Source organism: Zalophus californianus, chromosome 5 (genome assembly GCF_009762305.2).
Source record: "Zalophus californianus isolate mZalCal1 chromosome 5, mZalCal1.pri.v2, whole genome shotgun sequence".
NCBI classification, from domain to species: Eukaryota; Metazoa; Chordata; class Mammalia; order Carnivora; family Otariidae; genus Zalophus; species Zalophus californianus.
In genome coordinates, this window is record NC_045599.1 from 28343061 (window position 1) to 28412961 (window position 69901).

Sequence of the window (69901 nt, forward strand, 5' to 3'; positions counted from 1 at the left end):
TTATTTCACTTTAGTATAATGTCTTCAGGGTTCGTCCATGTCATAGCAGGTGTCAGAATATCCTTCTGTTTTAAGGCTGAATAGTATTCCATTGTATGCTTGGACCCCATTTTGTTCATTCATCTGTTGATGGACAGTTAGGTGGCTCCCACGTTTTGGGATTGTGAATAATACTGCTATGAGCATGGGTGTACATGTTTCTTTTTGAGTCCCTGCTTTTGTTTCTTTTGGGTAAATACCCAGAAGTGGGAATCACTAGATCACATGGTAATTCTATGTCTAATTTTTTGAGGAACCGCCATACTGTTTTCCAGAGCAGCTGTACCATTTACGTTCCTACCACCAATGCACAAGTGTTCCAATTTCTCTACGTCCTTGCCAACACTTGATATCTTGTTTTATTCCTAATGGATGTGTAGGGGTATCTCACCATGGTTTTGATTTGCGTTTACCTAATGAGTAGTGATGCTGAGCATCTTTTCATGTTTTTATTGGCCATGCGTCTATCTCCTTTGGGGAGATGTCCATTCAAATCCTTGGCCCATTTTTGAAATGGATGGTTTGTTTTTTTGTTGATTCACTTTAAAAAAAAGATTTATTTATGTATTTATTTGAGAGAGAGTGGGGGTGAGGGACAGAGGGAGAAGGAGAGAGAGAATCCTAAGCAGAGACCCAGCTGAGCGAGGAGCCTGTTGCAGGGCTCAATGTGGGGCTCCATCTCAGGGCGCCAAGATCATGACCTGAGCCGAAACCAAGAGTCGGATGCTTAACTGACCACGCCACCCAGGCGCCCCTGTTGATTCACCTTTATTTATTTTATTTTTAAATTTTTTTAAAGATTTTATTTATTTATTTGACAGAGAGAGAGAGAGAGAGAGCGCGAAAGCAGGAACACAAGCAGGGGGAGTGGGAGAGGGAGAAGCAGGCTTCCCGCTGAGCCGGGAGCCCGATGCGGGGCTCAATCCCAGGACCCTGGGATCATGACCTGAGCCGAAGGCAGGCGCTTAACGACTGAGCCACCCAGGCGCCCCATTGAGTCACCTTTAAAAGCAGTGCCCAGAGCTGCCTGTGCTGAGAATGAGGAATAAGTGTGTGTGGAGGAAGGAAAGAAACAAGAGAGAGGAGAGAAAGGAGCAGGGAGAGGGAGAAAGGGCCAAGATCTGTTTCATGGAGGGAGGGGTAAGGGAAGGCAGCCCTTCAGTTCTTTTATTCAGCAAATGTTTCTCGAGCATGACTGTGTGCGGACGCTTCTCCAGGCGCTGCGGTCCACACCTGTTTGCCTGGGCATGCTGACTTTGTGACGGCAGCCCCCTGCCCAGCTGCCAGTGCCCTGCCCCCAGGAGGCTGTGTCCACACTAGCGAGGGCTGTGGGCTCTGTGGTCCGGCGGGGACCCGAGTCCCTAAAAGCTGTGTGCCCTTGGACAGGTTATGTGACGTGCTTGAGCTTCAGCTTCCTCATCTATAAAATGAGATGAAGAAGAGAAATAAAATATGTCCGGTGCACAGCAGGGGATAGTGCAGGGTGAGATGTGGCCACAGGACGGAGAGAGCCAGAGCGAGCTTTCCTCCACTCCCTTCCCGACACAGCTTCCTGCACCCTGACCTGCTCCTCTGCAGCGTCTCTCTGCCCTGGGTCACAGCCCACCCCTCCCCCCCCCCACCCCAAGCCTGGCTGGGCTCTGGTGGCTGAGTGTCCTGAAGTTCCTATAGCCACTCAGTAGATGGACACCTGCTCTGGGCAGCACCAACCTACTGGGAGGCCAGGTCCAGGGCCCTGCGAAGGCAACACAGGTGTGTGAAGAGTGGGGTGGTGAGACGGGCAAGGGGCCAGGCCAGCAAGGGCTGGGAGGACCCTAGGAGGGCTTCCAGAGGGAAGCAGACTGGAAACACGCATCTAGGAAATGAGAAGTTTGTAGTACTGAAGGAGACAGGAGTTTGGAATTAATGGTTGATGTTCCAGGGTCCTGCCTTTACCAGAAAGCTGCTCTGTGCCCTCACCGGCCCACTCCATTCTGCTGCGCTCATCCCGGGGCTTCCTTAGTCCCCCTGTCACCTGTGCCCTCTGCTATTCCCCTCCCCCCCCACACACACAATAGCCAAGTGAGCTCAGTGGAGGCAAATCCTGGGGCCTGGGGCCTTTTCTTTCTCCCAGAGCACACCTGAGCCCAGCTTCTTGACAGGAATCAACATGAATTATAATTGTTTATCCTTCCCCCGCTCCCCCTGCCGCCACCCAGTACAAATGTCAAGAGAGTGTACAGTGCAGTGGAGGGGACCATGGACCTGGGTCCCAACTCCGTCCCTCATTCCCTGTGGCATCACGGGTGAGCTGTTGATTCTCTCTCAGCCTCGGTGTCTTCCCGCGTAAGGATAAGGGGCCCCTCCCTCCCCTGAGGAGTGAGCACTGTAATTGTTATCAAGTGCTTCTCGGGGCCTGGCACTTGGTAAGGGGCTGAGGTTAGCTATCAGTAAGATGAGAGAACACAGAAGTGTCCAGGCCTCCTTTTTCCATGTTGCAGGGAGTCCTTAGAGGAGAATTCTGGGGTGAGTGCCCCCTCTGCTCCCCTGGCTCATCTCTCAGAGTACTGCCTGCCCGTGTGCCTCTCCCCAGGCCCATTGGACAGCAGTTCCTCAGGGCCTCCCAGGCCCTGGCGCTAGGACACCAGGCTGGGTTCCCGAGGGTCCAAGTCCAGGATGGGTCCCCGGGTGGGATGCAGTGGGGAAGGCAAGTCGGCGGGACTGTCAGTCAGGACTCACACCCACGACACCCAGCAAAGCTGGAGGGAAAACCAAGTTGGGCTCCAAAGGACATTTTCAGAAATGACCTGTTGAGAAACTCAGAAAAGCCCTACTAATGTGGAAAGCGGGGAACAGGGCCCCCAAGGGGAGAGGCAGACTAACAACCACACTGCCACCACCATCAGTAATAACTCTCTGCCGGCCCCACAACTAATGTCTGATGTGTTATCTCCTTTAATCCTTCAAACAACTGTGTGAAGGGATTGTTATTCCCTTTTATGGAAGAGGAAACAGGCTCAGAGACATGGTGTCTTATCCAAGGCAACTCAGAGGTGGAGCCAGAACTCAAACCCTTGCTCTCAAAGACCACAGCGAAGCTTCCTCTGGATGCCAGAGCCGAGTCACAGGCCCGGGAGATGGGGAGGTCGGTGGGCACGAACCATCCTTCCTGTCTCGTGACTGAGGCCCTGCTCCATTGTCACAGGGAGCAGCAGGCTCAGGCAGGCAACGCTGAAGGACGGCACACAGCCACCTCCCGGGCCTGGACTCCCGGGGCAGTGCCCCCTCCAAGGCAGATCTTCCAGCTGTGACTTCCCCTCCCCTTCTAGACTCTGGCAGCTGTCCTCAGGGATGCCATGGCCCCTAGGGAGCCGCCCCCCCCCGCCCCCCCGCTTGGCTGGGGCCCTCAAGCTACGGTTCCTCTCAGTGACCGGGGACTCTGGTGGTTGTGCACTTTCCTTTGGTGCCCCATAGTGCCTGCAACCAAGTGCTGGGCACCCGCCTCAGGCCCGCCTGTTTCTAATTCGCAACTGCTCTAAACCTGCAGCAGCCCTTTGGGGCTTTCAGCACCAAGCAAGGACCAAATCTGCTTTTCTCTTTCCTGGGGTTAGTCCCGGGTAGCCAGTAGAAATCACCATCTCTTGCAGGCCAGACTCCTCCCCCTCCCCACCATGTTGCCCGCGTTGCTTGGCATGGGGCAGCCCAGTGCAGACGGTAGAGCGGCCACAGACTGGGCTGGAATCCACTCCATCACTCTCTGCTGTGGACCTTGGCCAAGTGACCTGACCTCTCTAAGCCTCAGGGACCTCATCAGGGAAAGGGGATAATGAGAACTCTTCCTCCTAGGGTTGGCGTTTAGGTAAAGGGGCTGATCCGTGAGGAGTGTTACGCTTCGCCCTGGGCCCCGGGCCCTGAATGGGTGGAAGAAATGAGAGCGCTCACCGCTCAAGACAGACCCGCCTCTGTGGAACAGCCTGGCCTGAGCACCCTGTTCGAGGCAGACCTCTCATTTTTTTCTGACTCACAGCACCCTGTTCTTGTTCTTCAAAAGCACTCAGCCCAGTTTGTAATTATATACGTGTTTGTTTACTTGTCCATGAGAGCAGGGACCGTCCGTTTCCCAGCGCTCAATCCCGAGCGCCAAGGGCAGGAGCACAGCAAATGTTGTGTGAATGAATGACACTCCTTCCCCAGTCTTTAGGCAGAGGAGGACGAGGGCTTTTTGCCTTTTGTCGGAGGATTGGCCTTTCAGAGCCCCCCTGTATTCCTCAGCCTGCCTTCAGAGATGATCCCGTGGCGGATACAGCTGGGAAGGGCTGGGTGCTACCACTCCTATCTGCAGCCACAGAACAGCCGGGTCAGAGGAGCTGGGGGAACCCCACAAAAGGGTCTTACACTCACCTTGTTGGCCCTGGTCCTTGATGGGTGATGGGGACATTCTGGGACTGCTTCTGCCCTGCCACTTATATCTGTGGCCCCAAAGCCACACTGAGTCTCCACCAGAGCCCCTTGTCGGCCATGGCACCTGAAGCCAGGCCCGACTTTCAGGAGAGGACTCTCTGCCTCCCTTTCTCCTCCAGTCCCATCTCCTAGGTCTCTCCTGCCTTCTGCCCTCAACTGAGACCAGGGCCCCCTGGCCTTGGCAGATGTGTGAGGCTGGGGGAGGCACTTTGAGTCCAGATGTGATTGTGTTTATGTTTCCAGAGAGTGAGGGGTTTCCAGAGAGTGAGGGGTCGGAGCTCTGGACTGGAGCCGTTGGGGGAGGGGTGGTCTGGCTCCAGCCCCCAGCCCTGGCCTTCCCACCCCCCACCTCCCTCCCCTGGCCTGTATATCTGGCCCTGTCCTCAGAACCCCACACTGTAAGTCCTCCAGCAGTCCTGTAAGTCCTACAGGATGGCTGGGCCATCCTCCAGGAAGGACCCTTCCTCACTCCTCATCTAAATGTGGGAAGATCGGTGGAAAGATGCTTTGGAATATAAAGACTGTTGACTCCCCTGTGACCTTGGCCCAGTCGCAGAGCATGGTGAAGTCTCGGTTCCATCACCTGTGTAATAGGGACAACACTCCTGCCCTCAGAGGCAGTGTTGACCTGGTTTGAGAATGTGTGCACAGGGCTCTCCAGCTATCAGCTGGTGATTAAGCCCATGGCTGTGCCCCACTTCCATCTAGGGCTTGCCGGGGGTCCGGCTCCAGGGCAGTGCCAATCCCAGTCACAAGGTGAGTCTGAAGCAGAATACCAACCCCTCCTTCCTCCCCCCGCCTCAGCTGCAAACATTCTGTTTTGCCATTGGAAGTGACTGACTTCAGGGAAGCAGATCTTTACAGGCACTTTACAGGCTGGTCTTCATCGTTTCCAAAGCCTGGGAGGGTGGAAGAGCCCTCAGCCTCCTTCTGATACCTTGGGGTGGAAGGGAAGTGAGTTCATTCTGTGCCATGGACACTTTCTCCAGCACACCCTGAGTGGGATTTCCGTGGGGGGAATAGCTGAGGGAGGCCCTGGCTAGACACTGGCAGATCCTGCATCGTCAGTCCTCCTGAAACAGCTAGGGTAGAGCTCCAAGGTGGGGGTCCTGGGCCCACAGGAGACAAGACAACTCCAGGACTAAAGGGGCCCTGGGCGGCCCTCACCACAACTCTCAGGGTGGACAAGGGCCACACAGCACCCCGAGGGCTTGGGGGTTCCCGCCGACACAGCTTGGGAAGAGCCTGCAGAGTCCGGCAGCCGGGGAAGGGGGGGTGCTGGCTAGGGCGCTGAGCACAGCGCCGCGCCGAGGCTGAGCGGTCCCGCCGGAGAGCCCCTGGTGAGCTCAGAGCTCCGGACGGGGGCCCTCACGGAGTGGGGCTGAGCAGGTCAGGAACTGTGGTGGGAAGAGAGAGCACCTCCCACTCCACCAGGAGGCGGCCGCTGAGCTCCTCTCTTACCCCACAGGGCCCATGGTGGCGCCGTTCCCTTCCTACCCGCCTCCCTCCTCAGTGGAATGAAGCAGTCGGGGCTCGGCAGTGGTTAGCACGCTTGTACTATGGTTTTAATAGACGTACATGGACAAGTCGATATAGACAGATTTATAATTCTATACAGTCAGTCCGACATACACAGGGACGCTGTAAACAGGGGCGCGGGCCGGAGAGCCGGTGTGCAAAGTGGGCGCGGCGCGGGGTGGGGGGGCTGGCCGCGCCCCGAGCTCTCCCGGCTCGACACTTGCACCGCGGGCGGTGAGGAGGGGGCTCTTCGCCGGGCCAAGGGGGCCACCTCCTAGCCCGGGAGCGGAGAGGAGGGTCTGGGCCTGTGGCGAAACTTGGGCGGGCGGGGGGGGGGCCCGGGGTGCTCGGAGACGAGCCCACTCCATTCTCCCGCCACGTCCGCACCGCCAGCTGGGGCTCCGTAGCCTTAAAATAGGCCTCCGGTGCTCGGGGCTGCCGAGGGCTCTCGGGGCGCGCCGTGGCCGCGTGCGGCTCCACAGCGAGTCCCCGAACCCAGGCCGGGCGCCGTCATCCCGGACCCAGCGCCCGCTCCAACTCGGATCCGAATCGAGCTAAGGTAGGCTCGGCCGGGCCCAGCTTGGAGGGGGCGCCTCGGTTCCTACGGGGCCGAAGCCGGCCTGCGCGGGCTCCGCACGTCCAGTTCGCAGGCGCGGCCGCTCCTCCCGGGTCCAGCGCGGCGGGAACGCGGGCTACGAGGGCGTCCTCCTCGGCCCGCCGGCCTCCCGCGCCGCGCCCCCTCCGCGTGACGGGCCCGCCCGGCCCGAGGGAGCGAACACACACCACCCGCGCCATCCCGAGGGAAATTGCAACTCATCCGTTTTTTCGCAGCACTTTTCTCCGACGTCTTTTCGTTTTGTTTCGTCTGGTTTGGGAGGGCAGAGTGGGGTCCAGAAAAAGCAAACACACAACCAGCCCGGAGGTGGGGAGGTGGGGAGGAGAGGGCTGCGCGGGCGCAGGGGCCGCGGCGTGGCTAAGTCCTCCGCGCCGCCCCCGCCCCGGCGCCAACCCCGGCCGCGGGCCCGCGGGGCCTGGCGGGCCGGTCAGCTGTTGTACTGGCACGCATTGAGGCCCGAGGCCGGGCCCTGCAGGCCGCCGTAGCCGAACGACGAGTGCTGCTTGGACTTGAGCCGCAGGCTGGCCAGGCTCGAGTTGCACGTGTCCCGGTAGACGCTGTAGGGCGAGGCGGGCGTGCCGTACGGGCAGGCGCCCGGTGACATGGCCGAGTTAAGCGAGGAGCCGGTGAGGTTGTTGATTGTTGAGGCCCGAGTTGGGCATGCCGGGCACGGCGCCGGGGCCCATGCTGGACGGCATGGTCATGGAGGAGATGGAGCTGGGTGCCGAGAACATGGACTGCGAGGACAGCGGGCTCATGGAGTTGAAGAAGGTGAAGCTCTTGGTGGAGAGTGGCGCTGGCGCCAGGCTCTTGGCGGCCCAGTTGTTGTAGGAGTAGCCGGCGGCGTACACGTCCTCGTAGGGCTGCACCAGGCCGCTGAACTGCGGCACGTAGCCGCCCTTGCACAGGTCCAGCTGCTGGTTACGCTCGCGCTTCCGCCACTTGGCTCGCCGGTTCTTGAACCAGACCTGGGGGAGGGGGCAGGAGAAGGGTCAGGGCTGCCGAGGGCGGGAAGGCCCCTCCACCTCCACCCCCTCCGCCCCCTCCGCCCCGAGCCCGCCGCCGCTGCCGTCTCTCCAAATAGCGTCTCTTTTCTTCGTTATTTCCGCCCCTGCGGGCCGCGCTCCTTAATGGTTCCTTTCCTGTCCCCAGAAAACATTTCGTCTTTCCCCTTTTCTGATCTATATCCACTCCCCCAAGTTAAATCTGATGTCTTCTCCTAATATGGATCGATCCTCTTTTGTTTCAGCGAATATTCGTTTGCTTTCTTTCTCTCTCAACCAGTCCATCTCCGGCCTTCTCCCCTAAAGGGGTCCCGGTCTATCTCCCAAATATTCCATCCTTTTCCTTCTCCCTCCAATACAAAAGGTGTTTTTCTTCCCTGAAATATTGGATCTTCTGACTCCCTTTATTCTCCCTTTATTTCATTCCTCAAAGAGTCTGTATCCATATTTACTGGGAATCTTTGATATTCTCATTTCTGCCCCAAATGTTTATTTTCTTTTGGTCTACCCCGCTATCTGAACTGCTTTCTTTTCCCTCAGTCCATCTTCTCCGTTATCCCTCATTTTTGATCCTTTTGATTCTTCCCCCAATATTTAGTTTCCCCTGTCTTTCCAAACATCTGACCGTCACTGTTTCTCTTAAATAGTTGATTCTTTATTTTTCTCAAATATTTGATCCCTTTGCCCTTAAATATTTAATTTTTCCTGCCACCTAAATATATGCCAAATATGTTTCTTTGCAAATATTTAATTTCCTTTCACTTCTTACTAGTTTCTCTCTAATCTCCCCTCCACTCTCTCCCACAAAATTTAGTAAGAACCTGTTCTTTCCCAACTCCTGGTCCTTGCCCAACCGCTCCTATCGTCCTACTGTATGCTTCTATCCTCTGAAGCCCTCCTCCAGCCCTGGGCGGACTTTCCTGAGCTAGCTGCCGACCCCCGCATCTCAGCCTTTTCCAATCCCCGGCACAGACATTGCCTGATTCCACCCCCACACCACCCCTACCACCGTAAACCTGGGCAGGATTAGTGAGTTCTGGATTACTGAGTGCTGTCTTCACTTGAGTCCCACTGGGCTGGCCAGCCTGACGGGAGGGGCAAGAGTTTGGGTTATAGCAGGGAGTCACCAGGCCAGGTAGCATTTTGGGCTGGCTTGGGATGTCCTCCCAGTATCTGATTAAATATTTGCGTACTCAGAGAAATGATTCTCTTGCTGCTCTGGCAAGAGAACCTCTATGCTCTTGCCTTTACTGAGAACCAAAGGGCGAGGAGAGGGAGGGTGCAGTCTGGTCACGGGTCAGAGATCTTACATCTCCAAAGGGACTCAGCCTGAGGGTCACTCTTCCACCAGAGCTGCTCCTCCTTCACCTGACCCCAGCCGTACAGGAAGGGGCAACAGGGAAAGGGTCCAGCTACTCACTGGCTGACGGGGCTGGAGACGAGTCAGGTGGGGACTACGCTGAGGTTCTGGAGAAGCAGGCTGTGGTTGGGATCACTGCCCCAGGAGGTTCTGAGCCTCCAAGCCTAGGTACCCTTCAGGCCTCTGCCAGGTGGCCAGGCAAGGCCTGCCTTTCCCTTTCGTTTTCCGGGGGAAGGCGCCAGCAGCTCCGAGGTCCCCATAGGCGGGAGTCCTCTGCGCAGTCTAAGGCCGTAACATCCGAGTGGGCCCTGGGCCCTGCAGCGCAGGGGAAATCCCCCTGGGGCCACAGATCTTGGGGCGAAGGTGCAGTAGAGCCCGAGGGTCAGGTAGGATACCAGGCGGCAGCAGCCCAGGGGCACCACCCACCCAAGGGCTTAGCGGCAGCGGGGGACACCCGGGGCCTACAGTGGCATCTTCAACGGCGGAGGGAGGGAGCAGGTCTGAGTGGTGGGACAGAGACAAAGTCTGCGCGCGGGGACTGCGGCAGAGGTGGCCAGCAGCCCTAGGCGCGGGTCGCCTTAGGCGTGCACGCTGCGCTCACCCTCACGCGCGGCTCGGTGAGGTTGGTCCACACAGCGATCTCCTCCCGCATGCTCATGTCGGGGTAGCGGTTCCTCTGGAACGTGGCCTCCAGCTCTTGCAACTGCTGGCTTGTGAAGTGCGTGCGTTGCCGCCGCTGCTTCTTTTTCTTGGCCGGGTCCTCCCCGCCGCCACAGCCTGCGCCTCCTGCGCCGCTGTCTTCCGGCCCCTTGACATCCCCGCTGCGCTCCTTCTCTGAATCGGGCAGGACAGGCTCCGGTCACCTTGGGCTTATGCTCGTTTGCACCCCGTCCCGGCTCCACCGAAGCGCCTGCCATCAGCGCTGGCGGCCCTTCCCGCCAGGGGCCCTAGAACTGTCCCCACTGGAAAGAGCCTGCTGGCTGCCTGATCGTCTGCAGTCACCTTTGGTCGGTCGTGCCCAGCAGAGCCCAGGAACCGGAGGCACAGGCCTAGGCTCCTGGCTGGGCAGAGCCTGCTCTTGCAGCTGGGCTCAGGCTCAAGCCCGACTGCCTGTCACCCGCAAATGTATGAAAATTTGAGGGCTCTTTGGGGTCTAAATCTGGGGGGGGGTGTCTCTCTGCTTTTCTGAACTAGGATCAAATCTTTCCAGCCTGAAGCTAGTGGGTCGGGGGAGCAGGGGCCGTGGCCTGCCGCCCCCACCCCACTTTCTTCTCCCCAGGGCTGTGTGGGAGCCACACTGGGCAGGCACAACACAGCTGTGTTCTCAGCCTTTGCTCCAAGCCTCAAGTCCAGAGGCCCAGAAAATCCCTCAGGCGGCAGCTCAGACCGACAGACTCTGTCTGGGTGACCTGAGGCTCTAGCCTTTCACTCTTTCAAGCTACGTAAAACACATTCAGTCACAGACACACTGAAACAAAAAGACAAAATTTAAAAACAAAACATAGAAGCCAAGATAAACGCAGTTCTATCCTAACACCATGGAAAGGCTCACAAACTCTTAAAAAATTAGGCAGGTAGGAACACAGAGCAAATGCAAATTAAGAAGGCAAAAACCTCCCTGCAAACACAGCCCTAACTAAATACAGTGCGGTACTCGTATAAACTCCAGGCACACACACACACATTTATTTCTCTGGGATTAAAAAAAAAAAAAACTTAGTGTACTGTTGTAGATAGATTTTTTTTTAACCCCTTCCTAATAATGCCCTTTCTAGAGATAATTTTTAAGTCCTGGGGAAATACAACACTATAGTTAGATAAATGATCAAAATAACCCCGCTGCAAATGGATTTTGAAAAAAAAAAATCCCGGAGAAACGCGCCATTTTGGATTGACTTTTAAAAAATCTCCCCAAGAATAATGTTGCATGTAGAGATTTTTAAATTCCAGAGAAATATGTCTAGTGTAGTAATTCTTTCTATATCGAAAATTCCAGTTAGCATTTTAAATATGTCCTCATAGATTCGGTTTTAAAAGAGCACTCTACCGCTGCATATTTCTCTGGGTTTTAAAAGTAAAAACCAACCAAAGGCCACGCTTAAAACTTTTGGAAAACAAAAGTACAGTTCAGCGTTGATTGTTTTTTAGCCAAGCAAACAGACCCTCTCAGAGAAAAGTCACTTAGGGATGCAAAACAGAAACAAACAGAGATTAAAAACGCGTAGAGAAACACTCGGCGGTGGATTAAGAAATGAACGCTGCAGAGGCGCCGAGTTGGGACGGTGAGCCCGCGAGCCAAACCGAGACCCCGGAGGCCCGGCCCGGCCGAGGACTAGCCGCGCTGCTGCCCGCACCGCCCACCCGCCGGCCCAGCTCGCGGCCAGCCTGGGGGAAAAAAGCTTGAGCTCGGACAAAAAGGCAGCGCGGACGGAGACGTGCCCGAGCAGAGTCAGGGCCCTGGCTGGGCCGCCTGGCGGCTCCCGGGCCCCGCGGCGCACGTGGGGCCGGGCTCCCTCAATGAGGGAGTTCTGCCTGAAGCCGAGCCTCACCCCTTGGCCCAATCGCCCTCGCTGTCCTCTGTCTTCTTTTTACTTGAGGTTGTCCACCGCCCCCCCCCCCCCGTTTGTTTTCTGGCTTTTCCCGCCACCCCTTCTCTTCGATTTCTCCCTCTCAGTCTGTCGCCCCCGCCTGTCGGGGTGTGTGCCCCCATCTCTCTCTGGGCACTTTCTCTCATCCGCCGCCCCATTCCTTTCTTGATCTACTCCTCTCCTGCGGTCTGAGCGGCCCCTGGGCACCCAGGTGCGCAAACCGAATTTTATTTTCCTGTTCTCTTTGCTTCTTAACAAGAGGGGCTGTCAGTCCGACCCTCCCGTTGTAGGTTTGTGCATCTGCCGGTCTCTTGGCGCGTGGGGACCGGGTGGAAGTAAAGCTCTGATTTTCGTTTTATAAAGTGTGTAAATTTCCGCGTTCACCCTCAGTCCGAGAACGAGAAAAGAAAAGGTCCTGACGCTCCTGGGTGTAGAGGGAGCCCGACTACGCGGCGCGGGCTCCAGGCCCTGCTCCCCGCTCCGTGCGCCCAGCTCGGCTCGGTGCGCGCCCCGCGGGGAGCCGCGCTTACCTGGCAGTTCCGTGTCGGACGACTCGCTGGCGGAGTTCTCGAGCGGCTCGCGGGGGTCGGCGGCGCGGGCCAGGTGGAAGGCAGGCCCCATGTCGTGCGGCGGCGGCGGCGGCCGGAGTCCCTCCGGCAGCCGCTCCAGGCTCATGCCCCCCTTGAAGGCGTCCATGGAGGCGGGGACCGCGGCGGGCGCTCCAGGGGCCGGGGCTGGGGCTGGGCGCGCCCGGCCGCCCTGGCTGCGACCTGCGGGGACAAGAGCACAGCGCCTAAGGGGCTGCCCCCCAGGGCTGCCCGTGCCCGCAACGACGCCGCGCCCGCCCCATGGACCGCCCGGGGCTGCGGGGCCAGGCGGGCGGCAGCGGCAGCGGTTTCTCGCGACCGGATGCCCGGCTTCGCGCTCCGCGCTGCGCTCCCGCCGCTCGGGCCTCTACCGCCCGCCCGGCCCCGGCTCCGGCTCCCGATTCGGGCCGGTTTCTAAGGCTCCGGACGGCGCCGGCAGAGGCTGTCTTAAAGCGACAGCGCGCACCGCCAGGTTCCAGCAGTCCCTGCGCCAGGGGTGGTGGGTGGGGTGGGCCTGGGTGGGAGGGGGCTGGGGAGGGAGGGAGCCGGCGAGCGAGGGAGCGCGGGCGGAATCCAGCCCCGAGCCGCCCGCCCTCCCGAGCCGGTGCCCTCCCCCTCTGCAGCCACCTTCCCGCCGCCTCCCCGCCCCCTCCCCCCCCCCCCCCCCCGCGGCCTCGCCGCGCCGCTCCCTCCTTCCCCGTTGACACACCGACTTCTCCCTCGGCCGCACAAAAGAAACGCATCTGGCCTCCAAGTCCCGCGTGGCTCGTGCCCACCTCAAGCCCCAGATGACTTGTTTTGCTCAGAATCAACTGCTGTCTGGGCCGCCTCGAAGTCCCCAGCCCCCCCCCCCCCCCCCCCCCCCCGCCTCCGGCGAGAACAGCCCAGGATGAGAGAATGTTCCCTGAGCAGGATCGCACGGAGCGGGCGGGGGCAGAGCCCGGGGCCCGTTCCGGCAGCTCCCAGCGGCGTCCCCGTCGAGGGGCCGCCGGCCCCTCCTTGCTCGGCCTCTTCTCCCGGGACCTGAGCCCGGCCCAGTGACAGCAGTCTGTGTTCTAATGGGCCCCCGGATGCTGCCTCCTAATTAGCTTGGACCCTGTCCTCCAAGGCTGCTTCTCTGGCCTCCCCCTCTGCACCGCAGTCAATTTTCCGGGATTGGGATAGAACTGATGGCTCCTAATCAGACGAAACGTTTCTGTTGGCTGCAGGCGTCTGGCGAGTGCAGCGGGAGACCCCAAGAGCCCCGCCAGGCCCCACAGCCTCTTCTGTAGGGCTCTCTCCCCTTGTTTTGTGCCAATCTGGCCAAATCAGCCAGGCCCGGGCCTTGGCAGCCAGGGGGTTGGCTTCTGCCCCCTTCAGGGCAGGTTTGCAGCCATCTGGGGCCTCTGCTGTGGCTTCCCAGAGCTGCAGGCACCTGGCCTTGCATGCAGGCCAGGTGCCTGAAGTTTCCCAGCCCTGGGTCGCCAGGCCAGGAAGCCGACCGCCTTTGAGGCTCTCTCTCATACAGAGGTAGCTGAGCTCAGCTCAGTGGGGCCTCCATGGGGGCAGGCACAGCCGATGCCCTCCCCACCCCTAAGAATGACCCCCTTCTGGAGTCCTCCTACTTCAGTGAAGTTTGTTGAAGGATTTTGCTGAACAATTGTTAACCGGCCCTGAGACCTCAGAGTCTCAAGCAAATAGAGGGCGGCTAGGGTGGGAGGGTGCAACCCTGACCTGTTCCTCTGGCCACAGCTGGACCCCAGGCTGCCCTCTGCCCGTCATCTGCTGACCAACTCCATCAGATAGAAGCAGCGCTGGGCAGGGCAGCAACCTGGTGGAGAAGCACTGCCTTACTCTCCAGGCCCTGTGCCCCACCCCAGGGCCCGGTGCATCCCCCCATCTCTTCCTGGGGATCTCTGCTTGGGACTGACTGTGCAGACTGTGAGGATCTGGGATGTTCTGCAAGCACTGCCTTCCAGCCCTCACCATGGCTCCTCATCAGAAGGAGACCCACAGCCTCAGGCTGAGTTGTTTGGTGAGGATTGCTGGGGTCGGGTGGGTGCAGGGTGGAAACAGGCCTGCCTCTCACTCCCTCAGCCTTAGCCCGAGGTCCCCAGCCCTGGGCCCTGCGAGAAAGCACAGCTCCTTAGGGCTGGCACACCTCACTCTGGGTGCCTGTGACCGCAGGGGCAGGATCTGGGTCTGAGGCCAGAGAGAGGATGTACCTCAGGGGTTTGAGTTGGGGAGGCTCAGCAACTCCTGCCCTTTTCTCCTAGAGGGGAGTTTCTCTAAGTTGAGACCCCATAGGATGAAAATAGTCTTGGGGGTGTGTGTGTGGGGGAGGGAGGATGGCAGGCGGGGGACCTGGGAAGGATGGATGCCCAGCATTTGCCCTCAGCCCCATCTTTTACCACATTTCTTGGTTGCACCTCCTGCAGCAGCAGGTAACTCTTTTCAAAAACAGCGTGTGACCCAGCCTGCCCGGGCACCGGCGAGGACTCGGGAGCATGCGCACATCTAGCATATACCACATAGGAGTGCTGCACACACAGACGCACACGTACTCACTACACCCACCCGTGGGGTGCCGCATATAGTCACATGGGTGCACCCACAGTCAGGCCTCTGGGTCCCAGAACACTGCTCAGCACCAAATTGGGCTGGGAGGGGACAGGAGGTGTGTTCTAAGGCTGCCAGTTGTCAGGCCAAGGTGGAAGCACAGTGCCCTCCTGGGTGGTGACATGGAATAGATGGCGGACTGATAGGCGTCCAGAGGCTGAGGTCCCTAGCCTTCCACTGTCCACGGGGCGCCAAGAGTCACATCTTCCACGGACAGAGACCATTCTGTGACTCTGCAGCTCTAGGTGGTCTGTCTAAGGGGTTCGCCTCCCTCACCGTTGATGCACTGAATGCAGTTATTGAGCACCTGCTGTGTGCTCCTCTGACCCCAAGCCTCTGGCAGTGTTCTAGGCAGTCATAGTAGTCCCTCTATTTGGAAATCTTGATGCGGATGAAGCTCCATGTCCCCAGGGGCTCGGAGCCCTAAAGAGGGGCTGAAACAAGTAGGGACTGTCCAAGGGAATCTGTTCTGATGCCACCCCTGCCCCCCCCCCCCCCCCCCCCCCGCCACGGGCAGTGCTGAATGAGCAGGAGGTAAGGAAGGGGTGATTGATCGTGGAGGGGTGACAGGACACCCTGGCCTGCGGGTGTTGGCTGGAGAAGGAACATGGGCACTTTCTCTTCTTCCCCAGCCTCACCCTCTGCCGGGCCCAGTCCCAGGCAGGGAAGGGGCTTCGAGCACACTCCCAGCCACACATCACACACACAGGACAGGACGCAGCTCTCTTTCAGGAGTAAAAGCAGGGGTTCAGTGTTCTCCCTGCTTTGCCGTCTGACCTTGGGCAAGGCTTGGCCTGCACTGTGCCCCAGTTTCCATGTCTGACGTGGGACTCAGCGATTCCTACCTGCTGCTTCAGCTTCCATCTTACTTGGCAGATGGGGACGGGGGAGAGGAGGGAAGGGGGCTTATGGGAGCTGGAACCATGCGCCCTATTCCCCACCCCTCCAGGGCCACGCAGAGCCTAGCAATGCTTCTAGACTTTCAGGAAATTTGGAGGCTTAGAGTCCCTGGCTCGGGTTGAGCGGGAGGAGCCTAGCTGTTGTAGGGTTTGAAGTAGTCACCATAGGGACCTTTCCTGAGGCTGGGCTCGCTCAAAACAGATTTTGTGCCCAAGAATGGTTTCTAGCAATTTTGTTTGGGGAAGAGTGGGTTGGAGGGCCCTCATGGAGGCATCCTTCCACACACTGATGGGGGGGCTACCCTGCCTAATCCTTTGCCACTAGAATCAAGGGATTTTAGTAAAGGGAAGGAATGTGCCGTTGGCTTGCCCTCGAGGCCATCCATGACTCTCTGGGACATTCCAACCCTAAGCCTCTTAGGCCGTGGAGAAGTTCAAACTAGAACAACCCAGGTTTTGAGGAGTGCATCTGGGACCCACCTCTCCTTCTGTCTGCTCTACCCACCCCCCCAATAAAAAGCTCTTTGTTTCTTGGAATACAAGCAAATGACTGGGTGAAGGGGAGAAAGGGGTGCTCAGGTAGGGGGCTGGGAACCTTCTCACTGGATTCTCTAGGCTTCCAAGGGACCCTAGCCTGAGCCTCCTTGTTATCTGGGCTTCCCCAGCTTGTCCTGGTGCGGAGACTTGGGATGTACTCAGGCAGGGAATGGCCGAGTGGGAGTGCCTATGGGAGCATGGAACTCGGGACTCTGGCAGAAGCTGGCAGGGCTGGCCTCATGGCTCCCCCCCCGAGTCCACTCCCTGGTCGTTCTCTGGTTCCGTAGAATGGGCTGAGCTGAGGGGCAGAGAAGGCTGGGCAAGTGGCAGGGGCTGGTCGCACAACTGGGGAGCAGAGGGCCAGCTTATGCGTCACCACAGCCTCCCCTTCCCAGGAGCTGCTTTCTTGAGCGAAGGGCACAGCCCAGAGTCCTGGCAGCCTGGTCTCCATGCCCCCGTCCACCTATTTTCCTTTCTGAACAGAGATGAAGAGTTCCAAGCAGTATGAGCAAAGGGGAGGGAGCCGGCCAGTCCCCCTCCCGTGCCGCCTCTGCAGCCTGTAGCTTTAGGCCACTACACCTAGAACCTGTGTCTTTGGCCAAGTGGACAGCAACCTGGGATTTCCTTCCTCTGGCCCCTGATGGCTCCAGAGGCCACTGGGATGCCAAAAGAGTACCCAAGCCTTAGATTCTCAGAAAAGTGGGCTCAAATATTTTTAGATTCAGGGAATTACTAAATCAGAACACCTTGGAACCAGGATTCCAGCCTGGGGTTCCCATTTTCTGCATTCTGGCCTCGGGGCCCTCGCTTGACCACCTCTGGTGGCTCAGATTTAGGAGGCTGGTCAATTTCAGAATTTCCAAGACCCGGTTTCTAGAGAAGCGGGCTGTGTGCTCGGGACCCTGCGTCAACAACCAAACCCCGGAGAAGCCGCGGGAATGTCTTTATTGGAGTTTGCGAAGAGCATTTCTGGTTTCTGTCTGGGTAAGGAAAAGCCGACCCTTGCGGGCGAGGGCCAGGCCGCCGTGGGCTGGGGGCGCCTCGGAGCATGGCGGCGGGGGCGTCGGGGTCCTCGGCGAAGAGAGCCGGGGCTCCCGGCCGATGTCTGTCGCTTTTCTGCTGCATAACTGCCCGAAGGAACCAACGAACCAACGAATTGAAGCGGTATTGTTTAGAAAAAATACCCTCTTGACGCGAAGCTGCGGCTCAAGTCCCTGGGCGTGCAGAGGGGGCCAGCGGTTTCGCTCGTGCTGGGGCCCCCATTCCGCGGCGCATCGGAAGCGGCGGGGCGACCCTCTAGCCTGCCCTTTCTCCCTAGAGGTCCCAGAGGCCTGCGCCTCGTCGAGGGGCTGCGAAGGGCGTCCAGGGCTGTGCCCTTCGCAGGGCTGGGGCCCGCGCCCCCCGAGGCTGCTGCCCTCTTGGGGTGCCCGGAGCCGAAGCATGGGGTGGGACCACCGAGTAGGCGAGGCAGCGCTCCGCGGACGGCAGCTGGGACCGTGAGCTGGGCTCAGGAAACGAGTCCTCGCGCTGCCTCGATGGCGCCTGGCCTTCCGCGCGGTGCGCTCAGTCCCGCGCCACCGGCTGGACCCCACAAACGCCCTGGAAGCAAACAGTGCGGAATCCGCCACCGCCTCCCTGCGCCCCAACACCCGCGGCGACCCAGCGCCCCTAGCCCAACGACCTCTTACCCCCCGTGGGTTGCGCTGCGTGTACGGCATGGTCGGCTCCGGGCTCGCTCGCCACGGACCTCCGGCTGAGGTTTCGACTTCGGCTGGGGCCCGCGGATCCAGCTGCGTCTCCGGCTGTGCGCGCAGCTCCGGTCCCCCGCTGGGTTCGCTACATCGCGCCGCGCAAGGTCGGGCCTGCTCCCGCCTCCGCCGCCGCCGCCGCCGCCCCGTCGCCCGCGGGGAAGGCGGGGGACACGGGCCGGGGAGGCGGGAAGGGGGGAGGGGAAGCGAGGCGCTCGCCTGGACCCGCGGGAGGGCGGACGCGCAGGTCCTGCCGGCTAGGGTCTGGGCCCCCTCTCCGGGCGCAGCAGAGGTCGGCGCGGGTCGACGCCGGGGTCCGAGGCCGGGGAACGCGCCCCGGGACTGCGCGGGGCGAAAGGGGGGGCCGGGCCGCATGCAGGCGAAGCAGCCGCGAGTCCCGGCCCTGGCCTCGGCGCACTTTTCCGCACTGGCTCAGTTTCCCACCTGGCACAAGAGGGGCCCAGGCCGACCCTCGGTTTGGAGGGGTCTGGTCGGAGTTTCCCCAGGTCCTGCCTGGCGCCGGTCAAGCCCGGGTTTTAAGATTCGACCTTTCCCCCTTTCCGCTTAGCCTGCGGGAGGAAGCTGGTCTTGCATTTTGGCAGGGGGTGCCCGCGGTGCAGGCAGCCAAGGAGGTTTGAGGTCTGACCCCAGAATTTCTCTGTGTGTGTTGGAGAGTGGGGGTGGGGGGTGTTACTGGGGAGGGGCAAACGCCCGACCCCTGCCCTGCTTGGAGGATACCCCCCCTCCCTAATTCTCCCTCCTCCGGGGCTGGGTCTGATCTGCAGAGAGATCAGCGCTGTGGAGCACAGATGCTTCTGTGGCCACTCGCTCAGTCCCTCGCCTGCACACCCTCCAGCGGTAGCCCTGCTTGGCCCTTGCATAAGGGAGGGACTCTAACCATGTGGCCCTGTTGGCCTCTCCCTGGGAGATGGGCAGGACTAATGGGACCTGGGTTCCACCCGTGTTGCCCACGGCCAGATAACTCCTCAGGAAGCCTTGTGGGGGGAAAGCAGTTGGCCGACCCAGGCTCCTGCTTTCCCCAAGCCCCCAGTCTGAGCCTGCTGCTGCTGGGGCCTCTGCGATGGGCCGGGGGTCGGGGGAGTCAGTACGTCAGGGGACCACCCTGGGGGACAGAGGCAGCTGAGCTGCCCTCCGACGGCCACGGGTCTCCAGGGCTGCCGCTTTGGCTCAAGGTGCCGGGAGATGGCAGTGCGGCGGCTGGGCATCAATGTTTTCATGAGGTGCCGTCACCAGCGGCGCCTCCCTGCCTGGTTCTAGCCGACAGCTGCCGCGGGAGAGGCCACGGCCCTGCGCCCCGCTCTGACGCTCTGCTCGCCCCGCGTCTCCAGGGCCACCTGGCGCCGGAACGCAGAGATGGGAACCCCTTGCCAACTCGCAAAGCCTACCCGACCCAAGCTCGCAGATTCCACACGTTGAGGCCCCGAGAAGTGGCCCCTGCCCCCTGTCTTGCTGTCTGGGGGCTCCAAGCCTCCCCTCCATTGTCAACAAGCAGGAATGCCTCTCTGGTGGGTGCGTGTGGCTGGGGTGCACACAGGATCAGAGAGGTTACGAGCCAAGTCCCCTAGCCCGCAGGATTTCAGACCCGGACCTGGAGGTGGCCTTGCAGATATGCAGTCTTCCCGCTTGGACCCTGCACTTTGGGAAGTCTAGCTTCTGCTTCTCCACTGCTATGATATTGGCTGTTTTGTGTGTGAAACTGGTCTGCTGGCCGATCTAGCCCCACGGGCCTGCTAAGCTGAGACACTTCCGACCTGGGGGCAGCCTTCCCAGAGACCCAAGGCGGCAGTACGGCCTTGGGCATAAATGCAACCGCTGGGCCCTTACTCTGCATGGAGGGGTGGTGACGCCCATCTAGCTGCATGGCTTCCATTCCAGCATCTGCATCAGGAAATCGGGCCTTCCTACCCCCGCACACCAGCAAGTTTCCGGGTTTTGTGCCCAGGCAACCCGCAGGGCGTGTGTGTGTTGTGTGTGATTGTCCTTGTGCCAGAAAGCTGCCTCTGAGACCCGAGGGCCCGGGAAGGAGTCTTGTCTGCATCTTTTACTAGCCACGTGGACTTGGGCAAATCACATAACCTCCTGTAGCTTCAGTGTTCCTACCTGTGAAATGGGAATAAAAAGAGTTCTCATTTCATTGAGAAATCTGTGAGATGAGGGAGAAGGGTGTGGCCCTGTGGGGAGATGGGCATCGGGGTCGAATGTTAATGGTGTGAAACCTGCCAGGTTGCTTTTCTCTTTAACATCGTTTGCTCTCACTTTTGTTTCCTTCTTTGTGCTCTTGTTGTTTGAGTCAGGCGGGAGCAAGTCCCTTCTCCGATTTAGTAGACCTGCTGCTCCGCCCTGCTTAGCTTCTAGGAAGTTTCAGACCAGGGAAACTAGACAGGTGGGTGGGGGTGGGATCAGGGCCCGAAGGCCGGGAAGTTCTTGGTGGGAACTGGGGTGGGTCAAAACACATTTTTTTATGCTCTTATTTCACTTCTTCCAAAAAGAAACTTTTCCCAATTTCCCTTTAGGTTTTTGACATCTTGGGGCACATACATTTCCTCTTTGGAGGCAGAGGGATCAGCATTAGAGAGAGGAAGGTTGGAGCTGGATCGACCAGGAACAGAAGTAACCCAGTCCTTGTACCTGAGTATCTACGTTTGCGCAGAGCTTCCAGGTACCTAATCAAAAAAGTCAGCAGAACTGCTGATGCATTTGCTTTGTTTTTTCCTTCCAAACTGATGTACTCCCTCTCATCAGAAGTTTTTCTCCCTAGTACAAAACTCTGAGATGAATTTGTCACATGGGTTCATATTAAACCGTAATGGGCAAATGTGTTCTGCCACATTTATGCAGAAAGGCATATAAATTTTCCCATAGTTTCTTATCTCAATATCCAGTAAAAGTAGGGGAGAGTGTCCTTTCTCTTCACCGCGCTTATTGCAGTCGTATTGATATCCATATCTGTGTAATGACTGATAAAAATCTGTTGCCCCTACTACTTGTAAGGTCCCTAAAAGCAGGGCTGAGTCTCTCTTGCCATCCACAGGACCCTCCCAAGGGTGGGCAAAGGGATTTGGGTTGTGCTGATTGGCTGGGCGCAGCTCACATGCCCAAAGCTGAACCAATCACTTTGTGAGGTAAGAGAGGCTCAGGGTTGTGGTTGGCTAGGCTAGGGTCACAGGATCCACCCCAGAAGGGTGGGAGGGAGAGCTCCACCATCTTACCGAATACTCACCACACTACCCCAAGAATACTGGCTGCTGTCCTGGAGTAAGTTCTCTGAGCTCCTTGTGGCATGGAATGGAGTTGGTTTTCAAAGAAGTCCCTTGCCCTGTGAAGCTTTTCAGAGCGCTGCTGATCATGTTTTTAGGGAGTCACTGCAATGTGATGGGGAGGCATTGGCTCTGTTGGGACAGTCTGAAGTCCATCAGGATTGTTCCTGCGTGTATCTATAGAAAGAGCTGGAGGGCTACCAGAAACTCTGAGGGGGTGAGGCTCAGTGTCTCTTGACTCATATCTGGGGATGGATCTGCAGAGCAAGGGAGGGATCTCTTTGCGCTCTTTCTCATCTGTGAGGAGGGAATTAGAGGCTCTAAAGGTAGAGAGGAGCCCCTATGATCAGGTAAGACATTAATTGATTTGAGCATCATTGTATTGCACTCTGAGCTTCCCGGCAGCCAAGGCAAAAATAGGAACCATTTGGACATCTTAAGTATTTTCTTTCGTTGCAAACCTATCAGCATCTCCATGGAATAGTGGAAAAAGCCCTGATCTTGGGACCTTCCTGGACTGGACTCTATCAGGTCAGCAAGTTTAGAGAGCACGTATCCTGTGCCTGTGATTGCAGAGGTACAAGGATGGGTGGTTCCTGCTTATTTGGATTGGAGGCAGATACACCAACCCGTAACGATGTTTGGAGCACAATGCTGGAGAGGAAATCTGTAGCCTCTGTTGAAGGGCCTTGAGTGCCATACAGATCTTGAGTTTGCTTGGAACAGTTTTTCCACACCCCGTTCCTCACTGGGAACAGCACTGGGACAGGTGGGAAGGCAGAGAAGGGGGGGAAGAGGAAGCTGGAGAATTAAGTGGGGACCAGATACCACAGGCTTCCTAATCCTTGTTAGGAGTGTGGGGTGCTATCTGAAAGGCGAAGAGGAGCAGAGGGGAGGTTTAAGCAGTGGGAGATCTGGTCACATTTCTCTTCTACAAAGATCACTGTGCCCGGAGAGTGGAGGATAGGTTTGAGATGGGATAAGAGCAGATTATTGTGACATCATTACTCTGCCTCGCTGTCCATCCTTTCCCGTGTCCGTTGGTCCGTCCATCCTCCATGGGCCCGGGAGGCCACAGTTGGGCCCGAGAATCGTGAAGGTGCGAAGTTGGGACTCCTGCCTGCCGGGAGCTGTCCCTTGGAGCCCTCAGCTCACCCTCTGTGGGCCTGGGCTGTTTGTTGCATCCTCCGGGGCTTTGTGGCCGGGGCCTCAGCAGCCCTCCAGATGGCAGCTTGCTGCATGGGCAGACAGGGTGCCCAGGGCCCGGAGGGGCACAGCCACCGCTGCAGACAGACAATCTGGGGAGCCAGCTCAGAAAACAGCCCTGTCGGAAGCTTTTAAAATAATTACCCTTGCTTGCGTTCGCTGACTGGCTGATGGCGGCCTATTAGCCCTGAGTTGGAAATTCTGAATTGTTTCATGACAATTGAAAATATGATCGGAGGCCAGGAGGGAGCTGCTCATTAAATATTGATGTTTCTCAGTGTGGTGGGGCTGCTCCCCTCGGCCAGGGAACCTTGGGTTGCTGCCCCCGGGACTCCTCAGGCTGACTGTCCTGCGCTCGGGAGACAGGAGTGTGTTTTTGTGCCAAGTGTGTGAGGGTGGTTTGGGGACCTGTACCGCTAATGCCTCACCCCACGCTGTACCCCCCAGCACTCATTTCACTATCGAGGCCAAGCAGGATAGAACTTGAGATGTTCTTGTGTGTTCACGTCTGGCCTAGATTTTCCTTTGTACTCGAGGCTCATCTAGAGTCAGACTGGATGGGAATCCCAGATCTGCCCCTTCACATCGTCGGCCTCACTTTCTCAGCCTTTCCATGGGGGTTACTAAGAGTTCCTGCCTTGCTGGGCTATGAGGTCTAGGGAGGCCCTTGGGTGCAGGGCCTGGCCTCATCTGCAGGCTCCCGAGCTCATCAGGAGCAGCCCTCGGTACGCGCTGGGGTCGGGTCAGGGCCAGCTAGAGGAGTCCATCCTGGATCCCCAGGGCTTTCACGGCCCTTCTCCTCAGCACAGTGCTTTGAAGTACTTTGTGTTTTCCCTCTCTGTAAGTTCTAAATCCATAGTGCTGGGAGGTATGTGCTGGCCTGGCAGGCAGCTCTGCTGGACGAGGTGCCCTGGGATCTTGGTGAGGGACCCTACGTGCCCAGCCCAGGCCTTTGCTCCTTGAGGTGCGGCTCTGCCATGGCAGAGGAGGCTGGTGGGTAATGGCTGCCTGGCCGCCTGCCCTTGAACCTGCCCAGGACATCAGGACAAGGGCCACTGCCTTTTTGAGTCCTTAATCTGCCAGGCATGGAACATGGTTCACTTTTCTCATCCCAAGGGGTGGTATTTACCCATTTCATAGATGAGGACAATGGAGGCCATGGTTCTTTCCTTCCTTCCACAGACAATACTTAAGCCCCTGTTCTATGTGCTGGCACTGAGTGACACAGGGGTAACAGACAGCCCCAGTGCAAGCTTTCATGAGGGATTGGATCTAAGATGAATCTGTCTTTAGAAGTGGTGCAGGTTAGGAGCCGTGGGAGACAGAACGGGGGGCAGCAAACTTAACCCAGGGTCGCAGAAGACTTTCTGGAGGAAGAGACCTTCCCACTAAGCGGTGGGGGTAGCAGGAGTTTGCCCGGGGGCGGGGGGGGGGCAGAGTAATGACAAAGCTAGTGAAGGGCAGGTGCAGCCTGGATGTTCTTATCCATCTGACGATGGGCACAACCCTTAAATCCCACCCTGCCCCTGCCGTGGCAGGGGGGGTAGCCTAGAGAGGCAGCGAGAAGGGGCCCCCACAGCCTCCATGGTGCTCGGTTCCTTGCCTGTGGGCTTCTCTGGGTTTCACTTTTCTTTCTTCCTTTTCTTTCTTTCTTTCTTTTTATTTCTTTCTTTCTTTCTTTCTTTATTTCTTTCTTTCTTTCTTTCTTTCTTTCTTTCTTTCTTTCTTTCTTCTTTCTTTCTTTTCTTCTTTCCTTTCTTTCTTTTTTTCTTTCTTTTTTCCTTTCTTTCTCTTCTTTCTTTCTTTCTCTTCTTTCTCTTTCTTTCTTTCTTCTTTCTTTCTCTTTCTTTCTTTCTTTCCTCTTTCTTTCTTTCTTCTTCTTTCTTTCTTTCTTTCTTTCTTTCTTCCTTCCTTCCTTCCTTCCTTCCTTTCTTTCTTTCTTTCCTCTCTCTCTTTCATTCTTTTCTCTTCTTTCATTCCTTTCTCTTTCTTTCTTTCTTTCTTTCTTTCTTTCTTTCTTTCCTTTCTTTCTTTCTTTCCTTTCTTTCTTCCTTCCCTTCCTTCCTTCCTTCCTTCCTTCACTTCCTTCCTTCCCTTCCTTCCTTCCTTTCTTTCTTTCTCTTTCTTTCTTTCTTTCTTTCTTTCTTTCTTTCTTTCTTTCTTTCTCTTCTCTTCTTTCTTTCTTCCTTCCTTCCTTCCTTCCTTCCTTCCTTCCTTCCTTCCTTTCTTCCTTTCTTCCCTTCCTTTCTTTCTTTCTTTCTTTCTTTCTTTCTTTCTTTCTTTCTTTTTCTTTCTTTTTCTTCTTTCTTTCTTTCTTCCTTTCTTTCTTTCTGGGAGGGAGAGAGGGAAAGAGAGGTGGGGGAGGGGCAGAGGGAGACAGAGACTCTTAAGCAGACTCTGCGCCCTGCACTAGCCCAACGCTGGACTCAACCTCCCAACCCTGAGATCATGACCTGAGCCAAAATCAAGAGTCAGATGCTTAACCAACGGAACCACTCAGGCGCCCCTAGGCTTTATTTTCTTCATCTGAGAAACAGGAGGTTGGATTAGTTTTAGCAGCAGGGCACGATTTCCAAATGCAGCTTTACCAGGACTCCTAGATAGATGACTATAGCTCTGCTCTGGTTGAGGGTGGGTATACATGAGGGCTCGTGTGCCCTCCCCTCGTCTCCCCATCTGGCTCTGCAGGCACCCCAGTGAGCCCCAGGGCTCCCCGGACCACAGTTTGCAAGCGTCAGGGTAAGGAGCTTCCCCTGGGCTGTCCGGTCCTAGTCTCCTGGACTTGGAGTGGCCAAGAAGCTCCCTCTTCAATCCTGCTGGCGGGACCCCCATGGGCCTGGTGTTCCTCGCTTCTTTATAGTTTCCTGATAATCATTTGTGATTCAAGTCAGCAAGCGTCTGTTGAATACCAACTGGATGTGTGCACAGGGGCTAATGCTTCTGAGCACCGGCTGTATGCCGGGTCCGTACAGGGCTCTTCATATCGGGTCATTTTCTCCTCATAGCCGGCTGTCAGCTTGTTTTACAGCTCAGGGAGAGGAGAGCTGGGAGAGGCTCAGTGACTTGCTCAAGATCACGAATCACAGTGACCTTAACACAGGCTCCTGTGGATTAAGCACCTGGTGTTTGCCAGGCCTTTGCCAATACTTTCCTGTGCATTAGCAACTTCGTCTCTCAGAGCCAATCTGTAAAGCAGGCGTTGTTTCCATCTCCAGGGATCAAACAAGTGCAAGCCCAGAGAGGGGAAGGAGATCTGCCTGCGCTTCTGGACTCTGCCCGCCCAGCCTCTCACTCTCTCCCGCCCTGTACCTTCTGGTGGGTGAGCTCTCTCCCGTTTCTGTTCTTGCTGTGCATCCGGGGAAACTGAGGCCCAGAGACTCACTTCCCTCGGAACATCTCTGCCCTCGGGGGCCTCCATCTGGCACAGGCCTCCAGGTGTCTGTTCCCTGGCAGTGACTATGATTCCAAGTCTGGCTTCTCCGCAGAGTACCTGCCCATCTGGGGGCCGTCTGCCCATCTGGTAGTATCGGTCAGGGCACACCGACCTTGGTTGGCTGGGCGCCGCCCTCCTGAGTTCGGGACACAAAGAGGGACAGCTGGGAGGTGAGCCAGTGGCGGCTGTTCCTGCCTCCCCATCCCTGTCCTTCTTTTGGGTTCTAGCTCACACTCAGCACCCCAACCACAAAGCTTGAGTCCATGCAAGCTGCCCTCCCTCCCGTCTCCACATACCTCAAACTCGCTGCCACTTAGGTGTGACTACCCCAGGGACAAGGCGTGCTTGTGATTTTCGCCCTGGGGCGACTGCCTGGTACTGAGGATTGGGTGGTATTTCATGTAGAGTGGAGGGAGGCTGGACTCCTGGTGGATGGAGAGACGTCCACACTGCTGTACCTGCAGGTGGGGCCCCGAAGGACGGGGCTCCCTCTGAGCCTTAGGGGCAAAGCTTGTCTGTGCACAGAGCCCAGATCGCTGCTGAGTAGACAAACACACAGTGAAGGGACGAGTCTTGACAAATGTTTGCCAAGTCCCCGGCTGACTTGGGAGTCAGGAGTGAGCTTGTTTGGCAGAACAAAGGGGAAGGCAGCCTTCAGAGGGCCATAAATAGTGAGGAAGGAGGAGCGGCCGGGCCTGAAGGCTCCATGGGACCTTGTCCCAGGCTGGTGTCTTCTCCTGAAGGATGCCCCCATCCTCTCCCTGAGTTCTGGACCGGCTGGCTGCGGCCCGGAACGCGCTGGTGGCAGCCTTCCGGCCCCCCTTGAGCTGCATCTCCCTGGGAACCCTTGGGAGCTGGCTCACCTGCTGGGAGGTCAGTGTGACCTGCACATCCCCAGGTCTCCCTCCTCTAGGAACCAGGAAGCTTGGCTAGAGTCACCAGTGCCGACACTTCCAAGGCAGAGCCGGTCTGGCACTGGCTTGTGACACCTGGATGTACCCAGGCTGAAGGGGCCCAATCCCCTCACTACTCTGAAAGGGCACAAGGTGACCTTCCTCTCTCTGCCCACAGTCCAGGCAGATATGGCCACCCATTTTTTGCAAGGAGCAGGGCAGAACAGAAGAGGTGGAGGGTGGAGGGTTCAAGATATCCTCCTTGGGCCTCAGTATCCTCAGCTTGCTGTGAGATCCTTCTGCTTGGCTAGTCCCTCGTCCCCGGTTTACCATGGGCATCAGGTGCAGGTCAGCCAGGCCTGGGGAGAGGAAGAGGCAAGATTTCCTCTGGAGCAGATCGGGAGGCTGTGTAGGAGGTGAACACCCGGGAAGTGCGGAATGTGAGGGAGTGCCCGGGAATCTGTAAGTTTGGTTTCGTTCAGCGTGACCAGGGGCAGAGGATGATGGGGTAGGACGACAGCTGGGCCAGGACAAAGCATCCCCGGGGGGAGTGGGGGGCCGCGGGGGGTAACTGAGCCTGGGAGGCGGTCGGAGAAGGGCTGTGCTCTAGGAAGGTGACAAGAGGGTAAGGGACAGGTGAGGCAGGCCTGAATGAGAGCCCAGAGGGGGGCTGCAGAGGGCTCCTGGCTTTTCCCCCTGGGCTGGGGAAGGAGGTCCTGAAATGGGTGGGGGTGGGGACAGGGGAAGCCCAATCCCTGCCTTCACTCTTATGATTTGGCCTATTTTGCAGGGCCAGGGTCCTTTCTTTCTGAGTAGAGGTGGGCCTGGAGCCCTGGGCCCCACATCAGGGAGCTGGCTGGAACTTCCAGTGCCTCACTGCCACTTCCCACGCGTGCCATTGATCTTCCCCTTCCGCTGTAGCCAGCATTCTCCAAGGAGCCTGCTCCAGGGGTTCCTAGGAAGAGGTGGGGTGGCCAGGAGGCCTGGGAGATAAAGCCTAGGTGCTATCCCCTCCTGGGGCCCTAGCACAGGTCTGCCCGGAGGTCCTGGCCAAGCTTCCCTGGCTGAGCACCTCCCTTTGGGGGTGGGGCTGGGACCTCAGGGCTTAAGAGAGGCAGAGGGACTCATCCAAGGTCAGCAACTGGGTGGGAACCCCACTCGTCTGGGAGTCCATCTGTGGCACTGGTGAGGCCATGGCAAAGCCCCCTTCAGCCTTCAGGAGGGGCAAGGAGGGACTCCGGGCAGTCGCTGGTTTGCAAGGTGTGGATGGGGGAAGGGGCGTGGGCTGCCTGGAAGGCTAGTGGCTCACCCTGTCGGGGGGGATAGAGAAATGCAGGGCTCTGGCTTTTGTGGGGCTGGGTCCTGGGTTCCTACTGACTGCTCACCCCTCTCTGGTGGGCCGGGGTGGGGCTGGGGGGCAGGAAGGTGGGAAGAGGGAAGCGAGGTGTCCACTTCTTTGCTCAGGCGGGGACATTTGACCAGTGCTGGTAATGCTAGATTTCTTGAGTTCAGTCTTTATTCCTCAGCCTGATCTGATTTTGGGGGGGGGTAGTTTTATCGTATATACTTAAAAAAAAAAGGCCATCTCACAGATCAGGTTGATGAATGGTTCAGTATCTTGATTTTGGAGGTGATCTCATGAGTCTACACACGTGATGCGATGACAAGGTGCTACACACCCTTGATACAGCCACGCCGGCTTCCTGGGGCTGGTGTTGTACTACAGGAATGTGAGATGTGGTCCGTGGGGGGCTTGGCGGGGAAGGGTCCACAGGCCTGTTTGTACTATCGCGGCAACTTCCTGTGAATCTATATTATTTTAAAATAAAATGTTGAAAGAGCCAGTTTGGGGTTCTGCTTGAGGGGTCGAGGGCATGTCCCCACAGAGCACAGTAGGAGCTGTTGGGGGGACCCTTGGAAAGGGAGAAGGGGGGCGGGCCCAGGAGACAGAAGGGGAGATGGAGAATCATTGGTGCAAGGAGCTAGGAGCAAGGCCTCAATCGGGCTGAGCCCATCCAGGGCTGTGGCTGGGGGCGGGACTCACAGAGCTCGAGTGACCATAAGCACCACCTGACAGGAGTGTGGGGCAGCTGGGCTGAGCGGGGCTCAGGGAGGAGCAGGGAGGAGAAGATGTGTAGTCGTACCTCCAGAGGTACCTCAAGAGTGCGGGCCCTGGGTGTCACCCAGCAGAGGAGAGGCACACGTGGGGGTGTCTGCACCTCTAGGTGCCCGGGTTGCCCAGCGGCAGGGGTCTGCATCCAGGCCTGAGGAGGCAGGTGTCAGAGCCCACTGTGGCCCCTGGGGGCTCTGGAGCTGCCAGGGCCCAATTCTGGGCACCTGGCTCTGGCCTCCCGGTTGCCCTCGAGAAGCAGGTCCTGCTGGAGGAAGTGCAGGAGGTGGATGCAATTATCTGGCCACGTGGATTTACTGAAGGGCAGGCTCTCACGTCTCCCACAGTTGACACTCCAAGCCGCTGAAAGGAGCCAGATTCCAGGCCATTCCTCCTGCTGCAGCCGCTTTGTCAGATCTCCCAGATGCTCCCCTACCTGCTGTCTTCTACTGTGATCCAAGAGAAGTTCCCCAAAAGATGCCACCTTGCCCCCCACCCTTTACCTGCCCCGGACCCTGCTGCATTCAGCGTGTTCGGCATCAGGCCGGGCTGCCCAGCCTGCAAGAGAGGCTCTTGCTAACTGGATGCTGGTCTGCCATTTGCTCTCCACCCCTGCTGCCCGAGTCCAGCTATCTCTGCCTCCCCTTCATGGGGCTCAGTGGCTTCCCAGGACCAGCCATTAACTGACGGCAGGCGGTGGCTCCCTTTTCCTCTTTCTCTGGGCAAACTCCTACTCACTCTTTTGGTCCTAGCCTGGAGACTCCTCTTCTGAGTAGCTTCTCCGGCCCCCCTCCCCTGGCCATGCTTGTATCTACAAACCTGCTCCCTTTGCATAATCCCTGAGTTTTACTCTCAGCATATCCTGTATTTGTAGGTTTATTTTTGGCTTCAGACTCTGGGCTCCCTGGGGGTCAGGAGTATGCTTTTCTCTATTTCTGGAACACTGTCCCTTACCCCCAAGCACAGTGGCCCATGGCAGGAGCTCAGTAAGGTAATGCCTCCCATGTGGGGTGGGGAACAGGGCCACCATCATTCAGGCAAGGCTGGTCACCCAATATGAAGACTGCTCCCCCAAATCTGTTGAGCTCCTTCAGTGGGTCCCCTCGTGCAAGGTTAGGGACTGCTCGCATGGGCCACTTTACAGATGAGAAAATCAAGGCCCAGAGGGAGTTCCTGCCCCAGACAGCAAGGGGAGGAGGTGGGATTCAGATCTAGGTGGCTTGCTGGGAGAGCTCCCTGTCCCATGTTTTTCATAATCCTGGAAAGTTCAGGAGGGTGAGGATGGCAGAGTCCCAGCCCCAGACTTGCTGTGACCATTGGGAGGCTGTCATGCCCCAGGCCCAGCAGGCAGCCCCAGGTTTTGCCGGGGGAGGAGCCTGGAGACTCCCTGACTTCAGCGGGGTTTTGGGACAAGGGATCCAGAGTGTCCTGATGGGGGCTGCTTGCTGGTCTCAGGAGAACCTCAGTCCCAATCCCCCCCCCCCCCCCACCAGCCCCAGTTTCAGGTGCCTGCAGCCCAGTCCGGACTGCCAGGAGGGCCTGGCTCTGCAAATTTACTGCCGTGCTTGGGAATTCCTGTCCACCCCAGATCAGGGTGTCTGGGGCACAGCCGCCCGGACTGGGAGGAAAGCTGGGGTTATCTTGATCTGCAGATGAGGCGATATCTGGTTGTGGAGTTGCTGGGGAAGGCTCTTTGCCTTGGATCTTGCTCACTCTCTCCTTCCGGCTCCTGATAAAGAGCCGCAAACATAGGGCTGTAAAGGTGGCCATAAAAACAGAGAAGAAATGCTGGCACAGCGGGCTTATCAAAGCGCATCTCGGACCCCAGCCAGCTCTCCTACTTCAAGTTTATTTCTCCTCCTCTGCTTTCTCTCAGAAGGTGTCTCGTAAACAGCTAAGAGGGTCATTTATAAATGTCTTCTGCCTTCTCCCCTCGGCACAGGGGCTATGGTTTCTGTTCCTCCAGGCGTGGAGCTGGTGCGGGCGCTCCCTTCTCCCAGGTGCCAGCAGAGATGAGAAGGGGAAGCCAGAGAGGTCCCGCCAGCCCCAGACGGGGCTGAGGCTCCCAAAGGTGAGTGATGATGACATCCTTGGCCCTGGTCCAGTCATCGTCCTCTCCCGACTGCCCTGATGTTGATGGGGGGTGGGGGGTGGGGAGCACCCTGCCCTGGGCTGGCCTCAGGGCTTGACCCATGTCACAGAGTGACTTCTGTCGCATCAGCACTGAAAGGACCCTAGAGACGGCCTTGTGCGAGTCTCTCCTGATTCCACGGAGCCCAGGGATGGCAGGGGGCAAGGGAGAGGCGGAGCCAGGAACAGAACGCGGAGGAAACACAGCCTCATGACCCGAGCGGGTCTCAAGATGCGGAGGGCTTCGATGTTCCCCATTTTGTGCGATCTTTGCAGTGAGTCCCGGGGCAGAGAATATTATTCCCATTTTACAGATAGCAGAGAATGGTGCTCCTAGGTGGTGGGTGGCCGGCTCACCTGGGGGCTCTCTTAATGATGACACAGCTATGTTCTCTCTTTGCCCCTCTAGTCCCTCAGAGAGCTTTACTTGTTGAGTTTCTTCTCAACGAAAGAGGTTCATAGGCGGTCTTTAAACACAGCCCTCAACAACCATGCCAGCCCTGTGGTTCTAGCCTCGTGGTCTGCCAAGGCCCACGGGTGCAGAGCTGCCAGTGAAGCTGAGTAGTCTCCCGGGCCTTTCCTCCTTCTTCCCTGGGGGTGTTTGGTTTCCCGTCAGCTGGGAGGCTTGTGGATGTGGTTGGCCAAAGCCCAACAAATGGTGAGAGGCACTGAGCACTCTGGGTCATGGCTAAGAGGGTCCCAGATTTCAAAGGTGGGGGGTGGGTAGTCCGGTGGATGTCGGAGGGGCCCAGCCACGGGAGCAGGAACCTGGTTGGAGTTCCTATCTCCCCAGCAGCAGCCCAGGGCTTGGCATGCAGCAGGAAATGCTAATTGCACAAATTAGTCCAGCCTTGGCTAGCCAGAGTAATTGTACCTGCCTTGACCCCAGAGTGACTTCCTGTTCTATCCCTTTCTGTTAGAAGGGATGTGTGTATTATATCCTATTATGTCTATATTCTATGTCTCTAGAACCCACCCACCCCAGTCAGGTGCAAGGGTTTCCACATTGGTTGCTCCTCAGCCCAGCAGGACTTGGAGGGTCTTGCTGTCTGCTCGAGCAGCCTTCACGCCTTGCCCGGGGCCAGGAGCTCATTCTGCATTTCTGCCACTTCCTGGGTTATCGCCTTGCCCAGCTGCTTCCTTCCTGTGGCCTGACTGGATGTGTGAACGGTCGTCCAGAAACCGGTACTCCATGTTTCAGGAGAATGGGCATGGCCTTCACTCGGGAGGAAACAGAGGCTTCCCGGGGTTGGGGGGCGGGGAGCAGGCGACTTTGCTGGGGGCCACAGAGGGCTGGTGGCAGAGCTGGGGTCACATTCCTGGCCTCAGTGTTGCTTCTCACCCCTTGTTTCTTGTGCTTTCCCGGTAAAGCTTGCTGAGTGGTTAGGGGAGGGTGCTGCAAGCAGGCTTGTGAGGCCACGCGGGGGAGGCCCGGGAGCGTGGGGAGGAGGCCCTCGGGTCTGCCCGGTGTCTGTAATATATTTGAATTATCTCTGCAGATGAGCCCTGATTTAGCCGACAGTCTAGAGTAAACCTTAGCTTGAAGACAAATACAATTGACACTGGGCTTGAGTGGTTCAAAGGTTATTGGCACAAAACTGTCGGCTTTGTTTAGCCGAGGGGCTGTATTTATGACGGGGGTACGACAGGGCCATCTATAACTCGTCGGTGGCGAGGCTGACGTCGGACCAGAGACAGCCTATTTACACTGAGCCTGGAATTTAGTTTCTCTGCTGGGAAGTGAAAAGGCAGTTCTATTCTTGGCCAAGTCGCTTGATGGGTTGCTGGCTTAATTTGGGTCCTCAGTTGAGCTTGCTGGGGATGGAGAGCCCCACTGGAGGGAATCGCTTCCGGGGGGTGTGCCGTGGGGTGAGCCAGGGCACGAGGCTGTTTGGAAGGACCTGGTCAGCGTGTTTCACTTTGACCCCTGAATGAAGGGCCACACACACAGGAGGAGGAACTCTGAGGCCCTGGGCCCCGGGGCCTTGATTTTTCCTGTGTTTCTCGGCTGGTTAGTTTAGGAGAAAGGAATGGCAGGTAAGTGTTGCCCTGAGGAGAGGCATTTGTCTGGAGTGCTAGACAGGCCTGTGTTGCGGACACAGAATTCCTTTGCGGAGAAAGTATCCCATGGAAGGGGCCACGGCCAGAGGTTGTAGAGGTACACGTGGGGTGACTTTTTGGAAAAGAGAACGCAGTCCATCTCAAGGGCCTCGACATGTGCTTCTCTCGTGACCCATTCATTCCCTTGCTGGGAATCCGGCCCGAGAAGATCATCCTAGACGTGGACAAAGATTCATGTCCCTAGATGTTCACTGCAGCATCATTTAGAAGAGCACAAGGGGGAAGCAACTGTACGTATATTAAAATTGGTTCATATGAAGGATTTCTAATGATTTGTCAACATGATTCTCAGTAGAGGAAGGGAATGCTTCGCAGGTTGTAAAGTATGTTTACTGTTGTGTAAAACAAAGAAGGAGGGAGATACAACAGAATGTAAGTGGAAGTTAGCACAGAGGATGGGGATTGTGATTTTTAAATTCTCTTATATCTTCATAGAATATATTGTAAATTTCTCCTAGGGGTGTGTATTACTAGGGACAGTTACTCAGTGAAAAAGCAAAAATTCAAGTTGCCACCCTTTAAGTGGTCTCTGCTGTTCTCTGGGCCTCAGTTTCCCTGGCATAAAAGGGGACTCTGGGCCGCCCTTGTTCTGCCCTGGCTCCAGTCCTGAGCAGGGATGGATGACCCTCTGGGCAGCTTTGGCCGCCTGCCCATGATTGCCGTGTCCTGGGTCTGATGGGTCACCTAATTTTAGTGCCTGCTGGGGCAGCTGCCTAAGTGTGGCCCCAGCCGCCAGGCAGACGGTCAGGGTGGTGTCCACCGCATTGCCAGCACCTTTGCCAGGCTGATGAGGTCAGAGCACAGCTTGGGACCTGGTTGGTTAAGTCTCAGAGCCTCAGGGGCATTCTCAAGTGTCCATGACACGGAACATCACAACCTGCGCTTGGGAAGAAATCCATTAGCCGGGATCCCTGGACTGAGTGGAAAGGTAGGCGGCCCTTTGGAGGGGTGAGGGAGAAGAAAGGGCTTCAGGCCCTAAGTACCCAAAAGTTAGTTCTCTGGAATTCCAGAAGCCAGTCTGCCATTAGGGGTTTCCAATATATGTCTAGAACTTGTCTCTCAGCCCAGCTCCATCTGTCAGCTGGGAACTTGCATGGAGACATGAACATTTTCCTGAAAGGTCTTGACTTCTTCTGATAGCAGGCAGCTGTGGGCAGCATGTCCTTAACTAGAATAGCTGGGAATGGGGGATCTTTGGGGGTGTTAACTTGAGAACATGTCTATGAGGAAGAAAGGTCAAGGGCAAAGGGAGAGTGGGGCTCAGTTGGTGAGGGAAGACAGGCCGCCATGGTATCCTCTCGGGTCTGCTGTCTTTAGTCCTATGTCACCTGCTTTGCAAGTGGAGCCATCTTTCTGAACCCAGCTCTTAATTGTCACTCCTCCTCTGACTTGGCCCTGCAGAGCCTGTGAATAAAGCCAAGAACCCTTATGGCATTCAGACCTTTCTCCAACTTGGCCTCAACCCAGTGCCTGCTTTTATGCCTACAAACTTGCTGCTCTAGCTAAACTATGTTCTATGCCTTCTCTGTCCTTGAACAACACCAGGAAACCTCAGGTCCTTTGGCTGGAATGCCCTTCTTCTACTCTGCCTTATTTAGTCACCTAGGTATGGAATATCTGCTATGGGCTGGGTCCGAATCCTGATAAACTCCTATTCAACTCTCAAAACCCAAATGTCTTCCAGTCTGATATACCTTCACCAGCATGACCTTCCAGGTCGCTCGTTCTCCACTGTTGATGATGTCTTGTATCTCATCTTCTCAGAGTGTTGTGTCTACTTTTCCCACTGGGCCTTGGTAACTTTCCTCTGTGTTCCTGGCATGAGGCATCATTCTCTGTAAATAGCTGCTGGGTGTTGTCATACAAAGAAGAGCCATTAGTGAATGCCAGCAAACCAAGTGGGAGGATCCATTCCCTGGAGTTGTAAGGGCCTGGGATAATGATAGCAGACAGTGTCAGCTTACACTTACCAAGCATGTACCGTGAGCCAGGCACTGTACTGAGTGCTTTCCATGTATTAGCCCATCGAATCCAGCCACAACCCAAGAGATTGGTGTGGTTACCTTCTCATTTTACTGATGAGGAAACTTGAGACAGTTTCCTGTATAGGATTTGAACCTATACAGCTAGGCTCTTAAGCTCAAACACTATTGCCTCTTCCTCACCAGGTATCAAGGTGACACTTGTCCCCTGGGAAGTGAAGGGCAGCCACATCCTGGCTGGGTCCTAGTGCTGATGTCTGTTGGCAACGTTGCATGGAGGCATGGTTTGTGGGGGATACCTCGGAGGGTGGAGGGCTTTCCCGAATCCGTCTTAGTGAGCTATCTGGGTGCGTCTTGGCGTCTCTTCCCCACCCTCACTATCTGCCACGTGGGGCCCAGCAGTACCTGTCCTTTGTGTCTCCTTCAGGAAATGCGTTCATTTTGTACACATTTATGAAGCTTCTACTGCCCGTTAATCCCTTGTCAGGCCTTTTGGGGGTAGAGCCGTCCCTGTCCCAGTGGAGCACGATCAAGTCGGCTGCTCATGGCTTTCAAGGGTGACCCAGTGTTGTTGGCCGGGCACAAATCCCAGGCGGTGCCCACCCCTGCTGGCATTTACCTTGAGCCCTGGCCTAGCCTGGGCATTTCTGAGGACTCCATGCCTTCCTCACCGTCCATCTGTTTAGGGCTCTATTTGCTTAATGTCTGGACAGACTGAGCAGGAGCCTGAACTTTTGGCTTAGTGACACACTCAGCCTTAAATTTCTGGAGAACAGATTTTAATACTACGGCGGCGGGCCCGGCTGGCGATGGCAATTCTCTAATGAGTTCACCTGTGTAGTTGGGGGCCCACTGTTGAGAGGAGGGACCTGTCTTATCTTGAGACTGATGGCGAGCTTCTCTGTGCTCAGTTCTCAGTACCCACTTGAGCCAGAGTGGAGGTGCCTTAGATGAAGGACTTGGGGGTGGCCATGGACTTGGTATTAGTGTCCTGGGGTAGTCCTAAAAATGTACTTCAGAGAGAGTGGTTTAAAACAACAGAGATTCACTCTCACCTTTCAGGAGGCCAGAAGCCTGAAGTCAGGGTCTCACCAGGGAAGGCTCATTTTAGAGGCTCTGAGGGAGAACCTTTCCCCTGCCTTTCTCTCGGCTTCTGGCAATCCTTGGCCTTCCTTGCCCTATAGATGCACCGTGCCGTTCTGTGATGTCATCTTCCGCTGGTGTTCTCCTTCTGCATCTGTATCTGAATATCCTTCTTCTTCTAAGGCTGCCCATCCTTGTTGGGTCAAGGACCCACCCTACTCCAGTTTGACCTCCTCTTAACTAATGACATCTGCAATGACCCTAATTTCCAAATGAGGTCACGTTCTGAGGTCCCGGGGAGTTAGGGCTTCAGCATGTCTTTCTGGGGGCACACAATTCAATCCATCCCACCCTCCCTGAGGGAAATACTTGGGGACCGCTTTGTGGAACTGCCAGACTTGAAACCCTGTTACCCCTGTCTTCTCAGTGGCGCGCAGAAAAGTTGAGCTGCCCGAGGGGGCTGCTTGGGTCCTGAGGAGGCAGGTGTTGGTCCGGGGAGCCCACCCGGGGCCTCGGGGCCTCAGCTGGAAGGGATTCCTGCAGGGCCTGGAAGGCCTTGGGAGAGACAAGATGATCAAAGATGACAGAGGGGGTGGGGAGCCTTTCCTCTTAGAAATGCAAATGATATCTGTGGAGGAAGGGGATGAAAGCAGTTTTTAAAAAGACATTAATCTCCTCACTCATTTCCTTCTGATGGTTGGAGATGAGTGACACAGCCTCGTAATTGAAGATTGTGGGGCTGATAATTCACCAGCGGTAGCCCGGGAGGGATGTCTTAGGCTGTGAATCACTGTGCACTACACAGATCGGAGTGTCTCCCTGATGGTATCTCCCGGGCTCTTAGAGCCTCTTGCTGGCGCATGAAGACGCACACGCGTGTGAAGGCTTGAGCTGAGCTGGCTGCAGCTTCCTGGCCCAGGGAAATTTTCTGGGGAGCACCTGCTGCAGCGGGCAGGAGATGAGGGCCTACTATGTGCAGGCACCCTGCAAGGGCTGCGGAGAGAGTGCCCGGTGCATGTTGTCTGTTGATGGTGTCTGTGGATGGGAGCATGAAAGGCTCGGGGTAGGAGCCTCAGTGCTTAGACCCAACCCGTGTGAGGCCCCCCAGTGCTTTCCTCATCCCTTTCCCAGTGGCTTAGAAGGCACAGCCAACTCTGAGCCCATGGGACGCCTCTGCACAGGATGACGTTGGCTCAGCGTGGGTACTTAGGGGCAACTTGTAAACGCCCTCAGCCCTCTGCTGGTGCAAGTACATTTGGATCCCCTACCCTCGTCCAGACCCATGGGTTGCAAGAGGATGCTTCAAGGACAGGCAGGCAGCAGCAGGCAGAGGCAGTGGAAGGGGGCTCACAGACAGGGGGAGCCCCCCCCCCCCCACCATTTCCATTGCCTCTGATGGCCAACACCTGGTCCATGTCTCTAGCACCTCGGACAGGTCCAAGCAAGAGCCCGGCAGGGTCTGCGCAGTGGAGATGAATGAGTGCCCTCTCCCCTACCTCCTTCCCCGGAACACTTCCAGTGTGGGCGCTGAGAGGCCCCCCGAGAGTGCAGCTCTTGGGTGTGTGCTATGGACAGTGTGCTGAGAGGCTGGGGAGGAGATTTGGGGCCACTCTCTGTGCGCGCACACTCGTGTGTGTGTGTGTGTGTGTGTGTAGGTAGGTAGAGAGTATTCAGTAATTCATTTACTCATTCATCCAATTATTCATAGTTATTCATTCACAAGTGCCCATCACTGTGTTTGATTCTGGGGTTCCGAGGTGGGGACAAAACTTACACGGTCTCCACTCGCATGGAACTCACAGCCCGTAGAGGGGGACAGATGTGACTCTGGCAGTCACACCAGTAGACATAGATACTCTGATGTCAGGTGTGAGGCGGGGGAGGCGGGGAGCCCTCTGCTGAGTTTTGTTGCTGATTTGTGACTTTGCACTTCATGCCAGAATATTCACACTTCTTATTTATCTGAAGGTCCCTTTGTTGAAGTGATTTCTGGTGTATATGACCGCAGAGCAGCTAGATATGTTCCGGATCTCTGTTCACTTGCCTTTCAGACAGTCTCCCCCAGTCCCCAGAGGGCTCAGCATCCTGGGGAACACGGCTCTGGGCACTAGGGGGCTGGAGAGACTTGCAGCAGGGCAGCGAGCTGTTGGAAGTGCTGTAGCACGAAGATGCACTTGGCAGGGCGGTCTGAGCCCGACTGCGGCTGGGATTGACAGGCTGGGTAGTGCAGACCCCTGCAGGTGGCTCAGCCTGTGCCAGGAAGGAGGGTCCGAGCTGGCTGATGAGAGAAGGTTCTGCCAGGGGCTCCTGGCTGCCTGTGGGCTTGGACGACGCTTAAGCACAGACTCTGGCCCTTCCTCAGAGAGCAGGCTGCCTCAAGCACAGAGCTGAGCTCCTTGAACAGCCCCCCAGGGAGCACGAGGAGATGGAAGGCCAGGGCGGCTGATGGCTCTGGGGCGGTATTAGTTTTCTCCCGCTGCTGCAACAGATTACAACAGACTTAGGGGCTTAAAACAACACACATTTATCATTTTACAATTCTATGAGTCAGAAGTTGACAGGGTCTCACTGGGTTAACATCAAGGTGTCGGCAGGGCAACGTGCCGTCTGGAGGCTCGAGGGGAGAATCTGTTTTCTTATCTTGTCCAGCTTCTAGAGGCTGCCTGCATTTCTTGGCTCACAGCCCCTTCCTCGGTCTTCAAAGCCAGCAACATTGCATTTCTCTGGCTCTCTTGCACTGATGCTTCTCTCTGACCACAGCTGGGCAATGTTCCCTGCTTCTAAGGACTCACAGGATTAGACTGGGCCCACCCAGGCAACCCCGGATCATCTCCCTGTTTTTGGACCCTTAAACTTAATCATATCTGCAGAAGCCCCCTTTTGTTATGTAAATCATCAGGACATGGGCGTTTTGGAGGGGGCCTTGGATACCCCCTCACCCCAGGCTCAGGGATCTCCACAGCCAGAAACAAGGAAGCACGTGACTTGTCTTTGGCTTCTAGAGTGGGAGGTCCCCCCTACCAGACCCATAACCGTGGAAAGCCCCCAACCGGAAGTGGGTGTGGAGGACCCTCTCCTCAGATGGCTGCCTTACCATACCTCACCTGCCTCCTCTTCCGCGCCTGCACCCCGTTACCTGCAGTTCCCCAAATGTGCCAGGTTCTCTCTCACTTCTGCACTTTGCACATGTTTGCTCTGCCCGCAACCCCCTCCTTCCACCTTACTCTCACCCCAAACTGGTGAAAACTGCTTGCCCCTGGCTAACCTCCCCCCGTCCCCGAAAGCTGCCCTGCCTCCTGGCATTTTTTTTTAATTTAATTTTTTTAAAGATTTTTATTTATTTGAGAGAGAGCGAGCAAGAGAGAGAGCACAGAGGCAGAGGGAGAGGGAGAAGCAGGCTCCCTGTGGAGAAGGGAGCCCGATGCGGGGCTTGATCCCAGGACCCTGGGATCATGACCTGAGCCGAAGGCAGATGCTTAACCAACTGAGCCACCCAGGCGCCCCTGTCTCCTGGCATTTTTGCCTCTGCTGCTGGCTGGGTTGGGCAGCTTCCACGCCTCCTGCCTGAGCTGTCAAGGCCCATGCTTGTGCTCACCTCCTCCTGTGAATTTCTGAAGGTGGAGCAGGACTCTTCCATCTCTGAGGCCAGTCTGGGCCCAGCTCTGAGCCTGTGACCGACGGGCTTTGTGAAATAAATGAATAAAAGAATAATCAGCTGAGGGAGTAGAGGGCCTGGAATGAGGCTGGGATGTCAGGAATGACGATGGGGGGTGGGCGGGTCCTCCCAGCTGTCCAGGATGGGGGCCATGGCTGGTTCACGTGTGTGCATGTGCAGGCGGGGCTGCAGGAGAGATGGGGCTGGGTGGTCTCTGGGGGGCCTGGGTCCCTGTGGCCTCAGTCACATGGTATGGATGCTGAGGGGCTTTGGGCAACTTGGACATGGCCTCACCCTCAAGGGTCAGGAGCAGACATCCTGACTGTGAGTACTGCCCATCCTTGGCTTGTTCTACACACGAGGTGGGTTTTTCTTCAGGCTTTCGCTGCAGCATGTCTGAGCTTGGGGCTGGATGCATGGTGGGGAGGAGCTGAAATGATGCAGGCCCTTGAGCAGCAGGGGACAGTGGCTTCTGAGCTCCTAGGCTGGGAACCCATTTCTGCGATGGGAAAAAGGCACAGATGCTCCATGGTCCGTCTTCCCCTGCCCTACTCCTCGTTGCTGACAGGCTCCTGCTGACCTCTGGATACTTCCTTCTCCAGGAAGGCCCTCAGGGGCAGGCGATGACCTTCTCTATGTGTCCTCACACCGGGAGACATTGCTGCGGGGTGATGGAGGCCCCTCACCTGCAGACGATGGGCTGGGGGAGCACCCCCTGTCTGAGGAGCTTTCTAGCCGTGTGATGTGGAGCCATACTGGAGCCTGAGGCATCGGAAGAACCAGTAACACCGAGCCTGTCTTTACTTAAAATTTTGGAATTTTATTCATCATGGACTTCTGCCTTAATTTTGATTTTAAAAAATATTGCACAGAATTATTTCTAATCTTGACTACTGGGTTTTTTTGTGCTTCCTTATGTTTGTGTCCCTTACATTTTGCGCTTGCTCGCCTCGCTCTGGTCCCGGCCCTGCTTCTAGGAGAGGGCCCTGGGATTCTTCATCACCCGCAGGGACTCACTCTGGCGTCCGGTCCTCCCTCCTGAGGGAGGAGAAGGGCAACTTTCTTTTTTTATTTTTTTTAAACATTTTAAAAAAATGTTTTATTTATCTATTCATGAGAGACAGAGGGGGGGTTGCAGAGGGAGAAGCAGGCTCCCTGCCTAGCAGGGAGCCCGATGCAGGACTCGATCCCAGGACCCCGGGATCATGACCCGAGCCGAAGGCAGACGCTTAACCATCTGAGCCACCCAGGCGCCCGAGAAGGGCAACTTTCGTTGGGTGCCCAGTACAGGAGGGGCTGGTGACATGGCCGCCTTGGTCTCTCTCAGGATCTGCTGTGGCCACCGGCAGGCGTGTGTGTGGGCTGAGCTGAGGAGGCCCCAGCCCAGCACCGAGCGAATCCTCCCACTCCTCTTGGGGTTGGAGGCCTGGCCCATGGAACACCTGGCAGCCCAGATAAAGACATCTTCCTCCTGGGGTGTGCAGGAGGCCCAGGGGCATGGGCTTCTAAGGCTGAGGGCAGGAGAGGGGGCTCTGGGAGGCTGGGACCCAAGCAGCCAGCCCCAGCAGCTGCGGGTGTATGTCGGTCAGAGAGGAGCGGGGTCATGTTGGCTGTCTGACGGCAAGCCGTGTTGGCAGGGCCTGGACTCCCAGGCCTGATGCTTAGCACACGGTCAGCTCTCAGCAAATAATAAATAATAATAATATCTCCAGCATGTTAGGGGAGCCAGAGGAGGGCGAGAATTCAGAAAACATGTGTTCTACCTCACGGCGGGGGCCAGGAAGCTGAAATCTGTTCAGCGCCTCTCTTTGGGCGGGGTCTCGGGGGCGGCCACCCCTCTCCCGCGGCTTGGCATGGGAGGCGGATGAGCAAGCAGCTGGGGCCTGCACTGGGAACCGGGGCTCAGGGAGACTTGTCTGGGGGTTGCCCTCAACTGCCATTTAAAAAAAAAACAAAACAAAACTCAAACTACCCTCAGATGTCTTCTGTCATTTGGGGATGATCAGGCTTGGGTTTGCTTCCTGAATCCACTGCTTCAGACAAGCCACTTAGCCTCTGAGGGCCTCCCCGGCTCTGTCACTTACAAAATGGGACGCTTACAGTAACCGTGAGGCTGGGTTAAATGAGAGTGGCTACAGAGCCCGGGCACAGGGCTGGTAAATGCCAGTCCTGCCGGCGCTGGAGCTCTGTTGGCCGGGTCTCTGGTCCTCAGCGTGAGGCCTGAGTTTGGTCCTACGAGGGGCAGCTGTGAGGGCAGGACTGGCTGGGTGGCTGGCATTAGCCCTGGGTCTGGGGAAGGATCCCGCAGACCCCCTGTGTGTGGCAAGTTGCCCCCAGTGTGCAGGCACCTCTTACTGTTTATTGACTGACTCTGGGACCCGGGAGCTTTCACGGAGCAGAAGAGGGAGGTTGTGTGCTTGGTGTGGAAGCCCACTGGGGACTCAGTGGCGTGAGCGAAGTCCCCTTGGCAGCCCCCGCACGTGGGGCTTAGTGCTGACATCTTGGGTTGCGGGTCCCTGGGATGTGGGAGAGCTGACGGGGGCGGAGACAGCAGGGCCACCTGCCACCTGGCCGCCGTCCCCCATGAGCCGATCTCTCCCTGGCCTTCCTGCTCATGAGCTGCGGCCAGGCCGGAGACCCACTGTGGGAGTGTGTGTGTGGGGGGGCTGCTGCTCTCTGTGTGGCGAGGCCCAGTCTCCCCAACAGCTCAGGCCTCTGGGCGGGGGGGAGCATCTCGCCGCAGCCCCCCTTCTTTCCAGAGCCTTTGTGGTCCCCCTTCTCCCACTCCTCGCTTCTCCCAGACAGGCCATTGTCCTCCTTACCCTGAGCTTCCTGCCTTCTGCCCTGAGGTGAGGGCTCTCCCCGGGTGGGCCAGGGAGGCCTATTGGCTGTCCCCTTGGCCTGGCTCAGTGTGGTGCCACAGGGGATGGGCCACTTGTCAAATGTTGTTGTTTAATTTTCCTCACTCAGACTCTGCTTGTTCCAACACCCTGCAATGACACGGGTGTTAACCGAGCACCAGGGACTGTAATTACCAGGGTTAGACAAGATCTCCTGGTGGTGTAACAGCGGCAGGCAGGAGCCCCGCCTGATCTGTCCCCAGAGAGGAGCCGCTCCTGTCTGACTCGTGTCTGAAGAGCCACAGGGTTCGTGCCCCTCGCCTTCGCGGTTCTCTGACTGTGGCCCCCGGGCACCCCTCCCTGCGGAAGGGCCTGCGTGCCTCTCTGGGTTGCTCAGCTTGAGTGTGGCTGGGCGTCGCTCTGAGGGTCTGGGCAGGACAGGCACCCTGTGCGGCCTTGCTGGCTGGCCGGGGCTGCCAAGCTGGGAAGGGGGAGCTTGTGACCACATGGGTGCCGTGGAGGCCTGGGCGGGCCACAGCCAGGGAGTGGGGCTTTTCTCAGGATAAATGCAGTGTTCGTGAATCAGTTCCTGAATTCTGTCTGTGGACAGACAGACCGGACTCAGCAGCAGGGATTCTGGCTATAGAGTCGGAGTCAACTTGTCACATGTGATGATAAACTGTCTATGAAGGCCACCTCCAAATGCACTAATAGACGTTTAGTATCTTGGTTGGGGGCGGGGACAGTGTGTCCTCTTGGGGGTGCGTGCCTCATTGTAAGAGGCGTGGGCAGCCTGGAACCATGAGAATGCTTGGGGAGCTGGGAATGGCCCAGAAAGGGATGCTTACCTCTGTCCAGGTGTGTGAAGGGCTGGTGTGAGGAGGCAGCCAACGACAGGGTTTGTGTGGATTGTCACAGCTGCTGATAATCAGACGACCCAGAATGGACAGGATTGGGTTGTGGGAGGCTGAGTCCCCAGTGGTCAGGGTCCCCGGGGAGCAGAGATGGGGTAGTTGCTGTTGACATGTGGTGAGAACAATTCTTTCCTGGGGAGGAGCTCAGGCTAGGTCTGTGTGCCTGGGCACAGGATCTCTAGCCCTGAGGCTAGTCTTGGCTCTGCCACTAATGGGCACCCACCCTCTGGGTGGGTCCCTTCCCTTCACTGTGCCTCTGGTCTTACTGCTTGGGACAGAGTGTGAGGCCCAGCTTCCTTCCGATTTTGTCCTGTGGGTGGTATAAAAGGGACATGGGGAGTGGGGTGCAGATAGGGGCTCTGGGAACTGTCTGTGGGCACAGGGTGCTGTGGGACCCATGGAGGTCAGTATTTGTGGATGGAACACTTTCTCATAGGACTTCAGGCTCCCCAGTGAGACTTTGGGACCCTCTGGCCTTGGGGATGTGATGTTCCAAGTGTAGGTTCCACCCGTGCGGGGCTGATGTTGGGATCTAGGACCGTGAAAGCCCTCTGAGGCTGGAGGGCTGGGGGAGGGGCAAGCCCTCGTCAGGTCTTCTCCTGGCCTACCTCCCATGAGCACTGGCGTGGGCCATGCACACAGTAGGCTCTTTCTTGGTCAGCACATCCGGACATCCGGTGGGCTCTGCTGATGGCACAGCCCTGGCTGCTGACGGGTGAGCCTAATTTGTGGGAGCCAAAGATGGGCTTGTCCAGGGTACCCCTGGCCTTCTGGGCTTGCTCTGGGGCAAGGGGATGGGGTCTGGGGGGGGGAAGGAGAAACTGGAGCTCATAGGGAGCATCAAAGGGCTGGTGCGAGGTTTATTGGGGCCTTTACTGCCCTAGTTTTCATTATTTACACCCTGTTGATTCTAGGAGCTCCTGTTAAACGTGTAATAAATATAAAAATATTTTACAGGCCAGTGAAAATTCCACAGCAAAAATAACTCTATAAAGAGGGATTTCGCCCCGCTCTGCCCGCTGCCGAGTTCTGTGTGGCATTGCTCTGAGCCTGTTGGCTGGCAGCAGGGCAATGAGGTGGCTGGGTTCCTGGGTCATGGGGGGCGTGGGCTGGGTGTTTAATTAGCCCCTTTACCAGCCTGTGAATGAAGTCGCTGCTCCCAGGCCAGGCCTGCCAGCTCTACAGGTGGTGGTGGGTGAGAGCCGCCCAAATGCAGCGGCGGAGGGCTGGGCTGTGGAAGCAGGAGGAGCCTGGGGCGGGGAGGGAGGAAGAGAGCCTTTTAAAGCTGCCCTCCTGGACAGCTTGAGGTGTGGCCCAGGGGGGCAGGCAGAACGGGCGGGGCTGGGGAGGCAGGGTAGAGCAGGGATTTGGAGCCTGGACTCTGTGTCCCCACTGCATGGTTCCAATCCCACCTCTACCACATAGTAGCTGTGTGACCTTGGACAGATGACTTAACCTCTCTGTGCCTCCGTTTCCTCCTTTGTAAAATCCTCTCACAGGATCGTTGTGAAGCGTGTGCCTGACCCCTAGGAACGACTCAAAAAATGATTATCTTGTACTCCATAATTACAATTATTTTTAATAAAAAGCAAGGCATTCACAGTTCCAGGCTTGTCAAACTAGGTGTAGGGAGAAGGACTCCTGCCACTTCTCTGAGACTTGGACTATCCAATTCAGGAGCCACTAGCCACGGGATGGCTGATGAGCGCCGGAGATGCAACTAGTCCAAACTGAGGCGTGCCGTGAGACATACCCAGGATTTCAAAAGCGTCGTATGAAAAAAAAGGGCTCTAAAATATCTCATTAATTATTTTTCAATATTGATTACATGTTGAAATGATAGTCTCTGTTATTTAGGGTTAAATAAAATATACTGTTACATTTAATTTCATGTTTCTTTTTTTTTTTTTAAAGATTTTAGTTATTTGACAGAGACACAGCGAGAGAGGGAACACAAGCAGGGGGAGTGGGAGAGGGGGAAGCAGGCTTCCCGCTGAGCAGCGAGCCCTACTCGGGGCTCGATCCTAGGACCCCGGGATCATGACCCGAGCCAAAGGCAGACGCTCAAAGACTGAGCCACCCAGGCGCCCCATGTTTCTTTTTTTTAAATGTGGCTGTTAGGAAATTTAAAGTTAAGTATGAGGCTCGCATTGATGGCCTGTGTTACAGATCAGCTGGACAGCTCTGCCCTCCTCTGGGAAGGACAGGCCAGAAGCCCTTGGACTCTTCTGTCCCGGCCGGTCCAGCCACCCGTGTTACAGGAAGGGAGACCCAAGCACAAGAGGGCAGTGGCCTCCCTGAAATCTCCCCGTTGTAGGTGGCGAAGGTGTGCCTCAATTGCAGACACTTGCCTCTTTGGATCCCAGAGACATGGCGACAGTTGGCGTTCCTTCTTCCCTCTATTGGTTGTAGGGAAGATCAGATCCGGGGAGTTAACGATAAACGTGTGTTCGCAGGTTTGTTAAATGAGGTTTGTGGCCTCTGGTGAACTTCATGACGGGTTAGGGACACGTAGCTTCCGGGGGGCTATGGCAGGTGGCTCATCTGGCCTGGCTGAGCAGGCTGGTGCTGCCTCTCGGAGGTGCGGCGAGTAGGGACCCACGCCTCTCTGAGAGTCCTGTTGCTGCTTGGGCACCAGGCGCGAGGGCCGGAGAGAAGCTTCACGAATGCTGGTAAAACCTTGCATTTACGGTGCGCTGACAAGTACCTGGCCTGCTAAGTGCTTTGGACTCCGTGGCAGCCCCACAAGAGCTTGGGACTAGAGCATCTGCGCTTCAGAGGTGAGGAAACGGGGCCTTAGAGTGGTTAGGAGGCGGCAGACCTGAGATCTTAGGCTGCTTAGTGTCAAGGCCTGAGATCGGAGTTCAGCTCAGGCTACACTGCTGTGTGTTTCACGCACTCACCTGCTGACGGCCCCTTGTCGTCCCTGGTCCTCGTGGCCGCAGTGAGGGCAGGGCTGGGCTAGATGCTGTCCAGGTGTCTCCGTGCAGGCTCTGGAGTCAGCGGCTTTACTGCTTCTTGCTGTGTGACCCGCAGTAAGTCACTTGACCTCTCTGAGACTTGTCTTCCTTCTCTGTAAAACGAGGAAAATAATACCAACTGCCTTCCAGGGCTAGTTAAATACAGTGCTGTGTTCCGGGTACAGAGTGGGCACTGAAGCAATAGATAATCACGGGCACAGTGATGATGCCAATGAGGTGAATGGTTTAGGGAGGACCATCAAGCATGGACATACTCCACTTTTCAAAAGTAGTCTTCAGAGTGAAGACAGATTGGGAATTTTCCTTGAACTCCTTTCAGAGTGTCTCGTGTTTGCTCTTCTCCCACTGGGTGGAGGGCCCACGTGGTCCAAAGTCATCCTCGGGTAGCTGACCAGTGGCCTGAGGGTTGCTTCTGAGTATAGCTGTGCCTCCTGGTGCCTGTGGGTGTTGGCTGTGAATACCCTGGATGGTGCTCACTCTCCTCCCCTCTCCAGTTTCTCTGCTAGGCTCCTGTGCCCATTCTCTATGGCTTGAAGAGGGAGGGTGGGCTTTGAAAATGCCCCTTGGTCAGGACTCCCCTCCCAGCACTGCTTAGGGGGCCTCCGTTGGCACCCAGGCCAATGATGGCTGCAGAGGTGTGGCCCTGCAGTCAGGCAGCTGGCCCGAGGGGTCCCAAGGTCAAGGCGTTTGCCACTTGTCACCTCCTTTGGTGTGACCTAATATCCTGGGGGAGGGGATCAAGAGGGCCTGAGTTGGGAAACTCAGGACCCTTCCTTTCAGGACAGCTGCTTCCTGGGGGAGCAGAGACCCAGGGATCTGCTTGGGTGCTTCTCCAACTTGGGATGACCCCACCTTGGGACCCTAGACCCTCCTTCCCGAGGCCTTGGTCCATTCTCTTGGAGTCCTCCAGACCCCTGGACCTGCTCCTGTGTGGAGGGGGACAGTTTTCAGACAGGGGATTGGGTTTCTTCCCTGCTTTCTTTGACCTCCCTGTCTCTGCCCATCCTGCCTCTCAGAGGAGCCCTGAGTAGGGGCCAGTGAGTGGAGACTGGGAACGGGGTGGCGAGGGGAGGCGGCGTCTTCATCCCCGCTTGACAGTGGGGCTAAACCCGCAGGCCCAGGGGCACAGAGGAGAGAGGACAGCAGCATGCCGGCCCTCCTCTGGCCACCACCTGAGACCCGGCCCAGCCCCCTCGGTGCTGGCAGTGGAGAGGCTGTTCCTGGGGAGGCTGCTGTGACCGCCAGGGCTCCCTGGGCTGGACGCGAGCCAGGCTTGCTGCCACCGGCTCTACACACTGTTTCTCTGCACATCTTCAACCCCAGGAGGCAGGCGCTATTGTGATCCCTGTTGTAGAGATGAGAACACTGAGGCAGGGGGGTTTAGCGCGGAAGCAGCGGGACTACAGTCTGAAGCCCAGGGGGTCTGAGCCCGGCCCAGGCTCCGGGCCGCTCTGCCTGCTCCCGGGGCACCAGGGGCTGCCTCGTGCCTAGCCGTGCAGCGTGAGGCCTGCTGTTCCTGGCGCTCTGCCCTCCCCACGCGTGGCCGGGCCACCCACTGTCTCTACTCCCTTGATGCTCTGTCCTTCCTTGCCACACAGGAAAACTAATTGGGAAGCCAGTGATGAAAGGGATGTTGCTACAGGAACTTGCTTAAATCTGCTCCAAATCTATAGAAATTGTTCCCAAATTTTGGTCCTTAATATTAGCCGCAGACTGGAGACACATATTTGAGAATCAGAGGTTACTAATGGAAAGGAGCCCCAGGGTGAGAGCCACATGTGTGTTTTGAGCAGTGTGATACACTCTCCACGGTATGCCCTCTCCATTCCCTTTGAAGTGGGGTTACAGCAGTGACCATTTCACAGATGGGGACACTGAGGCCCCGAGGGGGGTCTTTTATCGCTATTGTTACACTGGACGGAATGATGCTCTGCCACACTCCGCTGAATGGAGCTCATTTGGTGATTCTGGTGCTCTCTTAGCTCTCAGAGTGGCCTGGACCCAGGCAAGGGGTCGCCAGCCCAGAGCTCCCCTCCCTGCTGTGTTGTCTGCTGGAAGGGCCGGCTCTGGGGACTCTGGTTTCTGGGGCAATGGGAAGGGCTGGATTTGTGGCTTTGGCAAGTCTCTGCCCCCGGCCAGTGCCCACCACAGCCTGAGGGGGTCTGATGGGAGGCGCCACCAGGCCCTGACCACAGTGACGGACGGCACAGATGCAGTGCCGGGACCTCAGCAGGGCTAGGAGTGTGGGGAGCGTCTCAAGGCTGCTGGGCTGGTATGCACGTCAAAGGCGGCATGGACAAGGGCCTCAAGTAGGGCTTAGGGGCTGAGGGATGCAGCCCCCTCAACGTGGGGGTTCTCCCTGCTCCAGGGACCCTGCTGCTGGTCCAGGGGCCCCTTGCTCAAATCTGCGGTCCAGGCTCTGTGGCTGTCTATCCTTTAGGCTGGTGGGTGGCAGGCCTACCACGTTTGTGGGCGAGGTAGGGCGGGACATACGCCTGGCCCTGCATATTCCTGTCCTCCTGGCCTCTGCTTCTTCATGGCAGGGCAGGGGCAAGGCCGAGACCCTTCCCTTTGGTAGACCATTCCTTGATTGGTCTGGCCTGCTTTGCTTCCTCCCCTCTCCTAATGCGTACTGGAACCACCCATCTCGGTTTGAGAGATCGTGCTTAAATTGCTGCTGTAAGTCTCAGCCATGAGTCCCTAACTCCCAAACTGGGCCAGATCCTGGGCGGGTGGCATCCCCGTCTTTCCCTCTAGGCACATGGGCTGGGATGGGGGCCATTCTAGAGCATGGGGTTGACATCGCTCCAACAGGATACTCGGTCCACAGTGACAGAAGCCTTTGCCAAGCTCCTCTACCCTGGGGTGCACACCTCAGCACGAGGGCCTCAGGAGGGGAAGCACTTGGGCTGCCCTGGGTTTCCCCGAGGCTCGCTGTCCACTGTCTTCAGGACTTGGCCATAGGGTTTCCCCAGATGTGGTTTGGGAGGGCCAAACCTACCCAAGGCAGGGAGTTGGAGGGTGGAGGTGATCAGCCCATGGTAAGTAAGAACCATGCCCATCAGGTTGTGTCCCCACAGGGGCCTAGTGAGCCCTCCCCCATCACAGCCGGTGGCTTATTCTGCCCACGTGACTTGGCCTTGGCTGCAGAGAGGATGGCAATGTGGGGTCAGTGGCCATCTTTTGGGGTCATGGCCACCAAGAAGAAGGCCCGAACTGGGGAAGAGGGCTGCAGGTGCTGGGGCCATTCAGAAGCCTGGCGCCTTCTGCGCTAGAAGGCCATCATGGTCATGAGGTATCGTGGAAGGAGACTCAGAATTTCACACAGATCTTGGCTGCTGAATACCTGTCCCTCTCCTCCTCCTCTTGGGGCCATGCTCGGCTCTGGCCTCTCTGCTTTTGGGATACAGACTTGGCTTCCTTGGCCTGTGGCAGGTAGGGCTTAATCTCTCCTTTGTGTCATCAGAGGCTGGGGTGAGAGTTCACGGGAGAGGAGAGTACCCCGGCTATGTAATTAAGTTGCACACTTGGCACAGAAACCTGCCTTTAATGCATGTATCCCATCTGTTGGCTTTTCTAGGCCATTGTCCCCAGCCTGGGCCCATGGACTAAATTACAGGTGTGGGCCCTGGGGCGGTTCAGTGGCCCGGCTGGCTGTGCTGAGTTATGCCTGCTCCCGGCCCCCGTGGTGGCTCTGCTGTGGCCTGGGCTGGCCAGAGGTCCGGGGACTGCCCTGCGGAGGGGCCTGGCAGCCCAGCACAAGGGGCCCCTCGCTGGGGGGAGAGGTCAGCCCTGAATTCTCCCATGGGCTACTGGTTGGCCTGGCCTATGGGGTGGGCTGCAGCGGCTCATGGAGGAGAGGGAAAGACAGAGCAGGGAGTGGAGCTCCTGCCAGGGTTCTCTAGGGGAAGTGAGGAAGTGCATTCTGGAGATGTGGGCTCTCTGGTGACCACGATGTGGTTCCCAGAAGTGGCTGAGGAGCTCTTGGTGTTGAATGCACCTGACTGAGCTTCTCTGTTTGGGGCTTTGTGTCCCAGCCCTTGGGCTGTGGAGGGGGCTCTGTTCCTCCCCAGAGATACTCAGCAGCATATCACAGAGGGAGAGCCCACCCAGCCCTTGTCATGGTGAATTACAGGAGTAGATGTGGACCCCAGCTGTCCAGACAGGCAGGGATGAACTGTCCACACTCACATCCCCGGGCAGCCCGGGAACCAAGAGCATGCACAGTGAGCTCCCCTTGCTCCCAGATTTGGTTTGGGATGAATATGTTCATTGTGACTTGTATTACACTCTACATCCCCTACTGTTTAACTTGTCTTCGATTGTGGAATAGATTTGAGGAATGGCTTGCCTGGTGCTCAGGTCTGTGAAAAAAGAAGTGCCCATAAAATTTGAATGAATTTTTTTTTTCTCCCGGAGCTTCGTCTCCCTCCCCCAGCAAACAAGAGGTTTCCAGGTTGTTTCTGTCAGCCCCCACATGCTCCTGGAGTGGAGGATAGGAAATGGTACTTGGGAGGCCAGTGGCAGCTTCTCTGCTGGCCTTGACCCCCCCCCCCCGGCCCCCAGAAAATTGCTGGAGTAGTAACAGCTAACATGACCGAGAGCCAGACTGTGCTAGGATCTCCTGGACCCTTGATGTTCTTTATTTTACTCCTCAGACAACCTCTTGGGCTCTGGGCTATTAGGAAACCTATTTATGGGTGAGGAGGCTGAGGCACAGAGAGGGTACGTGACTCCCTCAGATCACACAGTGAGGAGGTGATGGTCTGGGACGGGGAGCTGGGCTGTCAGCCACTCTCTGCAAGGAAGGGCTGACCAGCATCCTCCCCTGGCTTATCCGGGTTATCTGAGCTACACAGGGAGTGGCTTGGGGCCAGACTCTGGCCATGTCTGCTCGGATGGCTCTGGTGGCCACTGTTGAAGGCCCAAGTGGACCCCTGCTTGGTCTCTATCACCTACCCTGCGATCCACCTGATGACCAGGTCCAGCTCTCCCGCTCCAACCTCTGGCTCCCTGTCTCTTGTAAAATCAGGCACAGTAGGACATGTCACCTAGTCTGAGAAAGGCTTTAGAGTAGAAACGAACGCTGTTTTAAAAAATAAGAACCTCAAACCCCAGCAGAACAAAGCACAGTGGCCCCCGCACCGTGCGGCAGTTATGCCTGTGTAGGAGGTAACAGGCACCCCATGCCAGGTGACATGTTGACAGGGTGTGTGTGTGTCAGAGAGAAGTCATCACAGGCACGGGGCAGGCCCCACCGGGGAGCCCTGGCAGCTCTGGGTCCGTGTCCATGAACGCCTCAGCGGGGGCAGGCAGCTCCGCCTGAGTTCTGCGGTCTGGGTCGGGACCCTGGGGTCCTGGAGCCAAGCCGAGGGTCTTATTCAGTCCATCTGCTCCACTGGACCCAGCCCAGAGCTGCCTTGGGCCTCCGTAAACACTTGTTTCTAGATGTTTATTTTGGGGTTTAGTGAAAAACAAACTGGATAATTCCTGCACCTGTACAAGGGCCAAGTTCTCAGGGCCCTTGGGTGGGCAGGTCCCCTTCATCCTCACCGTGGTCCACTGAGGATGTCCCCGCCCACACACCCCTCACCGTCCGTGCTGCTCCCCTGGTCACTGCTTTTGCAACATGCTGCTCCTTGTGCCTGGACTGCCCTCCCCTCCCCCTACTCCTTGCGCCTGGCCTGGCTAACACCTGCCTGGCCTTCAGGGCTTGCCTGGGATGTCTCTTCTTCTAGGGGTGTTCCCCACTAAGTTGGGTAGGGGCCCTCCCCCGGGCTTCCCAGGAACCAATGATCACTGTGCAAAGCAAGCAATGGGGCAGTTCCATCTCCCTTGGTGACAAGAACTGTCTTTTCTTCCCTGCTGGATCCCCAGCATGTCAGAGGATCAGAGTAATGAGTGGCTGTAACGATAATACCGATACTAAGCACTTTGGGAACACCAGCTCTGTGCCAGGCACTGTTGTCGGCATTTGACGGGTGTTTACCCATCGACTTCTCACATCAGCCCTGGGAGAGACGGGTCCTCTTCTCTCTACCTGGTGCATAAGCACATGGGCACAGCTGTCTACCTGACCCACGGTTATAGGACTAGTGAGGACGGGAGCTGGGATCCCAACCCAGGCAGCCTGCTGGGGGGACAACTCTTTTTTTCTTTTTCAAGATTTTATTTATTTATTTAAGAGCGAGAAAGAAAGAGAGCGAGCATGAGTGGGGGTGGGGAGAGAAGGAGAAGCAGGCTCCCCACTGAGCAGGGAGCCCGATGCTGGGCTTGACCCCAGGACCCTGGGATCATGACCTGAGCCGAAGGCAGACGCTTAACCGACTGAGCCACCCAGGCGTCCTGTGTGGGGACTACTTTTAAGCACTGTGCTGGGCTGCCTCCTGTGCGTAGCATCTGTAGGCGTTCAATCAATATCTAGTCACTCCACAAAGTGGCTTGTCCTCCTCGCCAGATAAAGGCTGAGACTACAGGGTGAAGGGGCACGGCTAAGTTTCTGTGCCGTCGGTAAGCAGCGGGGTGACTCCAGCCCACACTACACCACGGGTCCCTTGAGGACAGGGACGTGGACCACTTTGTCCTTCTGTGTGTCACCAGCTTCTGGCTTAGAGCCTGGGGCAAAGAAGATGTTCATCTCTGTCAGTGACATCCCGTGAGTCTTCTGTCACCGATGAGTTACATCCCCCAGTCCCAGTCCTGGGATGTGAGCCTCCCAAGCGGGAGCCCTGGCGAATCGGTATTTGGGTTGATGGCTGTCAGATGGCGGTGGCATGGCGGCAGGGTGTTGGGGCAGCGTCGTGGGGACACGAGGTCAAGGGAGGACCCACGCTTCTGCTCCTGGCCTTGTGGGGGGCTTTCCTTCCGCCCGGCCAAGTTCATTCTTGTCTGGGAGCAGTGCGGTCTGGGAGCGCCCCCCCCCCCCCGCAGGAATCTGGGATGGAGACTCCCACAGAGTCCCCACCCCCACCCCCCGCCCCCACCCCCAGCGGGAAAGGTGGTGCCTGTCTCAGAAGGTGCGGTTGTGTTTCCCATGAGCTCCTCGTGGGCCGGGAGGCCCCTCCTGCCCGTGGTGAGCAAACAAGGGCACCACGGGGAGAAGCAGTGGCCTTGCCTTTTGTTGGGCACACCTGGCTCAGACATCTCCCGAGATGGGAGTGACCCCGTCAGTCCCTCCTCCCTGCATGGCAGCTGGGAGTCGGTTCAAACATTCTCGTTGGGGCTCTGACAGCTGTGTCAGTTTCTGGCCTCACTCAGAGGCAAAAGGCACGTCGAAGATGCGGATTAAACCTGTCGCCAGCCGCCGTCCTGCCTGTCTGAGACCTGCTGCCCTGGCCCCTGCTGCAAGTCTGTTCTGCCTGCCTTAGCACCAGGGTCCAAAGCCCAGCTCCTCCGAGGTTTCTTGACAGCCCCTAGACACAGAATAACCTCCTGGGTCCTGCACCCTTTTCTCCAGAGAAGTCCGGAGCCCTCTTTAAATAGGCGTTCAGAAATTAGTGTCACTGGATTAAGTTATGATGCCAAATGCCCTGTGGGGGACCCTGACCATGGCTGGCTTACATTTCCTCGTCTTTTGTGTTGAGGTCAGCAGCAAGCCAGAAAAAGGGCAGATCAAAGGTTGTTCTTGCTGGCCCTTGAGCCTAGAATTGAGAAATCCCTAATTAGGCTGTTCAGTAAAATTATTTTTGATAATTCTCTTTTGTACTAATAAGTCACGTCACTTGCTGAAAACTCAAGCTTCACTCACCTTAGGCTGGTTACTACAATAATAATTAGAGGTATCTCGTCCTCTTTGTAAACTAGCAGCACAATAGCTGTTAAATAAAAAAAGGGAGCTGTAATTTATTTTAAGATTCAGGGATTTCGTATGTGCAAGTAGGCAGCAATTATGGAACAAATACTATAATTATAATCACTTTGGAGAAGGGAACGAAGTGGTAACTGGCTGAGATGTGTTTTCTGGTTAGAAAATACACCATCTCCGTTGTGAGCAAACTCTGCTAGCCCTCCTATCCTTGGATTCTCGGGAGCTGAATCAGAGAATGAACAAAAAAGCTCCATCTCCACCCGATTTGCCCAGGGAGTGATGGGGCTGACCCTTTTGCAGATGAGCAGGGATGTTCCTTCAAATGTCAGGCAGGTGAGGGGCTCAGGCTGAAAGAAACTCCTCCTGCGCCGCCCCCCCCCCGGCCCCCCGCCCCGAGAGGCAGTCGTGAAGCCTGTCCCTGTCCCTCCTCAACTGGCTGAACTCTGTCCCTGAGTGTCTAGAGCTGTCCTGATTTGGAGCCTCCATTGGGATCTGCCAGACCAGATCTCCTGCTGGTGATACATGCCCAGGGGAGTGTGGCACTTCTTTCTTGTCTCCTCTTTTGGAACATACTCTGGAACCCACAATTAGATCCCCACAAAATAACTTCTCTTTATCCAGTGGTGTGTTTTTCTAAGAGATGGTTTTAACTCTTGGGTACAACTTTCTTGAGGGCATCACTGAAACCTCTCAGGACTTGCTAGATGTTTTGAGACGTCTCTGGATTCTTGGTAGGTGGTCTGATTCCCACAGCTGGATGGCAAGCAGTTCAGAAATGTTGAACATTGGCTGACATCTGACCTCTCTGGAGTAACTCAGAAACAGAAGATAGGACCCCATGCTATAATCCATGGGTCTCTTTTCTCAGCCTAGAACCAACTTCAGGATCACGTGTCCCTTTTGATAGATACACTGATTGGAGCCACAGTTTACACGTTTGAGAAAAATGAGACTCTTGACAGAAGTGTGAAGTTAAAAGGATTTTGCCACCAGGATTAGGAAACAGATCAGCAAAAGCAAAATCCCACACTAAAAGCCATAATTGGGGCACCTGAATGGCTCAGTCAGTCGAGTGTCTGACTTTTGGTTTCGGTTCAGGTCATGATCTCAGGGTTGTGGGATGGGGCCTCGCTTCGGGCTTCGTGCTCAGTGGGAGTCTGCTTGAACTTCTCTGCCTCTCCCTCTGCTTCTCACCCTGCTCACACGCATGTGCTCGCTCTCTCTCTCTCAAATAAATAAATAAAATCTATAAAAATGTGAGTTCTGTGAGGTGAAGGATATGCCTGTTTTGTCCACTTTGTTCCTTGCTGCTTCTCTAACCACTGAAGCAGTGTTTAGATCATATAGCTGGTTACTAAGAATGAATCTCTTCAAGAATAATTGGGCTTGCTTAAGTCTCTCCTGTCCGAATGAGATGTGCAACATGGATGTACATTTGTGGTGAGGGTCCAAGGTCTCCGGGAAAATACTTCCTTTTTGGGGACAGAGAAAAGACCAATGGATCTGTGCTCCCCAGGAGACCAACCCAGCCTTATTGCTCAGGAACTCACGGAAGCAACAAGTGTTGATTTTTAAGGGTGTTGATTTAGTGAGAACCATGTTGCAGATTTTTGTTAACACTTTCCAGTCTGTTTGGGTAGTCTTAACATTAGCCAGATTTTGTACATTAGTCATGTGTGCCTGAATGTGTCTATATTTATTTATGTACATAAATAGCAAAGATCAATATACACTGAGAATTTAAGGTGTAAAGTTTATAAGTATCCTAGAGGGATGTATTATACTATTTGCTCATTTGAGCTCATGTCAAATATGTAACTAAGTAAACGTATCTCATTTTCAGGGACACAGATGGGGCTTGCCTGGTGTTCACTGCTGTGTGAAATCAAGGCATTGAATCATCCTCCTGCATCCAGGCTATGGTGGGTGTGTGCAGCTGAATCCCTCTTGTCCCCTGGGACCGGTGCTCTGAGGCTGCAAATGGGTATGTGTGCATTTTTCTTTTTTAAGTGGACTTCTAGAAAAGAATTCCTGTTTGAAGGGTGAGTAATGGGCTTGGAGGGCAGCTTATAACTAGTTGGTAGCTGCTGACCCTGGATTATTAGAGTCCCACTGTGCCTTGTGCCATGGGAGCAGAGCGAAGGGGTCCTTCGCTCTGGGCTGGCGGGGCTACAAGGTTGTCTCAAGCCCATTGGCCCTCTTCTCTCCAGGGCAGGGCAGTGGTTTCCAAAGCCCCAAGCTTTGGTTGTGTTGGTCGATCAAAATAAACACATAACACATCGTCTCAGTCCCCGGGGCCCTTTTCCTCTCCCTCTGAATGCTCAGGGTTGCATCATCATTAGTCTGGCTGTCGTGGGCCTGATCCGTGGGGAAGAGGTGACCACAGGCCGGAAGGCGCTGTGGTGACAGATGCTGCCTGCAGCCGGCACAGCATGGGTTCGGGCCCAGGTGAGTCAGCGCCAGTCTGGGAAATGTATGGGCGGTGATGGATGGCCATGGTGCTCGGATGCGCCCCTGACACTATTTGCACAAACAGGGAACTCAAAAGAATGGGGTTTTCATGAGCTTATATAAGTTAGTTGGCAATGCACAGCGCCCCAGCTGTGTGGCATGACGGGACAGAGCTTCGCGTTCCTGTTCAGAAACAGGTGACTTTAAGAACCAGTTTGCCTATGTCAGGACTTGAAATGGTTTACTCTGCCCTTCTGTTGTCGTTAACCCTCCCCCACTTCTCTCTTTGCCTTTCTCTTTGTAAAAACTTTCTTTGCAAAGGGATTCTTACAGCTGGGACAGTAGGGCTACTGTTGCTTCCAGCAGCCGCCCAAGGGGTTTGCTTTTCTTTAGGACTCTGACTTCCTTGAAAGATGTGTCAGGGAGGGGACAGCAGGTGTGTGTGGCTGAGTGCTCTACGAGGTGGCGGGTAGGGGATGGCTGCAGGGGTGGGGCTGGGGGGGTGGGCTGGAAACCCGCCTCAGCCCATTCCCGGGGGCATCTCCAGATTTTTGTCTTGGCTCTGTGAGAGTCAGGCATGGAGTCGGTGAGGAACAGCCTCACGCTCACACATACCCCACCAGTGCCTGGCACGCGGTAGGCCTCTCCTCCGCTCCTCTGTCAGCCCTACTGCGAGGGAGCCAGGACAGAAGTTATCCTAGCCTGTAAAGGTCATAGCGTCGGGGCGCCTGGGTGGCTCAGCTGGCTGAGCCTCTGACTCTTGATTTCGGCGCAGGTCCTGATTTTGGGGTCGTGAGATCCAGCCCCAAAGAGGGGAGTCTGCTTCTCTCCCTCTGCCTCCCCCCCCCCCCCCGCCCCGCTCATGTTGCTCTCTTCTCTCTCTCAAATAAATAAATAAATTTTAGGAAAAAAAAAAAGATATAGGGACTCTTGAGATGGCGAGCCTGTATTTCGAGACCACATCCAAATATGGGCACCACCCATTGTCAAAGCTGGGGCGCCATTCGTTCCCTCGGTGCTGGGGGACGTGCTGGTAGTGTTAGGTCCCATTGCATCCCACGGTGGTCTTTTCATCACTACTGAGATTATGGAAACCATTGGTTTTCTACAGAGGCAAGCATCTCATGCAAGCCTTTGCTGTAGCTTTAACATTTATTTATAAGAGAAAAGTTTTTTCCTTATTAAAAAGCAGTGCATGATTATAAAAAAAGACATTACAAAGGAGAAGAGTTTAGTAATATCACCATCTTGATACAGAAAACAAAATGGGATCATGCTGACTATACAACGTTTTTGTGACTGAGACTTTCCTCTTACTGTGCATGCGTGTGGGTCTCGGTGGGTATTCCTGTTCATCTTCCCAGGGGCTGCAGGTCCTGCTCGCATTGGTTAGAACCGCACTTTGTGGATGGATATATAGGCTGCTTCTTCCTTTCTTCTTCCTCCATGTGGGTGAACATCCTCATCACTGGATCTTTGCTTAAATTTATTATTCAACAAATATTGATGGAGGGCAGGGCACATTTTTCTCGGGGTAAATTCTTAGAAGTGGATTTTCTGGCTTAAATCACACGGGTGTTTTTAAAGTCACCACAGTCATGGTGAAAGTTTAAAGAGTGCAGGAGGGGATATAGTAAAAACTTGAAGCCCATCAACCTCCACTCTCTAACCTCTGTTCACAGTTCCTAGGGATCCTTCCAGAAGTTGTGTGTGTGGGTGTGTATAATTGATTTGTAACTTTTTTTTTCAAAGATGTTATTTATTTATGGGACACCTGGGCGGCTCAGCTGGTTAAGTGGCTGCCTTCGGCTCCGGTCATGATCCTAAGATCCTGGGATCGAGTCCAGCATTGGGCTTCTTGCTCAGTGGGGAGCCTGCTCTAATTAAAAAAAAAAAAAAAAGATTTATTTATTTGAGAAAGAGAGACAGCGAGAGAGAGCAAGAGCAGAGGAGAGGGGCAGACGGAGAAGGAGAAGCAGACTCCCCGCTGAGCAGGGAGCCCAATGCAGGGCTCGATCCCAGGACCCCGGGATCATGACCTGAGCCGAAAGCAGATGCTTAACTGACTGAACCCCCTGGGCTCCCCTGATTTGGAACTTTGTGAATTCATAACAGTGTGAACAGTGATTGTTCTACTTAGTAGTATATTCTGGGCAACTTCCCACATCAACACGACAACTTCATGGTAGGGCTGTATCAGGTTGAATAAAAATGGCAGAACGTGCGGCAGTGCACATCCATATGTCTTGGTTTCATGGTGTCACTATAGGAAGTGCTGGGAGTAGAGGCGCTGAATGGGAGAATTCTGCCCATTGAAAGTTTCCAGCTATTGCTAAGTCAGTGCAGGTGTTTGAATGGTCATATGTATTGCTGATTAGTTTACAGAAAGACTCTGTTTGCACTCTTCCCAGCAGAGGTTGAGAATGTCAGCTTCCTGACCTCTTTTACTAGCTCTGTAGATTATCAGTTTTAAAAATGTCTATTTATTTGGTAAAAAAAGAAGGGATTCAGTATTTGTGCACGAATTTGCATTCCCCTGTTATTAGCATGAGGTCCTTCTAGCTGGGACAGTGCTTTGGAGCTGACATCTACGTTTTGTGTGTGTGTGTGTGTGTGTGTGTCTTTTAGAGGCTGAATTCATTTCCTGACTGGGTAACCTTGGGCACGTTAATTGGAACCCTGGTTTCCTTATCTGCAAAATGAGGATTGTACTATCTGTCTCTCAGTGTTGTGGAGCCTTTCTGACCAGCCTCGTCTCTCTTGGGAGATTGCCTTTTGTGGTTTAAGGAAGCATGCCCACTTCCTCACGCATGCTTGTGGGAGGCTGTTCCAGGACGAGCACTCTGCCCTTCTGATCAGGGACCTTCTGGTGTTGTATTTTTACCCAATGCTGCCACCCTTTCAGGTTGTGCTTCCTCCACTCCCTCCTCCACCCCCCCTCACCTCTCCCCTGCTCCGGTGCCTGAGGCCTCAGGGTAACTTCAGCTCTGGCTGGTTCTGAAGGAGGGTGGGCGTGCGAGCTGTCCTGCTAGAAGCCAAGTCTTAGGACCCCTCTCTGAACGCTGGATATGGGGTGAGCACCTCCCTGCACCAGACACTGCACTGGCTACTTCCGGTGGATTCGCCAGTGGGCATCACCGTCCTGGCTCGCAGAGCTTCAGAGTGGTTGAGGGCCTCTCCTGAGGCCAACAGGGTCCGCGGCAGAGCCCAGAGCTGGCCGACTCGCTCCCAGGCCTGTGCCCCTTTAGTCATCACCCTGTGCTGGAGACAGGGGGATCCCTCGCCCACACCTGTTAGTACTTTGGAACCCCACCACCAGAGAAGCTCTGTTAGTCGAGATTGGAGGGGTGTTTGGGGCTTCTTGAGGGCTTTGAGGGACGGCTTCCAGTCATCAGAGAACATCCCCACTTCATGCAGCAGTGACTAGCACGCTGACCTCACTAGATTCAGGCCCGCTGGGTCCGTCCCCTGGTCCCAGCCAAGTGTCCCAAAGAGTCTCTAGTGTGCGGTCACATCACACCCGGGAGATAGAGTCCTGCTCCTATGGGGCTGACTGGAGGGCTAGTGTTGTTCACTATTGAGAGTGGCGAAGGCTCCCGGCTCAGGAAGTGGGGGAAGGATCCTCCTACAGGCTCCCAACTTTCTGGAGTAGTCCCCGTGTAGCCTGGGTTGGTGGGCTCCCACATCCTTCTATATCCTCTGGGTGACATTTTATTTCTAAAATGGAAACAAGGTTTAATCAACTATTTTAGTATTTATATTTTCTTAGTTCTTTTCCAAACTTCTTTTGGGAAGATTTATTTTTATTTATTTTAAAGAGAGGCCGGGGAGGGCTAGAGGGAGAGGGAGAGAGAGTCCTAAGTAGACTGCATGCTGAGCAGGGAGGCTGAGGCGGGGCTCAATCTCACGACTCTGAGATCGCCACCTGAGCTGAAACCAAGAGTCGGTTGCTTAACTGACTGTGCCACCCAGGAGCCCCTTATTTTTTCTTATTTCTAAATCCTTGTTTATTTTCTTCTGATTCTTATGATAAAAAGTCCAAGTACTATAGCACACACCATATTTAGGTGCTCAATAAATATTTGATTAACATATCAATGTAATATAAAAAGTATCAATTCCCTTGGTCTATTTCCCAGAAATACCCATTGTTACAGCTGGCTGAATAAAGCTTCACCATTCTTTTCTAGATATCTATCTATCTATCCACACACACACACACACACACACACACACACACACACACACACACTTGTTACTTCCACAAATGGACCCATATGATACATATTGTACTGCGCTCATTTAATAACATGTCTTGGGCATCTTTCCACATCATCAGCACACCGAGCTCTATGTCCTTTCGGACATCTGCTTTATGTTCCATTGTATGGATAGTCTGCAATTTATTTAAGTCCTTTATGGATGAATATTTGGGATGTTTCCAGTTTTTCATTTTTTCAGATACTGTTTGCAAATAGTGTATTTTGAAAGGCCTCTTTGAGATGAATAGAAAAATTGTGGAGCGTGTAACTCTATACTGGAAATTATTGATCACCTGCTTTTCAGAAGGCTTTACCAGCATAGTCGCTCAGAATTCAGTCCTTTCCCCTGGGTCTCCCTGCCCATAACCTGCTTCTTTCTTTCTTTCTTTCTTTCTTTCTTTCTTTCTTTCTTTCTTTCTTTCTTTCTTTCTTTCTTCCTTCCTTCCTTCCTTCCTTCCTTCCTTCCTTCCTTCCTTCCTTCCTTCTTCCTTTCTTTCTTTCTTTCTTTCTTTCTTTCTTTCTTTCTTTCTTTCTTTCTTTCTTTCTTTCTTTCTTTCTTTCTTTTTTAAGGTTTTATTTATTTGACAGAGAGAGAGGGAGAGAGAGTGAGAGAGAGAGCGAGAACGCACAAGCAGGGGGAGTGGCAGGCAGAGGCAGAGGGAGAAGCAGGCTCCCCGCTGAGCAAGGAGCCCGCTGTGGGACTCGATCCCAGGACCCTGAGATCACGACCCAAGCCGAAGGCAGACGCTTAACCAACTGAGCCCCCCAGGAACCCCCCATGACCTGCTTCTTTATCCTTCACTTGTTCCGCAGCCTGGCATTGGATGGGTGTCTTGCCTGCTGGTTTTTGAGCTCTTGACAGTGGCAAGCGCACTGCTTTCTCTGGCTTTTCTTTCCCCCTTTTTAGGGGGGCAATTTTTCTTTTTAAATTTAGTTTCCACTTGTTACCAAAGTTACACACTAACACAAAGAATTAAATACTTACATAACACTTATGAAAAGGAAGCCCCCCTTCTGCCTATAGACTCATTTGTACCCAGTTTCACGTCCCATAATCAACCGCTTTCAACCCTTTCAATTGATCTTTTCCGGTATCTATTTCCATAATTCTACAAAATGTGTTTCTATTGCTACTTTTTAATGTTTTATTTCTAATCACTATCTACTGACTTCTCACTGTGGAAAGTGAGCATCCAGCCTCCTTTTGTACTTCTTGTCCACTTGTTACACACACACACACACACACACACACACACACACACACACACACACACACGCATGCACACCCTCTCATACTGTGCCCCATGCTCCTGGGGGAGTTATACTAGATGTTTTGATAGATCAGTATTCGGTGTTTACATTATTTGGCCTATGTCCTATGAAATTGTGAGTATTTTCCTTTGGCTACAGAACCTTGTGTTTTCACCACAGTTAATCATTGTTGTTGTTAGTTGCTTAATTTTCTGTGCATCTAACACTATTTTACTGTTTTCCACATTATCCCCTGGTTGTGCAGATCTCCTGTCAGTATATTCGGCACATGAGTGTTTTACCAGATTTATATTCCTGAGAAAAACTCTCCTGGAACCTTCTGACTTGCCCTGGTCCGGACCGCTTGCTCTCTGTGCCGGGCGTGTATCTGTATTCTTGCCCTTTTCCTTCACCGTTATCCTGGGAATTGGCTTCCCTCCTCTTCTGAGTAGGATTTCCTGTTCCCTGTGTCCCATGCCTTTGTACTTCTTGGTTTACCTCCTCTTTTGGCTTCACATTCTCCATGGCTTCTCAAGAAAACATGCCCTGGAGGTAAAGCTTTTAAACCTTGTATGTGTTACAAACTCTTAATTTTCCTGTTACGCTTAATGTGATAGTTTGGCTGGGTATGGAATTCTAATTTGGAAGTATTTTCCTTAAAAATTTTGAAGACTTTGTCCGTTGTCTTTTAGCTTTCGAAGTTGCTGTTGAAAATTCAGATGCCATTTTGGTTCTCCAAGTTTTGTATGAATCCTGTTGTTATTTTTTTTCTCTAGAGGCTTCTAGGAACTTCTTTTTGTTCCCAGTGATCTGAAATTGGTATTTGGTGTGATTTTTGGTATGATTTTATTTCCTTTTGTTTGCTAAGCACTCGGTGGGCTATGCAGTCTAGAAAATCATGTCCTTTAGTTTTAGGAAGTGTATTGGAATTATTTACTTTATGATAGCTTCCTATTCTTTCTATTTTCTGTCTTTAAAAAAACTCTTACATGGTCAATTGCAAAAACAGCCTCTCCCTTGTGTCCATATCCTTTGCAGTGTAATGCTGTGGTCCCCTCCTTCTCTGACTCTGGGCTCAGATATGTGCCTCGCTCTGGGCCAATGGGATGTTGTAATCATGATACAGATGAAGGTCTGAAAGTCACTTATGTGATGGAGTTTGCTTGCTTTTGCTTGCTGTCATCGCTATGAGAAGTACACGCCCAGGTTAGCCTACTGTTTCCAGGAGAAAGATGAGAGACATGTGGAGCAGAGCCAACCCTCCCCAGCCAAGATCAGCAACCATCCCAGATGCATAAGCAGTACATGCTTATTGTTGTATGCCACTGAGTTGTTGCAGTTGTTTATTATTTAGCATTGTTGTGCTAGTAACTGATATATTTGATTATTTAGATGTTGAACCTCATAACATCGCTCTTTAGCTTTCTTTTTACTGTTATTTCTGGGAGATTCTCTCAGCAATATCTTTCATTCCTTCTACTGAATTTTTCATTGTTACTGTCATATTTTTAATTTCCAAGAACTCTTAGGCTCTTTGCATGTTATTGCTCTGTAGCATCCTGTTAGAGTTTCATGGAACCATATTTTGACTACATTAACTGTTATTCTTTAAAGTTTTACTCTCCTTGCTTTGTCTCTTTCCTTTTTTATTCTCTTTATTTTGTTCTCTATCCTTCTTATTAGACAATTTCTTCTAATGTCTGATAATGCTTGCCTGTTTATGCATATTCACTAAAAAGTGGGTTGGAAGCTGTGTGTGTGTGTGTGTGTGTGTGTGTGTGTGTGTATGTGTGTGTACAGAATAGCAGTCCTTTTGGGGGAACTTCTGACTCTTTTCTCTAGGGCTGGCTAGGTGACCCAGAGAAGAAGACCCTTTTCCATCGTGCAGCTTTGAGGACATTCACCAGACAGCCAGCGTTCTGAGAATCTGATGGGGGAGGTAAGCAAGGGGGTCTTAACATTCAGAGTGTAAACTCACATTTAATTCCCCTGTTTTCAGTTTGGTATCCCTGCTCTCAGCTGTGCTTGGTGTTCTCAAACCAGAGTCCTTCTGCTTAACCCTTCAGAGAAAATAATCCTCTAGTCTTCTGCCAGCAAGCTGAGGGGCAGCCACCTGGCTTCAGGGAGCTAGAGAGGGATCTCTACACCTAAAAGCTGATCACAGGGGCTTTTGGCTGCCCTCTTGCTCCACGCCCCACCTCTCCCAGGTCCCTGGTGCCTGTAATTCCTAAGGCTTTGTGTAATTCTCAGGTGAACATCAGGTGGCTTTTTGGCTTTCCTCACTGCTGACTTAGGATTTCGTTTTCTTAGGTCTGTTAAGTCAGCTACTCTCATCTACCTCCTTCCCAGTTGTCCCGATTTTGTTGTCTTGTTTCCTCTTCTGTTCTTTCTTTTTTATTTTTTTAAGGTTTTGTTTTAATTTCAGTTAGTCAACATACAGTGTTGTGTTAGTTTCAGGTGTACAATATAGTGGTTCAACAATTCCATACATGACCCAGTGCTCACCACAAGTGTGCTCCTTCATCCCCATCCCCTATTTCCCTCACACCTTTCTCCTTGTTAACCATCAGTTTGTCCTCTGTAGTTATATGTTTCTTGGTTTGCCTCTCTCCCTCTTTTTTTGCCCTGTGCTCATTTGTTTTGTTTTTTAAATTCCACATATGAGTGAAATCATATGGTATTTGTCTTTCTCTTGACTGACTTATTTTGCTTAGCATTATACTCTCTAGCTCCATCCATGTCATGGTAAATGGCAAAATCTCGTTCTTTTTTTATGGCTGGGTAATATCCCATTGTATATAGAGATCACAACTTCTTTTTCCATTTGTCAGTCAGTGGACACTTGGGCTGCTTCCATATCTTGGCTATTGTGGATAATGCTGTTATAAACATCGGGGTGCATGTATCTCTTTGAATTAGTGTTCTTGTATTCTTTGGGTAAATACCCCGTCATGAGATTGCTGGATCATAGGGTAGCTCTATTTTTAACTTTCTGAGGAAGCTCCATACTGTTTCCACAGTGGCTGCACCAGTTTGCATGCCCACCAACAGTGCACGAGGGTTCCTCTTTCTCCACCTCCTCACCAACACCTGTTGTTTCCCGCGTTGTTGATTTTAGCCATTCTGACAGGCGTGAGGTAACAGCTCATTGTAGTTTTGATTTGCGTTTCCCTGACGGTGAGTGATGATGAACATCTTTTCATGTATCTGTTGGCCATCTGGATGTCTTCTTTGGAGAAATGTCTGTTCCTTTCCTGTTCTTTGTATCCATGTGTATTTAGGCCTGTTTTTTTCTTACCTAGTGTTTTATTTTAATGGCATATCTTTATTACTTCTTTGATAAAACATGATTCTTATAAAAAATTGAAACAGTCCCAGGTAACTGAACCTCCCTCAGAATCTAGCTCTTCATCTAGAGCTGATCAACGATTTATCTTTCCAGGTAGTTTTGCTTTTATGAATTGTATGGCCTCTGTAGCCTGAACTATTCAACTTGTAAACCCCTGCCCCTACCCTTTGTGAATATACATAAGATCATACTATCCTAGTATATACTATACCATACTATTCTCTAACCAGTTTTGTTCCCTCAACACTTGGGCAAAGATCATGCGCCTCTTTTAATCATAAATTAGGAGTTGCTCCTTTCTTTTTAACATGCTGCCCAGTGTTCTGTTATGCTATAATTTATGTATCAAATATTTAGGATGCTTCCAATTTTTTATTCCTGTAGAGGGTGCTGCTCTGAATACCAGTGTACCCACATCTTTGCACACCTGTCATTTTGTCTCCTCAGACGTTTCCCTGGAGTGGAATTGCCAGATGGGTGCGCATAACCCGGACACTGGCAGATAGTCACGATTGCCCCCAGGCAGGCGTCCTCCTTATACTCTGCTCCTTGGTTTGTGAGAGGGCTTTCTTCCTGGCCTCTTTGCTTGCCCCTGTCTTACCATTCTTGGTGATCATTGCTAGTAGGTTGGGTGAAAATGGCATCCCATCGCTGCTTTAATTTGTGCATCTTTGAGTAGTAAGGTGGAGCAGTTCCGTGTGTCTTGGCCATTGGGTGAACTGCTTGCTCTCTGTATGGTTTTTCTCTCTCTTCCAAAAGGAGTTCTCAGACCGCACTTCATCCTCAGCTTTGCTCCCTGGGTATTGTGGGCCCTGGGGTCCAGAGGCTGGCAGCCTGTGTGGCTGGTGGGAAGAGGCATCATGCTGGTGAGTGCCAGCTAGAGAGCAGTGTGTGCTCTCCTGTTTCTCCCTTTTCCTCCTGCAAAGGCACTTAATTGGGAGCTGGCAGAACCTTCTCGCCAGTAAGTATGGGCCTGGAGCTGCCAGGCCCTGGGCACAGAGTGGGCTTCTGGGGTGCTTGGCTCATGGGGCTGTTCTGTTGGTGGCTGAGTCCTGGGTGGTGACGGGCACTGGCCTGAGTTTTGGCATTCGCCAGGGTTTACATTCCACAAAGACGATTGCCTTTTTTTTAATCTTAAAAAAATTGTGAACTACAGCACATACAGCAATGTTCCGTTTAACAAATTATTATAAAGCAAACACCCGTGTAACCACTTCCCTGGGAGACAGTTGACTTTTAACAATCCTGTGGCAACTGGAACTGACGCCTTGCCTTGACTGTTGGGCTGTATCATTCCCGGCAGCACCCCCCCACCCCGCAACCGCCCCGGGGACTCTGGGCCAGGGAGGGGAACCCTTGGCCTTGGGAGGACCACTTCAGGTGGGACAGCTGTGGGTTAGGGTGCCATGGTCCAGCGTGGGGGCACGGGAGGATTGAGTCTGTGACTTTTGCTTCAGCTCTCAGCCCCTTTCACTGACCTGTGTTCTGACAGACTCAGGGAACATTCAGACCCCAGGAACTTGGGAGGAAACCTAGGTAGCAGGGGGAATCCAGGAATCCAGAGTGTGAAGCTTTGGACCCACCTGAAGGCCAGGCCTGATTGGCTTGGGGTTTGGGGTTAGCTACAAAGCAGTCACCCTCCATGGCAGAGCTTGGACCTAGCCCGTCTGGGAGTGAGGCCATGTCGTGTGGGTGAAGCCTCCCCCTCACCAAAGAGGGTTTGAGGAGGACCAGCCTCGGTGTGGGAGATCTTCCTCATGGATTGGGCTTGGATGCAAGCAGCTAAGGGAAGGTTGGGACTGTGGCTCTTCACTCTGGTTTGGGACAGCTGAAGAACATTCCCCTTCCTGGTGGCTCACTTCCCTTTGCTGCATGAGCCTTTGGTGCTTCTCCAGATGGGGTGTCTTCCCCCAGTGACCAGCCCCCCAGTGGAATGCCCACATCCAGCACAGCGCAGCCCCAACACACAGGAGATGGGCCTCAGCCCACTTGCCCAGCTCCACTTTCTTCCCTCTCAGCGGCCCCTTCCCTTGTTCAGCCCGCGTGGGAGCTTTCCCGGTGTCTGCCAGGCCCTGCCAGACTCAGGCCCTGCCCTCATGGAACTTACGGTCTAGAGTGGCCGGTAGAATTTTCTGTGGTGATGGAATGTTCCACCTGGTACTGGACAGTGCAGGGAGGGACATGGATAGACAAGTAACTGTAGCGCTTGGCCTGAAGCAGCGGTGGCCAGGGAAGACTTCTTGCATAAGCTAGTCCTGAAGGAGGGGGATGGGGAGCCAGGCAGAGGGGTCAAGATGGGGGAGAGTGGCACGAGCAAAGGCCTGCCGAGGAGGGGGGCTGTGCCCGTTCAGGAGGAAGGAAGAACAGCACAGCTGGGGATGAGAGGCTGAGGGAGGGGTCCCGGGAACTGGGATGGGAGAGGCCAGAATCGTAGACCTTGGGAGCACACTTGGCTTTACCTGGAGGGGTATTTGGTTATGGGCCTGTTGTGGGCAGCTTTGCATTTTAAGACGTTCTCCCTGGTGCTGTGTGGAAGGAGAAGGATCTGGAAGGTGAGACCAGCTGAAGCGGTAGTAGCAGTGGGATGGAGAGAACTGGAGAGAGAATCAGAGGGGGTGGATGCTGAGGGAGAGAGAGTGGGGCTCACTGGGGACCCGGTGCTTCCTGCTTGGCAACCGGGGCAGCAAGCGGAGCCACTGTGGAGTCGGGAAACGCTGGTGGGGGGACAGGTCCTGCGGGAAAGAGGCGAGTTCTGCTTGGTGAGCTGGATTTGAGGTTCCTGAGCGCTTGGATGGAGGAGTCTGCTGCAAGTGGCGAGGTCGGGGCTGGGGACAGAGCTGTGGGAGTCCCCGGTGAGAGGTGCACCTGCGCGGTCCTGCTTATTGCTGGTTCTCCCACTAAGCTGTCACTGTTGAGTGGCACAGGTCCAGCCGAGCCTGGAGAAAGGGTGTCCTGACTGGGATGTGGCCGGGGCTCTGCCATTTCCACCCGTGGGGTGTGCACGTGCACCCGTGTGCGCACATATGTAGTGGGGCTTTTGCCTTCCTCCAGCCTGTAGTTCGAAGAAGGGGGCTGAGGATAGAGGAGGAAGGAGCAAGAAGGGGCGAAGTGGGACCTGTCCCAGAAAGATGAATTTCGCTGTGTGGGGTTAAGCTCCCCTCATGGACACGAGCTGATCCTGCAGACTCCGGGCATTAGCAGGAGGGAGAAGAGCTATGCCAGGCCCTAAACTCGGCCTCCTGCCTGCATACTGTAACAGACTCATTTCTCTTGAGAATTTGATCTGGCCTCCAGCCGGTGGATTGCCTAATTGTACCAGTGTCCCTTTGGGGGACTAGAACTTTGGACTACAAGCTGAAATTCAGTACAGGCCAAATCCAGTTTAGGCTGTTTAGGTATGGGTGGTGTTCTAAGGCTTCATAGGATGTGAGCCAGCTTAGCTGTCCCTGCTCCATCCCCTCCGACACCCCACCAGCCCCTACTCCTTGCCAGTCTTTCACAATCTGGACTTGGCCCCAGCTTTTGGTAGGGAGTGCATCCATTTGGTATTCAGAAGTACAAACAACTTACCAAGCTAAGCCACTGATGCCTGGATGGCACGTTCTACTGAGTCTCTTGGATGGGGCTCTGGGCTAAGATTTCGGGCTCACTTTGTCCTTACCTACAGCAGTGCAGCTGGGAGAATCCACTGTGCCAGGGAGGACCGAGCCCACTGGGGGGAGCCGTAGAGGGAGCAGTAATCTTGGTCTGTGGCCTTCTCTGGGGCCACCAGTCATGGCTCCTGACTTGGCCAGGTGAGTCTTTGGGCCAGGGAAATGAGCATGACTATCTTCTTGGGAGGTCTAGCTCCAGAACCAGGTTTGCTTAGGATGCTTGTGGTTTCCTGTCTGTGCACCCATCAGGCAACTCTATGGACTTTCGTACTTTCTCCTAAACGTGTCTACTCTCCACCTGAGTCACTGCCCCAGGTCTGGTTTAAGCCATCATCCTGTCACCTGTCTCTCACAAACCTTCCTGCCTCTCTGCTCCATCTGCCCCTCCTGGGCCAGTCAGACCTGATCCTGCGACTCTTGTCTTCGGCTTCTTTGCAGATTCTGTTTCTTTTACCTAGAATGTTCCCATCCCGTTTCCCCCCTCCCCTCTGCACAGCCAATTTCTAGGCATTAGTATCCTGCTCATAGTAGGCATTCATATATTTTTCAAATGAATAAATGTACATTG

At 54.9% G+C, this 69901-nt stretch overlaps 1 protein-coding gene across 1 annotated transcript; it reads right to left on the bottom strand.

Annotated features, from left to right (window-relative positions):
* Positions 1-6130: 6130 nt before the first annotated feature.
* On the bottom strand, positions 6131-12525 carry PITX1 (paired like homeodomain 1). Its single transcript, XM_035727757.1, is given in 4 exon segments — positions 6131-7251; positions 7253-7581; positions 9579-9811; positions 12096-12525. Coding segments are annotated over 4 exon segments (939 nt in total). The 5' UTR covers positions 12262-12525; the 3' UTR covers positions 6131-7040.
* Positions 12526-69901: the final 57376 nt, after the last annotated feature.